We start from the raw sequence: 72,089 nt of genomic DNA, 5'->3' as shown, positions 1-72,089 counted from the left end.
CAAAACAGGAAGAGGAACTGTACAGTAGGAAAAGAGAAGATGGAAGGCTGACAGTCTGAGCCCCTTTAGAGTGGCTCAGATACATAAGATATTAGGTAGGAGGGGGCTCTACCTGCTGGCTGAAACCTCCTGTAAAATAATACACTGCTGCTGTCCTATCCTCAGTCACACTGGCTCCTTTGGCTGATATTCAACCAACTGGCAAAAAATAAAATAAAATCCTCCTCCCTCCACTCCCTGAAGCAGCAGCGGGTCCTGATCCGACAATCCCCCTTCCCCCAAAGCAGCAGTGGTTGCCGATCAGCAGAAGCAGCGACATAAACAGGCTCTTGTGGCCAGCCTTGGCAGGGCCTGTCCTCTGCCGTGTCACTTCTGATGCGGCAGAGGAAAGGTCGTGCCGGGGCTGGCCGCAATCAGCCTGTTTACAGCCCTGACCGGCTGCCGCTGCTACTTCAGGTATTAGATGCCAGCTCTACAGAAGGGAGGGGGGGGTCCACCAGAGGCTAGACTCAGGAGGGGGAGGAAGGGACATGGATGCTGGACCTGAAGGGTGAAGGGCAAGGGAGGAGAGATGCTGGAGCCATAAGTGTGTGTGGTGTGGGGGGGGGGGGGTAGATAAAGTGACCCAGACCAGAAAGGAGAGTGGGAAGGGAGGAACAGATGCTGGACATACAAGTGTGGGGGGAAGGGGGGATGATAGAGAGAGCTTTGGAGCTACGGCTCACGGCTCATGCAGGTAGGAGTGCGCATGCGCGCTTAGGGTTTTATTATTTTAATATGTTGCAATATGTGGCGCAGTGATTAGAGCTGCTGCCTCAACACCCCTGTGGGTTCAAGCCCTGTGCTGCTCCTTGTGCCCTTGGGCAGGTCACTTAATCCTCCCCTGCCCCAGGTACATTAGATAGACTCTGAGCCCCCTAGGACAGATAGGGGAAATGCTTGAAGTACCTGTAGATAAACTGATTTGGGTGTGGATGTAAAATTACAAAAAGGTGATGTATAAGTCCCAATCCCAATATTTTAGAAGTGTGATTTCTCACCCAGATGCATGGTATCGTCACAGACCCATTGTCCTATTTATCCACTTCTCAGGTTTACACTAAACTGAATTATCCTCTGTCTCTTTAGCGTGAATAAAAAAATGGCTTCACACTTCCTGTTGTGAAGTGTATAGTGCATTTCTTCTTTTTAACGTGACTCACTCTGCTGACACCTGCTGGACAATATCGTCACTGCACTAGCTCTGTCCGGGCTCAATTAACGTCATTCATCAGTGTGTACTAAAGCTTAAGACCTGTTAGATACTTTTTGTAGGATGTTTGAGTAATGGGAGAACGAGAAGGCACTCTCTAAAGTTGAAAGGGGATAGATTCCGGACAAACGTAAGGAAGTTCTTCTTCACCCAGAGAGTGGTGGAAAACTGGAAGGCTCTTCCGGAGGCTGTTATAGGGGAAAACACCCTCCAGGGATTCAAGACAAAGTAGATAAAGACAGGTTGTTCACCCTCTCCAAGGTAGAGAGAACGAGAGGGAACTCTCTAAAGTTGAAAGGGGATAGATTCCGGACAAACGTAAGGAAGTTCTTCTTCACCCAGAGAGTGGTAGAAAACTGGAACGCTCTTCCGGAGGCTGTTATAGGGGAAAACACCCTCCAGGGATTCAAGACAAAGTTGGACAAGTTCCTGCTGAAAAAGGACTTACGCAGGTAGGGCTAGACTAAGTTAGGGCGCTGGTCTTTGACCTAGGGGCCGCCGCATGAGCAGACTGCTGGGCACGATGGACCACTGGTCTGACCCAGCAGCGACAATTCCTATGTTCTTAGTCCCTAATTAAAATGTCCTCTAAAAAGGTTCAGTCTTTGTGGTCAAGATCTGGTAAACAGCTGAGTTTTGGCACCATCGGTGCCTACTTTGGAGGTGATCGATTGGCATAGAATTCTGCCAAATGTGGCACAGCGCAACTCTTCAGACCCTCAATATTTCAACAAACCGTGAACCTGTGAAGAACTCTATCCAAAACAGATCTGATCTAATTGAATAGGCATCATTGTGTTACCTATTTCAAGCTGGAAAGATCAGAGGGTCCTGGGTGAAGGTTTGGTCTTGTACCTCCTACAATTTACTTTTTGGACCTTATTTTTCCCCTCCCCCTCGCACTGTAATTTTTTTTTGATAATTAACAAACCACCCTTCTCAGAACAGTCTTGTAAAAAAAGACATAATTGGAAATATTACCTGTAAACAGTAAACGTTGGAGGCCTTTTATGAAACAGTGTTAAGCCCTGATGTATATACATAGACCGTGAGAAAGTGCATTGAAGCATTTTGTGCTAATATCCCCTTTTCTAACTGCACTTTATTTATGATGGGTTTTACTAATACTATACATTATTTTTGTATTGCTACCAGTCGTACGCAGCGCTGTGCAGTCACAGAGCCGCTTCCTGAATGGCTGCTGTCAGTTCTTGAGGGACTCACGAGAACTGACAGCAGCCATTCAGGAAGCGGCGCGGGGTCAGGCTGGATGCCGAAAAGATCGCTCCTGCCCTGTACCACTGGCCGCGGCATTGGAGGAGGCAGGAGGCAGACGTCCAGCGAGGGAGGGATTTAAAAAGGTACGAGGAGGGGATGATTTCAAAAAAGTTCAGCTACTCCAGTAATGCCGCGGCTTATCTAACATTTTTTAAAAACGTACATCGGCATTTTCTGTGGCCTATAGAATGGAGCGGCCTATCATGTGGGGTGGCCTATAGGGGAAATATGGCATTGGCTTATTTGCATCCAAATGAGTTTTGTGTTTTTATGCGAATCTTGCTGCTAAAGATTTAATTCAACCACTGCACTTGTGCAGTTCAATTACAGTGAAAATGTTCCATGTGAAAGTCTGCTTTGGAGAAGATCCCAGGAAACCAGCTTGCAAGCTTCTCTCTCTCTCCTCGGGTTTCAGTTTGCAGGAGGGTTTTGTCTTTCCGCTGTGGCAAAGGTCATGATATCATTTTGTCCCGGGATGTTAATAGCTGCACAGGTCCTTGACCTCAGCCAAAAGACCAAGAAAGGACCAACCTCTCTGCTTAGTGATCAGACCCTATGCCTGGATTGTAGCCAAAAAGTCATCCAGAGTGATAACTCCAATTTATTTGGGTTAAAAAGGAACCAGAACAACTTTCCGTGCACATGACTTCGATAGTAAAGACAAGGCTTGTTACTTTACTTTGAAGCAATGACTGTGGTATTAGTAGATGTCATATTGCACTAACCTATGTGATTGTGTGTTTTTTTAATCAATAAAAATATTTATTCAATTTTTTAAACCCTTTCTAATATATTCCAGGTGGCAACATCAAGTTTAAAGTTTATTAAAAACCTGTTATACCGCCAAATCAGGTTTCAAGGCGGTGGACATCTAAAAATTAAAATATTAAAAATAAGAAAAAGATATAACATAATTCATGGTATAACAAAAGGCATAAAAGCAAGCATAAATTTATACAAATTAATTTAGAGACAAACAACAAGAAAGGAAAACATTCAAAAAACAATAGGAACAGGGGGAGAAAGGAGAAGGGAAAAATGAATTAGAGCATCTCAGCCTAGTTTGGGATTGCTTTCAACTTCTTTAAAAAAATCTCAAGCAATTATTAGAAAAGTCACAGCAGTGCTCCAAACAGTGATAGCGCCTTTTAAAAGAGCAATCTGCCAGTTTTTGAGATGACCAGAAAGTAGATATTTCTTGTTTTAACTATAATAGAGCTGACATGACATAAGAATAGCTTTCCTGGGTCAGTCCAATGGTCCATCAAGCCCAGTAGCCCGTTCTCACAGTGGCCAATCCAGGTCACTAGTACCTGGAAAAAACCCAAGGTGTAGCAATATTCCATGTTACTGATACAGGGCAAGCAGTGGCTTCCCCCATGTCTTTCTCAATAACAAGACTATGGACTTTTCCTCCAGGAACATGAGTAGCAACATTCCATACAGAATCTCATAGAACAGCAATATTCTAGAATCCCAAAGAGTAGCAATATTCCATGCTACCAATCCAGGGCAAGCAGTGGCTTTCCCCATGTCTTCCTCAATAACAGAGTATGGATTTTTCTTCCAGGAACTTGTCCAAACCTTTCTTAAACCAGCTACGCTATCTGCTCTTACCACAACCTCTGCAAACGTGTTCCAGAGCTTAACTATTCTCTGAGTGAAAAAAAAGTTTCCTCCTATTGGTTTGAAAAGTGTTTCCCTGTAACTTCATCGAGTGTCCCCTAGTCTTTGTAATTTTTGATGGAGTGAAAAATGGATCCACTTAGGATTTTGTAGACTTCAATCCTATCTCCCTTCGGCCGTTTCTTTTCCAAGCTGAAGAGCCCTAACCGTTTTAGTCTTTCCTCATACGAGAGGAGTCTGATTTATTTCTTGGAAGCTCAGGTCAGAAATCCATATCCATCAGCTCTTTAAGTTGGTTTTAAAGTGATTGAACTATCACAGTATTAAGTTATCTTTATTTTTATACTAGTATTTACCAGTCAGCTTGGCCCTGTGTTTATTGATTTCTCCGTGACTTTGAACTGGATTTTGTTGGATTTCAAATACGTTGTTGTTAGGTATCAATTGGCTCGTGTTTGAGTCCTAGCGATTTGACGAATTGCAGATCTAAAAGGAAATCGGTTTTGTGCTAGTCCGGAAAGGTCCTCCAGCGTCATCCCCACGGTTGTTTTCAACGTGTCTAGCCATCCGATTGCAAGTCGCCCTCTTAGCCTGGCTCCCTCGATCTTCCCAAACATGATGTCCTTCTCCAGTGATCGCTCTCTTCTGGTGTAAATTCAAAGCACTCTTGAGGCCGTCAAAGGGGGTCAATAGAAAAAAATATCAACAACGTCTTCTCTCGTTTCAAGCTGCAAATTGGGATAAAGATTTGAATTCTCTAATAGCGACCTCTTGCTCATATCAGCATTGTAGGAGACAACTGAAAACGTATTTGTTTACAAGATTTTTAGGAAGTTAATGTTTTACATTCAACTGTATATGTGCAGGATTTTATTCTAGTTTGTAAATCGCACAGAACTTGGGGCTCCTTTTATCAAGCTGCGGTAGGGGGGTTTAACGTGCGGAATACCGCACATTAAACCGCCTGCCGTCCTAGTCGCTTACGCCTCCATTGACGAGGCGTTAATTTTTGGCTTGCTGCGGGGTTAGCGTGCGATGAAATGTCCAATGCGCTAACCCCGCTAGCGCACCTTGATAAAAGGAGCCCTTAATTGCGGTATAGAAATAATTTTTTATGTTATGATGGTGTGACCACAATAAGACAGTCGTAATTTCATACATTTAGGGCTCTTTTTACTAAGCTGCGGCAGCATTTTTAGCGCACGCTGCAGATTAGCACGCGCTGACCCCCCCGCGCTATGTTGTAAAACTAACACCAGCTCAATGGCGGCGTTAGCGTCTAGCACGCGTGCTAAAACCACTAGCGCAGCTTATTATTTTTGTAAGTTTTTTTTTATTATTCCATTTTTATTTTAATATAAATTGTTTATGTGTTAATGTAAAAAAAAAACCAAACCACAGTGGAGATAAGAAACGATGTTGATGTGCAATTTATTCTTCAATCATTAAAATCTATGCGGTGGCTCAACACAGCTGTTGTACTACCATTATTAATTATTTCTAAAGCGCTACCAGACGTACGCAGCGCTGTACAGTCAAAGAGAGTAAGAAAACAGTTCCTGCTCGAAAGAGCTTACAACTTAAACAATCCGTGTTCGTGTGCATAGAGACCGCCACGGTATCTTCAATTGAATTTACAATACTTGAATGATACGTTCCACTCAAGTAACAGATTATTCTGAGAAAGGCTCCTGAGTCACATGCGCATGTCGAGCCACCGCACAGATTTTTATGATTGAAGAATAAATTGCATATCAACATCCTTTGGTATCTCCACTGTGGTTTTTAATTTCTGCTTGGATTGTGGAGATCTCTCTCCTGGTTTGTTTGATTATATTTTAATGTTTCAGCATAGACATTTGTAATCTTTTTTTGTGTGTGTGTGTGTGTATTATTTGATTTTGATTCCATTTTTAATTTGAGCTGTTTGTATTATAAGTGATATTTGACAGTCTGCCGGCGACGCATGCAGCGAAACTGGACCACACCATCTCCAACCTGCTGATAACAACAAACTACTACAAATATTTCCGCAAAGAAATCAAAACCACCTATTCAAAAAATTTATACAGAGGGCTTAACCCCAAACAGACCCCTCTCCACGCAATTCCCCCCTCCTCCCCCCTTCACCAGTTCCCTTCTCTTTAGCCTCAAGCATGTCAACTGCTTCCCTAAAGGTATATATTTACTGGATCTGCACTATTTCCTATTTGTACAGCATCTTGTAGCTCTTGAAATATACAGCTCCATTATTCTTGTAACTTCTCCTGGAAATGACCAGAATTCTCTCTGTAATTATCCTGGAAATGTCCAGTTGTCTCTTTTGTAATCCGCCCAGAACTGCAAGGTTGAGGCGGAATAGAAATCAGTAATGTAATGTAGAAACATAGAAACATAGAAATTGACGGCAGATAAGGGCCACGGCCCATCCAGTCTGCCCACCCTAATGACCCTCCCCTACCATTACCTTGTGAATAGATCCCACGTGTCGATCCCATTTGGCCTTAAAATCAGGCACGCAGCTGGCCTCAATCACCTGAAGTGGAAGACTATTCCAGCGATCAACCACCCTTTCAGTAAAAAAGAACTTCCTGGTGTCACCTCGCAGTTTCCCGCCTCTGATTTTCCACGGATGACCTCTTGTTGCCGTGGGACCCCTGAAAAAGAAGATATCTTCCTCTGTCTTGACTCGGCCCGTGAGATATTTGAACGTCTCGATCATGTCTCCCCTCTCTCTGCGCTCCTCGAGTGTGCCTCTCTGCGCACCATGTGTGTGCCTCTCACACCTTGGACATGACCATGTTGGACATTTATGGATATAACCTGGGAGCTAAAGTAGTGAATAAACTCTTTATTACCCACATTGGATCCTGCAGACTTGGTCTAGCAGATTTCTTTGGAGAACACAAACTTCTCTCCAAATAACCCAAGAAACGAAACCCCTCAGACTGGAATATGTAGCATGTCATCTTCTGCATCCAGCCTAGCAAGCAAACTCCATTCCCTGCACACACTGAAATCTGCTCAACTGGTTTTCTCTTTTGTCGAGGCAAGGCCATTGAAGCCAGAGTGCACTTAGCCCATAATCACAGTCATGAATAAAAATGGGAAAGTGGCAGGCAGCAGAGTCTTCACGGGCAAGGACATTGACTCACCGTCATCGACGACCCTGAATCACAGCATAAAAATAAAGAGATGTTCGAGAAACATCGTGAACAATCATTCGGCTTTTTAGCTTAGACACGGTTAATGAAAGTCTGTAATTGTTTGGGGGATTTTTGAGCTTCTGTTTTGACACGTTGGTGCAATGTTGACAGAAAATGGCCTTTGAAGTGGTATTCATCAAAGATGTGGCTGTGTTTTGTGGTTTTTACTCATTCACACTCTTGTACAGAATCTGCATAATCAAAAACCTGCCTAAGTCTGAGGCTGGATGTTTTGTGCAAGACATCCACAAACCCAGCAGGAAAAATGTCCATTTTCAAAGCTGCCAAACCTCTATCTTTTATTTTTGAAAATGAGCTAGGTATGTTTGGTCCTTAGGATGTCTACCTTTTGTAGCCCATTTTTAAAAATAAAAATGTCCAAGCGAAAAACGTACAAAAGCAAATTTTGTAGACATACCCACCAACTACCTTGTCTGATTGTGGCAGTAGGAATCCCCATTAGCTGAGCCAGTTTGGGGGATTCCTGGAGGCTCAGCAGCTGTGGATTCCCCCTGTCAGGATCAGCTGAGCCCTATATCTCTCCCCTGACATCCTGGACCTCCCCAGCCATGGCCTGACATCGCCGCCTCCCCTGTACATTCAGAAGATGAAACACAGGAGGGAAGCTCACTCCCTCCTGCCTACAGGGCCCACGTGCTGCAAATGATGGGGCTTCCCCCTCCCAATGCATCTTGGTCGACCTTCGTGAACAAGGTAGGGAGCAGGGGCTCGTCGAGGGCAAGGTGGTGGGAGGGAGTGGTCATCCCTCCTGCTGCTGAGGGTGTGTGTGTTGGGTGGGTTACTTGACAGTGGTGGTGGGAGGGAGTGGGCATCCCTCCTGCTGCTGAGGGTGTGTGTATTGGGTGGGTTGCTTGACAGTGGTGGCGGGAGGGAGTAGGCATCCCTCCTTCTGATTTTCGATTTGAGGTCTTTTAAAAAAATATTTGTGGCTGTATTCTACGCTATTACCAGTGATCGGCACATGAAAATTTAGCAACTCTCTGTGAACCCTCATTTGCATGTGTGGTTTTTAATGAATGACTCATATTTTACCGCGAACAGAGAGAATCTTCCCCTGAATATTGTTGCCAACTGGTTAAGATCTGGCTCTGTTCAGGCTCCGCCCCCGGATTGCATCATTACCACCACCTTCCGAGACTCACACTGGCTCCCAGTACAAGCACGCATACAACACAAATTCCACTGCACCCTATTCAAAAGCCCTAAATGGAAACGGACCAAGCGATCTGAGCAACCGCCTAATCTGGAAAAACGCATCCAGGCCAAGGAGAACTCAAGCGCATTTTACCCACCCCTCAATCAAAGGTATACAAAGCAAAAAAATATACGACGGACTATTAGCCACCAAAGCAGCAAAACTAGACCGCCACCTCTCCAATCTGCTGATTATGTCGCCCAACTACAAAACATTCAGGGAAGAATTTAAAACCTTTCAATTCTAGAAATTTATCAAATGATCTAACTAAACCTGATCGACCCTCCACAGATCCCCACGTATAAGAACATAAGAAGTTGCCTCCGCTGGGTCAGACCCGAGGTCCATCGTGTCCAGCAGTCCGCACCCGTGGCGGCCCATCAGGCCCATGACCTGTAATGTGATCCTTCTCTAATCCCTTTTATCCTTCTATCCATACTCTGTCTAAAACCTATCTCTACCTCTATCTGTATCCTTCAATCCCCCTATCGTTCAGGAATTTATCCAATCCTTCCTTGAATCCCCGTAGTGTACTCTGTCCTATCATGACCTCCGGAAGCGCATTCCAGGTGTCCACCACCCTCTGTGTAAAAAAGAACTTCCTAGCATTGGTTCTAAAGTTGTCCCCTTTCAGCTTCTCTGAGTGCCCCCTTGTGCTTATAAGAACATAAGAAGTTGCCTCCGCTGGGTCAGACCCATGTATTCTCCCTTGAAATGCCCAGGCCAACTCTTGTAAACCGCCTAGAACTGAAAGGTATTGGCAGGATAGAAGACACTAATGTAATGTAACTTGACAGCGTCTGGGTGATCACAGGAAAATTCAGTGGCACTGACCTCTTCATTGCAGTCAAATATTGCAAGATGGCCGACTCGGCAGCGTTTGACAGGGCAGGAGCCTCGCACGGGGCTGAATAATATCTATATGAATGCTGAACCTACTGCGTTTTTCTCAGGGCGCAAAAAAGGGCCGAGAGTAATTTTTTTCTTATTTCTTATATACCGCTCCATCCGTTAGGTTCTAAGCGGTTTACAGAAAATATACATTAAGATTAGAAATAAGAAAGGTACTTGAAAAATTCCCTTACTGTCCCGAAGGCTCACAATCTAACTAAAGTACCTGGAGGGTAATAGAGAAGTGAAAAGTAGAGTTAGAGGAAAAATAAAAATAAAATAAAAAATTCTGGAGAAATTTAAATGATAGAAATAGAACAAAACAAAGACAAAAGGCAAAACAATAGATAAGATTAAAGATAAATCATAAGCTGGAAAGAAAAATAAAATAAAACTTTGTCTTAGAATCTTAGTAATCTAGAGAAATTCAAAGGAAGTCTGAAATGTGCTTCCTCTTCAAAGACGCTTATGAAAGCTGAGCTAGCTCTCTGATCTCGAAAGCTTATCCAGTCTTCTGATCAAATTTTTGTTTTCTATTCAGAACATCGTCCTCCCCCCCCGGGTCTGTTTTTTACCTTATTTGTCCTCCTTTTCTTCAAATATTGTGGTTCTCCCTGCTTCCCTTTTGCTTTATCATACGTTCCGTCTGTAGGTATTGTGTTTCTGTACGTTATGTAAGTGTTGCTGTTTTTTAATTTGTCTTTTAATTGTTTCCCCTATTTTCATTGTACAACACTTAGAATTCATGATTGGTGTTTTATCAACATTTTAATAAACTTGGAAACTTGGGTGGTGACGGCTGTTTCTCACTGAGATTTACTCCACTTTGTCATTTTCTCAGAGCTCTATTTGACTTCTACGTTAAAGCAGCAACACAAATTATAATTTAACTCTTCACAATAGTACAATAATCATCTGTAATAAAACATATGTACAGTGGCGTTGTAAGGGGGATGCGAGTGGTCTTGGTGAGGGCGCAGGTGCTCCTCTCCACCCCACCGACGCACGTATGCACAGCTTTCCTTCCCCCGTACCTCTGTAACGTTCCTGGTGCAAGCTGCGACCCCAACTTGCTGTCGTGCCAGCATTGGCTCTTTCTCTGATGTCACTTCCTGGACCCGTGCCTATGAAGTGACATCACAGGAAGAGCCGATACTGACACGACAGCAGCTTGGGGGTTGCAGCTCCCGCCAGAAACATTACAGAGGTATGGGGAAGGGAAGCAGTGTGCGTGCAGCAGGAGGAGGCAGCAAAGGAGTATGTGGAGGTGGGGGGGGGGGCAGAGAAAAGGATGGAGGAAGGGTGCCCCGCTATACCATTGCACATGTATATGTCTAATTCTTAGAACCTAACAGAGAGAGTGTGGTGCAGAAGTTAAAGCTATAGCCTCAGCCCTCTGAGGTTGTGGGTTCTAACCCCCGCTGCTCCTTGTGACCCTGGGCAAGTCACTTAATCCCCCCATTGCCCCAGGTACATTAGATAGATTATGAGCCCACTGTGATGCACAGGGAAAATGCTTGAGTACCTGAAAAAAACTCATGTCCAACCACTCTAAGCTCCTCTAGGAGACCAGTATAGAAAATTAAATAAATAATTTCCTTTTTTTTTATAACTCTAATGTCACTATCTTGTTTGGGTGTGTTTTTGCTGGCAAATAATTTCTCTACAGCAGTCAAGTCAAGTGGTCATTGGATGATGAGAACAAAGACTGCAGTTCTGAGCCCTGGGTTCAAATATTCATGAATTCAGTTGCACGTTCATCCCCCCCCCCCCCCAAAAAAAAAAAAAAAAAAACCTGTTTCAGTAATGAGAAACTATGTGGCCATTCCAAACGCTGAAATCTTCCTGTCCCTTTGCCAGGGGATTGCAGTAGGAAAGCAGAAGAAGAGGATCTCTAGTGGGCAACTCTGTGGGTTTTGGATGGCATTCCAACGGCTCTACCACCCTGTACAGCCGTGGTGCTGTTGGCGAAAGAAAAATAAACGAGGACATGTTCTCCATGAGGTCAGTGCCTTTGGTTTCATCTGCCAGCTGGCACAGGATGCAAAGTATCTGCTGATTGGGAGAAAGAGAACTGCAGTGGATTCGGCACATGATGAGGGGAGGGGGGAGGGGGGAGCCCTGCAGAGGGTTACCATATAGCTCAAAGAAAGGACAACAGACTGAGCCAGTCCATTGCGTTCAACAGCAGTAAAATGCGGACTGGCTTCATCTGCCTCCCTTTCTGGAGCCATATGGTAACCCCTAACGCTGTGTATCCCCATATCCCGTGTGTGTCCCAGCTAAGGCTCACACACCAACCAAGCCACAAACGTCTCTTTCTACCAGCATAGATGATTTTCTTTTGTAATCACACTGTTGCACTAGTCTGAAACTGTTTCCTTATGTTCCACGTGACTTTATATGATTTGCTGGAGCACAGCGTTACTGGAAATAAAGGCTGTGCAGACGGGGGGGACCAGAAACTGCTCCGTACTGGATCTGTCACACTGACAATTTTGTGCCTTGCAGAAAATGTTCACCCTCTTCTGTTGCCAACCATGTCTCATTGTTTCCACCTCAGCGCTTGTACTGTTCTGTTAATGATCTCAGTGCCCCGTAATGGATTAATCAAACTGCAAGAATACTGAGTGAACGGTTTGCATGTTTCCAGAGACTTCACTTCTCAGGATCAATGAATCCAAAAATCAAATCCCCACCCACAGCACCTATAGAAGGCATGCATGTGGTGCCAGGGAGCACAGAGCGCACCTCAAGTGGTCCACGGTATCTCCCATAATCCGGGCATGAAAGGAATCAAGACATTCTTTGCCTTCTAGAAAATAAGGGTATGGGAAGAGGTTTGCAAGGTGGACCTTCGTGTGAAACTCAAAGGGAGCCATCTTCTGTGTGACCTTGGATGCAATGTCGTAGCTCATTCGTGCCAGGGTTCTAATCCCAGTTTTACCTGCTATTTTTTCCTCTGTGACACTGGGGTAACTCTCCTTATACAGTCACTCAGCTAAGATTGGGCTGTTCCACTGCAAAAACTGCTGTCCTTATTTTAGTCAGGGACAGTGTTATCAATAGGTGTACCGGTAATAGGCAACTGCCTATGGGGACCATCCTCTCCAACCCCAATGAAGCAGCTACTCTACTGTGCTAAACCAATTTTGCACCATCAACTGTGATGCTTCATCATCTTATGTTGGAGAGTAGGGCATGGAACAGGAAGCAGGTGACTGTACATATACCTATGGGCAGCTGGGGATCTATACCTTGGGTTCCCAGATGTCCAGATTTTCCCGGACACGTCCTCTGTTTACAGGACTGTTCAGGCGTCTGGATGGGTTTTCAAAAACCTGGCAGTATGTCTAGGTATTGAAAACCATTGAGCTCGGTGCCAAGTCTGGAGGACATCTGCGCCTGCACGAACGTGATGCATACAGCGCAGTAAAAAACCTTCCTTTTCATCTGAGCTACCTCCAGCAAGCAGCTTCCCTATGCTCTCTTCTTCCGATGAACACGGTTATACAATCACCAGGAAACACCCCCTGTGACTGCTATGAACATCTCTCTACTTCCTGTCATGTCCAACGCTACCACGGCTGTCCTATGTAATGTGCTTGAACGTTATGGGTCTACTGTAATCTACTGTGAACGTGATTTTGTAACCAGTTCGGAGCTCAAGGGAGGACGGGTTAGAAATTTAAATAAATAAATGCATGCGTGTGATGTCACTGTGTTGCAACCACACTATGCAGACGCCCTCCAGATGCAGCCCCCGAGCTCAATGGTTTTCAAAACCCATCCAGACACCTGGACAGTCCAGGCACGGCCCTGAAGAGATGAGGTTTGTGTGGATTGGGATGGGGGGGGGCAGTAACGATCTCTTCTTGCTTGCTTTGAACCATTACTGGCTAAGAAATGACTGGCCACATTTACGAGAGGGTTCTCTGAAGCCGCATTTTTGCAAAATGCATCAGGACCCCTAAGATTCAGCTGTTATTCAATTTATTCCACAGCATTTTTTTCACACAGTATTATTTCAGTACAAAAAGTAGTTTTTGCGTGACAAGTGCAATGATTGAGCAAAGAGACTTAAGTATAGCCTTACTGGGTCAGACCAATGGTTCGTCAAGCCCAGTAGCCTGTTCTCACAGTGGCCAATCCAGGTCCCTAGTACCTGGCCAAAACCCAAGGTGTAGCAATATTCCATGTTACTGATACAGGGCAAGCAGTAGCTTCCCCCATGTCTTTCTCAATAACAAGACTATGGACTTTTCCTCCAGGAACGTGAGTAGCAACATTCCATACAGAATCTCAAAGAACAGCAATATTCTAGAATCCCAAAGAGTAGCAACATTCCATGCGGAATTCCAAAGAGTAGCAATATTCCATGCTACTGATCCAGGGCAAGCAGTGGCTTCCCCCATGTCTTTCTCAATAGGAGACTATGGATTTTTCATCCACTGATAGTATACTTTAACCATAGCAGCCCTTAAGCAGTTCAGAAACTTCGCTGTTTCCGAAATGCTGCCACCCGTGGCCCAGTAGCCAATGATCGTGCCTTTTTCAATGTCTGATAAATCGCACTTTTTCCCCCTACGACAGCTATGGTTGCTCTATTGGCAACTTGCTGACATCCCACCTTATATACCCACAAAGTCTGCGCAGGACATGTGCATTCGTTCATTGGCTACGGGTCCTTGATATCAGAGGTAGGCGGTGGTCATAATAACAGGACTCGACCATAACAATAGTAAACACAAAATTACGATATTGAATTGATGTATCTACCATAGTTCCAGTCGGGCCACAATTCCTGCTGGAAACCCACACCGTGGTCTCACTTGTAAAGATGTCTGAGCCACAAGAAGTTTGCGAAGATAAGAAAATAAGAACTGTTATTCATCAGTTTACTTATATACTCCTTGCACCAGTTTCTCTATTAAGTATATTCCCTCATTTATTTGGGAATAAGCAGGAAGCTGCTATTTCAGAGAGAACTACTTTTGCCAAGCAGGTGAAGCAACCTGAATCACCATTTGGTCCTTTTATGGCCCTGGCACAGCCCTTGCACAGATAAAACAAGGCCAGGTTGGGCTTTTAACCTAATTTAATCAGGATTTCTTGGTCGCACTTTTCCAGACAGGCTCAAGGCGATTTACAGGTCAAGAGGCCCATGGAGTAACTTGGGGAAATTTACAACATAGAGAGAGAGAGAGAGAGATACAATACATTATAGCGACATAATACACTTTAGAGGAAAGTTACATTGTTGCAGGATGGTATCAGCTGAGTGTTTGGGAGTGCAGAGATTGTATGGTGAATAAATAGGAGGTGTGGCCTAGTGGTTAAAGCTTCAGCCTCCGCACCCTGAGTTTGGGGGTTCAAACCCACACTGCTCCTTGTGACCCTGGGCAAGTCACTTAATCCCCCCCTCCCCCATTGCCCCAGGTACATTAGATGGATTGTGAGACCCCTGGGACACAGGGGAAAATGTTTGATACCTGAATAAATCCATGTACACCGTTCTGAGCTCCCCTCAGAGAACAGTATAGAAAATTAAATAAATAAAAGAAGTCATCCTGCCGTTGTATCGGGCAATGGTGCGCCCGCACCTGGAGTACTGTGTTCAGTATTGGTCACCGCACCTTAAGAAGGATATGGCAATACTTGAGAGGGTCCAGAGGAGAGCGACACGAATGATTAAGGGCATGGAAAATCTTTCATACACAGAAAGACTGGAGAAGCTGGAGCTCTTCTCCCTGGAAAAGCGGAGACTCAGAGGAGACATGATAGAGACCTACAAGATCATGAGGGGCATAGAGAGAGTGGAGAGAGACAGATTCTTCAAACTTTCAAAACATAAAAGAACAAGAGGGCATTCAGAAAAATTGGAAGGGGATAGATTCAAAACAAATGCTAGGAAGTTTTTCTTTACTCAGCGGGTGGTGGAGACTTGGAATGCGCTTCCAGAGGATGTAATAGGGCAGAGTATGGTACTGGGGTTTAAGAAAGGATTGGACAATTTCCTGTTGGAAAAGGGGATAGAGGGGTATAGATAGAGGGTTATTACGCAGGTCCTGGACCTGTTGGGCCGCCGCGTGAGCGGACTGCTGGGCACGATGGACCTCAGGTCTGACCCGGCAGAGGCATTGCTTATGTAGATGAAGAAGCTGAAATGAATTGCTTTGAGGACTATCCTCTGCTCCTCATTCTGAATCTCTCTGGCCCTTAGCACTGTCAAGTTCAGCTACCTCAAACTTCCATTATTTCCCACAGAGCTCCAGTGGTGGAGTCAAGCAGAGATGTCATCTGTATTCCTACGCCCTGATTCCAGCGCAGCCCGTTTTAATCGCAAACAAGGGGGAGGTTAATCAAGAAAAATAATAATTGTTTGCCTTTCAAATTTCTCTAGAGGGAAAAATTTGCACCACGTTTTGTACAAAATCTGAGTTGTCTGCACACAGCAGGGGAGCTTGAGGAACTAATGAGCAACTGCCGTTCTAATATACTTTTTGGTCTCAGATCATGCATATTTTATGCAATGGAACACTATTATGTGTAGGAGCTGCTTTTAGAGCTTAATCCCTGTAAAAGATGCACACCTACTGTTCAGGTAAGGTCTGCCATGGAGAGAAAACCGGGCAATTACAGACCACGCAGACAGACACTGTTTAATGGGTTGGAACCAGGATGGAACCAGACTGCCGGCGCTAATATTTAAAAATGAGATAAAGCAGCTTTTGAACTAAAATGGGGGAAAGCTGACAGTCGTCCATAAGTGCATTGTTCAGATACTATTGAAACAAGACATTTAGGGACTCCCAATAGAGAGATTTCAATTTGAAAAAGGAAACCGGGAATGTTTCTAAGGGGAGAGCATCAACTTCTAAGCAGCCTGTAGATGCAGGGAAAACCAATTTGAAACATCTATATATAAAGGCCAAAAGCCTGAAAAATTAGATAGGAGAGTTACATTATATAGCAGTGAACGAAGAGGTAGATATTACAGGCATGTCAGCGATGTGAATGAAGGACAATCACTGGGACACTTTGCTATCAGGGCACAAATTACATTTTAATGATAGAGTGGATCAAATTGGAGGGCAGTTACGCTCTATGTTATAGAAGGAATTGAGTCAAACAGGAAAAATAAAATATTCAACATGAAACAGTGGTGTGGAATAATGCGTAGAAATGATTTGTGTGAAGGGAAGGACAGAATGGACAGACAGCTGAAGAAATGTTCACAGAAATTAGTACAGCTGGCAGATTGGGTAACAGTATAATGGTGATTTCAACGACCCCAGCATTGATGGGGTAAATGGTACGTCACGTAGCACTAGGGAAGTAAAATTCCTAGATGTAATGTCTGCTTCTTGGAGCAACAGGTTCACGAATCATGACAAGCAGGAGCTATTTCAGATCTAGTCAGAGTGGAATACGGAATGGGGCACCCTGAGGTTGTGGGTTCAAAACCACGCTTCTCCTTGTGACCCTGGGAAAGTCCCTTAATCCCCCCATTACCCCAGCTACATTAGATAGATTGTGAGCCCACCAGGGCAGACAGGAAGACATGCTTGAGTACTTGAATAAATCCATGTACCATTCTGAACTCCCCTGGGAGAACGGTATAGAAAATTTAATTACAATAAAAGACTCAGTTAAGCAACAACAGAGAGAGAGAGATGAAAAAGCTGAGCAAATGCTGAACAATGGGCTGAGAATGCGTCATCCCAGGGTGTGGGAGAAATGCCTAGATAAATATATATTTACCTCCTAATTACAGCAAATTCAGCAGACTTGCTGTCAATAGGGACCAGTCTACATCAGGAATTCTCAACACACTCCTTGGGACACACCTATCCTGTCAGGTTTTCATTCTGTCCACAATAAATATGCATGAGATGCATTTTCGTACAATAGAGGCAATACATACAAAGGTATCTTATGCATATTCATTGTGGATATCCTGAAAGCCTGGCTGGCTGGTTTGAGAACCCCTAGTCTACATCAATGGTTGCCAACCCTGTCCTGGAGGACCACCAGCCAGTCGGGTTTTAGAGATAGCCCTAATGAATATGCATGGAAAATTTGCATATAGTGGAGAATGAAAGTCAGCAAAGTCTGCCTCGTGCATATTCATTAGGGTTATCCTGAAAACCCGACCCACTGGTCTACATCAGTGTTTCTCAACTCGGTTCTGGAGCACCCCCTTGCCAGTCAGGTTTTCAGGATATCCACACTGAGTATGCTCGAAAGGAATTTGCATATAAAGGAGGCAGTGTATGAAAATCAAGTTAATGCAAATTCATTCTGGATATCCTGAGAGCCTGACTGGCAAGGGGGGACTCCAGGACCCAGTTGAGAAACACTGGTCTATATCACTAAACCACAGGTGTCAAAGTCGGTCATGGAGGGCCACAACCCTGCCGGGTTTTCAGGATTTCCCCAATGAATATGCATTGAAAGCAGTGCATGCAAATAGATCTCATGCATATTCATTGGGGAAATCCTGAAAACCCGACTGGATTGCAGCCCTCGAGGACTGACGTTGACACTCCTAAGCTAAACTGTGTGCTAAGCATTGATCAGGAGGGATGGATACATTTCATTGGTTTTCTCACACCTTTTTCAGCAGGGTGCAGGTAGATCTGTCTCTTGGATATTCTGAAACTCCAGGTGAGCAGGTTTGGGAAGTGCTGCAAAAACTCCCAGATACTGTTCTGTATCAGGAACAAGGTGCATTGGAGGCGGCGGCTGCTCCAGTTACTGCCTGGATGATTCATGAGGTGCTGAAGAGCTGTAATTCCATAGGCTGACCCTTCCCGCTGCCCTTCATTATCTGTACCAGGCTTTGTTTCCATCCAGGCACAGTGTTGACGTCAGCAGTTTTGTGTAAACTGAGCTTTCTCACCAGCACTCGCCCTCCAGTGGTCAAAGCTGCATAGTGCAACTGCTTGCCTAATACTCTATATATCTGCCCAACGGTTGAACACTCATGATGGAAATACTGGAAATTCCTGAAAGCTCTTTACCTCCTCTTACAAGGGTATATTATCTTCCTTTTAAATCCCAAGTCAAAGAAGAAAAAGTTGAGGAACCTCGGGAAAGACCATTGGACATTTCCGCAATATTGGAACAATCGGATAGAGAATTGGCTGTTTCAGCCACTCTCTTCTTGTCTGTGGCTTTGGCTCCAGACAAGGATTGGATATTAAAACTTTTCTTTCAAAATAGATCCAAGGACTTCCTGAGACATCACATTCAGATATTTCCTGATGTCTCTAGAGAGACTAAAAAAAGAAGAGAATTTTTAATCTTGAAACCTGGAGTGACCCAAATAGGGGGTATTTTCTTTCTGAGATATCCATGTAAATGTGTAGTTAGATACTGTTCTTTGAAGTATATCTTTACAGAACCATCTCATTTGATAAATTTCCTCTCAATGAAACGTCTTGAGAAAGGAATAGCTGCCCCTAAGGAAGTTTAACTCTTTGTACTGCAGTAGACATATGGCTTTCCTTGATAAATTTTCTGATTAATTTTGCTCTACTCTTTAAATCTTGGATTCAATTATTGAGGACTAGTGTGTGATCAAATGAGTTTATTTGACGTATTCTTACTTTTAAGTTTAGCTGGTCTTTGATTACACTTTTCTGTACAAGATGTAATAATAATAATAATAATTTTATTTCTTGTATACCGCTATACCGTGAGGTTCAAAGGGGTTTACAGTATAGATACCATAAATATGCAATAAAAATTGAAATAAATGAAAAAAGGTACTTAGAAATTCCCTATGTCTTTGCTTGGTAATATTATAAAATTGTATAAATAAATACATTTTAAAAAAACAATAAAACTATAAACTATAATGATGCAAGTTAAGACCCCAAACATGGCATGTGGCAAGCACTGGTGTAGGTGAAAACTTAGCTAAACGGTTTCTTTGATTTTTTTCCCCTCCTCAGAACTTAAGGAAAGAGCAGATTTCCATGTGTAAGTCAAATGGGATTTTGTTCCATAGAGTCAGTGAAAGCAGCACTAATCCCCTGTTTTCCTAAGGTGTGCTATGCGTTTTAGCACATGTTAAATAAACACGCGTGCTAACGCGTCCATAGACTAACATGCATGCATTAGCATTTAGCGTGTGGTTAGCCCGTGCTAATATTTAACGCATGCTAAACTGCTTAGTGCACCTTTGTAAAAGGCGCCCTATGTCTCATGCAAGATAACTGCTGGAGCTCTGGGAGGCCCAGATTTTCTTATAGGGGGTGCACGAGAGCAGAAGTAGATCACATTTATTTTTCTTTATGTAAGTTCATTTGTTATGCTTCTCTTCAAATTCATATCGAAGCGGTTTACAATCAAATTATAATAATCAGACACAATGCCCAATGTCATGTGGCTCAGACATCTGAAGGCAGTGCACAAGCTGAAACCTTCACCTTTTCTCTGCGGCCAGCTAATGCGGCTTTTGCAGGATTGACTTCAAATGCTCACAGGATTTGATCCTGAGCAAAAACCTTGCAAGCGCTGCCTTGTAACAGCTGGAGCTGCTCAGGACTGCATTGTGGGATGCTGTGGCACACTGTAGGCAATTTCAGGAACCTTAGAAGTTTAGGATTAGGTAGTGAATGGTGATAATCAGATTATGCTTTCTGAAGAAGTGGTGCAGCTCTTGAAGGTGGCTTTATTGCATAAATAAGAACCTTGCCATGGCTGAAATGTGGCTTTCCTTGGACAAGCTGAACTGCCAGACCAGGTATTGGGTCTTTAGGTTACAGGAAAATCCCTTTAAAAAAAGGGGGGGGGGGTATGATTGACACTCTGCCTTTATTGCCTTACCCACAGAAGCCTGGACTCGGTTGGGCTTACTGTATGTTTCAAATTTCAGATTTATTCAGTACTTGATATTCCAGCCAACCAGTAGACTTTGTAGGTGGTTTATAACATAGAAGCCAACTCTGTGGGTAGGGATACCATATGGCCCCAGAAAAAGGAGGACGGATTGAGACATCCGGGTTTTACTTCCACTGGTTTCAATAGAAGTAACACCCGGATGTCTCAATCTGTCCTCCATTTTCTAGAGCCATATGGTAACCCTATCTGTGGGTGCACCCCCAATATTGAACAAATTCCTTGACTGTGGGAGGTTATTTCTATTGGGTTGGTATCCCCAATAATTTTGAAAAGTTGGGTCCTATTATAATATTATAAACAAAGAAATCGGAAACACAGTAGGAGGAGTAACAATAAACATAGAAGCAGCCAAACCAACAATGTCCTCTGCTTCTCGAGGAGATCTGAGAGGCAGGAAAGGAGAAGAGAGAAAATCGTTCTACAGTAGTAATTGCATGCCAGACATCCTGGAATAAAAAAGTCTTTAGTCCCTGCTTAAATATTTGAAGTGACTGTTCCATCTGAAGGGATATGGGAAGGGTTGTTCCAAATAGATGAAGATCTTCATTCTAACAGTATCAAGGCAGATGATACTAAATGAAAGTCTGTGAAGGATGAGACACTGAGCTAAATCTAAAAGGCAGGCATTACTAGTTCAGACAGGAAATGACTGCAGATGAGTCATCCTTTTTTTTTTTTTTACACACAGCTAAATGTCATCTGCTGATAGATGTCATTCTATGTGAACAAATTTAATGGTGTTGCAGATCAGACAGATGTAGACACTGAAAAGTACTACTGAGGCTTCCAAACTCTAAGGTACTCTACAACTATGATTCCTTGGGGGGTGGGGGGAGAGGGCTTTTCATGGTCCATGAATAGATGATGATTTGCTAGTGAAAATGGCGGAAACCACATGAGAGTCATCCCTTCTATACCTTCCATTAAAGTGATGTAAGTGGAGCAGGTGGTTAACAGTCTTGAATGCCTCAGTGAGACCTAATCAGACGAAGGAAGTCACTAGCCTGAACTGAATGAAGACAAAGTGTCAAAAAGGCTAGTTAGATGGACTCTGCCCTGATCCCAGATGCACAGAGAATATGAGCTTTCTCCAAGGAATCTAAAAGTTGGCAGTAGTCAACTCAAGAAATGCAAGGTCGTGCATTTGGGCTGCAAAAACCCGAGGGAATGGTACAGTTTAGGGGGTGAAGAACTTATGTTCACGACTTGGATGTGATTGTAAGTGATGATCTTAAGGTGGCCAAATAGGTTGAAAAGGTGACGGCGAAAGCTAGAAGGATGCTAGGTTGCATAGGGAGAGGTATGACCAGTAGGAAAAAGGAGCTATTGATGCCCCTGTATAAGACTCTGGTGAGACCTCATTTAGAATATTGTGTGCAATTCTGGAGGCCACACCTTCAAAAAGATATAAAAAGGATGAAGTCGGTCCAGAGGAAGGCTACTAAAATGGTGCATAGTCTTCGTGATAAGGCGTATAGAGACAGACTTAAAGATCTCAATCTGTATACTTTGGAGGAAAGGTGGGAGAGGGGAGATATGATAGAGACGTTTAAATACCTACGTAATGTAAATGCGCATGAGTTGAGTCTCTTTCATTTGAAAGGAAACTCTGTAATGAGAGGGCATAGGATAAAGTTAAGAGATGATAGGCTCCGGAGTAATCTAAGAAAATATTTTTTTTATGGAAAGGGTGGTAGATGCATGGAACTGTCTTCTGGAAGAGGTGGTGGAAACAGAGACTGTGTCTGAATTCAAGAGGGCCTGGAATGTTGCTACTCTTTGGGTTTCTGCCTGGTACTTGGAACCTGGGTTGGCCACTGTTGGAAACAGGAAGCTGGGTTAGATGGACCGTCGGTCTGTCCCAGTATGGCAATTTGTATGTCCCTAACATTTTTTTATTCTAAAATACATAATTGCAGCAGAAGACTCGTCTCCACCACTGCAGCACAGAAGAGGCTGAAAAGGCTTATGGAAAGCTACGAAGGCTGCACTCTGCAGGGGGAGCCCAGGACAAGTTGTGCATCTGAGTTGATCGGGGCTGGGCTGATTTACCACACCTAAGGCTGAAGGGCAGATCTTCGCAGCTCATATCTCTTCTGCTTCAGGTCCCTTTGTGACATATTAACATAACATTCCGTGCTAAAAGACCTTGAAAGGGCTGCGTTCAGCCGAATGGCACTCTACAGCCGGATCCTGCTCTCTTTGACAGAACGATGATCAAAACCAGCCATCAAAGCAGGCGAGATTTACAAACCCTATTTTAGCAGCCATGACTCTTAAGTAACAGCCGCTGAGTGTGGATAATCCTGTCCACAGGACAGCCTGAATAATGGGCTCCGAAGTCATTTTTCTATTGCCTGGTAACACCCGGACCATGATTAGCCTGGGAAGATTGATTGATTTATAGAATTTGTTTCTCCGTCCTTGCAACTTGGGTTAATCAAGGCAGTTTACAATTAGAAACATAGAAATAGACGGCAGATAAGGGCCACGGCCCATCTAGTCTGCCCACCCTAATGTCCCTCCCCTACCTTTGCCCTGTGAATAGATCCCATGTGCCGATCCCATTTGGCCTTAAAATCAGGCACGCTACTGGCCTCAATCACCTGCAGTGGAAGACTATTCCAGCGATCAACCACTCTTTCAGTGAAAAAGAATTTCCTGGTGTCACCTTGTAGTTTCCCTCCCCTGATTTTCAACGGATGCCCTCTTGTTGTCGTGGGACCCTTGAAAAAGAAGATATCTTCCTCCGCCTCGATTCGGCCCGTAAGATACTTGAACGTTTCGATCATGTCTCCCCTCTCTCTGCGCTCCTCGAGCGAGTATAGCTGTAATTTGTCAAGCCATTCTTCGTATATTATGAGGGAATGAAAAGGAAGAAATATTTTATGCCGCCTCATTAAAATATATGTAAATTTAAGAGGAGATAAAATGCTACAGTATAACGGGAGAAAAGAGTAATCGGATAGCAGATAAACACATTGAGGGGCATAATGAAAAGAAACGTCCATGTCCGATGTGGACCTAGGGAGCTTGGCAACCAAAGTCGGCAGCCTCAAAAGGTCCGTTCTCGAAAAGTATGTCCAAAAGATTTTTTTTTTCTTCAAAAATCGTCTCTCTGTACGTCCAGGCCTTTGATCATCCAGACCGCCACTATATTTATCTTTATACCACATTCTCGACCAAAAATTCATCTAACTCCCAAATGCCCCCAGATCAAGACCTTCGGGATGTGGGAGGGGCCAAAAGTGGGGCACCTCACAGGGCACTGCTGTGAATTTCACAAAAAGGGTGCCAGATAAACATCTCACCACAATTCCCTTATAGGTCATGGTGAGCCTTCCAAAACCCACTATACCCACCTGTCTACAACCCCAATAGCCCTTATGGCTGCAGGTGGCACCTATATGGCAGTAGAGTGGGATTTGGGGGTTTTTTTTTTGGTGGGCTCACATTTTCCACCATGAATGTAGTGGTTAGAGTGGCTTATGGGACTGGGTCCTCCTCTCTTTGGTTCACTAGGCCACCTCCCAGACTACATAAGACACCTCTGTGCTGCTCTACTAGGTTTTCCTATGCCAGGTGGTGATGTTCTGGAGGCAGGTAGGTACGTTTTTATTCCGAACTTTGTGGGGGTGCGACAGGGTCAGTGAACATGGGGGGGGCTGTGTGTGTGGATCTTTACTTTGTCCCTGCAGTGGTTATTTGGTCACTTTGGATACCTTTTGGGCACTTATACTTGTTTTCAGATCACCTAAGTATAAGTTCCGTCTAAGCAGTGTTGTCAAACCTTCGATTATTCCTACAAGATGACTAAGTCTAGGTTGGCCTTCATTCTGCCTACATGCCGCCCTGAGCATTCCTCCGAAAATGCCCCTTTCTGTTCTGGGCACACAGCAGGATTCAGAGGCCTAAAAAGCCTCTGGATATGTCTAAAAACCTGTTTCGATTATTGGCACTTAGACACCCTGTCTTTTAGGTCGCCTAAGTGCCGATTTGGGTAGGTTTTTAGATGTATTTTTGTTTCGATTATGAGCCCCATATGCTGTAACATGGGCGCAGCTTACGGAAAATAAATCGTGGCGGGAATATTTAATCAGATTTCTTAGTACTGCTATTATTGTTCAGATCCATTGGAGACGGTCCCCAGAAGGCTCAGGGTTTCACTTCACTTCAATCAGTGGGTTTAATTTTTATGACTGGAAATCTAGGCACCTCCCTCCCTCCCTACGACACTGGCCGGGAAGATCTCCATTAAGCTAATGCTCTGCAAAGAGCACTAGGCATGTAACCCTCTTTACAGAACAATAGTTTAGCATGGCTCTCACACCTAATTGTGGACGCTACGCTCAGTGGTGTGGGGGCCCCTCCCCTGCCCTCTTCCCCACCCCTCCCGGACATCTTTGCTAACATAGCCTGTTGGGCCGCCGCGTGAGTGGACTGCTGGGCACGATGGTCCTCAGGTCTGACCCAGCAGAGGCATTGCTTATGTTCTTATAGCCAAACTTACTGCGCCAGCATCATGGCCGCTGTCAATGCAGGCAAATTAGCTTGTAATAACTTTAATGCAAACTGTATGCTAATAAGAACATAAGCAGTGCCTCTGCTGGGTCAGACCAGAGGTCCATCACGCCCAGCAGTCCGCTCACGTGGTGGCCCATCAGGTCCAGGACCTGTATAGTAATCCTCTATCTATACCCTTCTATCCCTTTTCCTTCAGGAAATCATCTAATCCCTTTTTGAAACCCAATAGCGTGCTCTGTCCTATCACACTCTCTGGAAGCGTATTCCAGGTGTCCACCACTCTTTGGGTGAAGAAGGACTTCCTAGCATTGGTTCTGAATCTGTCCCCTCTCAATTTTTCCGAATGCCCTCTCGTTCTTGTAGTTTTTGAAAGTTTGAAGAATCTGTCCCTCTCCACTTTCTCTATGCCCTTCATGATCTTGTAAGTCTCTATCATGTCCCTCTAAGTCTCCGCTTTTCTAGGGAAAAGAGCCCCAGTTTATCTAATCTTTCAGCATATGAATGAGTTAATAAGATGCAAAGCTGTGTAAAATAGCTCAGTACGTATCAGGTAGGTACACCAATCCCCAGATTCTATACAGGTCACTAAAATTTGGGTGCAGATCCCTGATTTGCTTGAAAACTAATTAGCTAATGGGCCAGTGCTAATTGGCATGTCTTTGGGTTTACACATGGCTCTGCCCTATTCTATAAAAAGTGCACCTAAATTTTATACTCAAAAGGAGGTGTGGCTGTGGGAGGGGCATGGGTGGATTGGGGACATTCAAGTTTCAAGTTTCAAGTTTATTAAGTCTTGATGAATCGCCTATAAAATTGCTAGGCGATGTACAATAAAAATAACATGTATTAATAAATGAAACAAGTACAATATTAAAAATAACATAAAAACAAATTTGTTGTATAGACAAGAAACATACTTTGCAAACTACTCAAAAAACCTAAATTCACAATAATGTGAGGGTAAAACATACAAGACATGTGAGGATAAATAGGGAAATAGTTACAATTTTGATAGAGGAGAGGAATAAACATAAAAGGAAAAAACAAAAGGTGGGTAAAAGATGGCTTTTTTTTTTTTTTTATTTTTTAAAAAAGAAAAAAACCGAAAATGTAAATAAGAAATTACCGTATTTCCCCCCAAATAAGACAGTCTTATATTAATTTTGGGCCCAAAAATCACACTAGGTCTTATTTTCAGGGTATGTACATGATAATCTCTCCCTTCCTCTCCTTCACCCCAATTCTTCCTCTGTCACACATATGCAGCATCTTTCCTCCCCCTCCCTCCCCTCCCCGTGCAGCAAAACCCTTGCCCAGCTTCTATCCTTTTCTCCCTTCCATCCCTTGTGCAGAAAAACCCTTGCCCAGCTTCTAGCCTTCCTTCCCTCTCATCCCTTGTGTGGCAGAACCCTTGAGCACCCCCCCCCCCCTCCGCCGTGCAGCCAAACCCCCGCTGACCTTCCACCCTTCCCTCCCTCCCATCCAAACTCCACCGACCATGAGCGAGCCCTACATACCGGTACCTCCCTCCAAATCAGTGTCAGGGCCGGCAGCACTCTAAACAGGCTGCTTCGGCCTTGTCCGCCAGTGAATTCCCTCGGCCGCGTCACTGGTGATGTCAGTGGCATAGTAAGGGTGAGCGGCGCCAGGGGTAGTGGGAGTGTTGGAGCTGTTACTGCCGGGGCCAGTGCTAAAAATTGCACTACGCTTTTGTAAAAAAAAAAAAAAAAAGGGGGGGGGAGGTTTATATAGTGAATATTGAACATCACAAGTCCTTGCAAGTAGCAGGGAAAAACCCTGTCTCTGAGATCAATACAGGAACCAGCTGTTTCCTGAGTTAGCAGCCTTATTTTGATTATCAAGGTATTAGGTCTTTAGGGAGAAGACCTTTCATAACCTCTTAATGGATTAGCAATTCCTGCAAGTCTTCAGGCATCACCCAAATGCTTCACTGTTGATCCTGCATCCAAAACTACAGAGCAAGAGGAGCAGTGACTGAGGGCTCCTGCAGAAATCTCACCTCTGGTTCTGAGGGAGCTGAACTCAAAGAAGCAAGATCAAACCATCAGGTCCAAAGGAAGAAAAGGCAGAATTTCATGCTTTGGGTCTGAAGGAGGAGAAATTTAGCTCAAGAAACAAAAAGAAAACCCAAGCTGAAGAAGGTTACATCAAACAGCTACAAACATCTGCTAAAAGTTACTGGCAATTCTCAGCACTAATTGGCCATGTTTGGTAGCCAAATTGTATCATATAAATAGCAGTCATATCTTTGGTCGCTATAAACTTAACCGGCCAATGCGGAATACTGACTTAAATTTATGCTGGCCAAAAAAATAACCTGGCTATTCAATGGCAGTCATCGGAAGTGGCCCAGCATTGACTATCCACCATTGGCGCCAACTGCGGGAGTTAGCTGGCCTGTCTCCCACAATCTGAACGCCGGCCAAAGTATTTCTTTCTTTTTTTCCCCCCTTTCAAGACCAGCTTCATTAAGAAATCGGGGCACCTCTGTCCGCAGCCGTTCGGGGGAAGAGGTTGCTCTGGTTCTCCCTGACGGAGGTCAGTGTCACCTTGCTCTTGAGAGGGCTTCTTAACTAATATATGATGATTTTGTTGGCCAGATGCCCAGCAGTGGGCAGGGGGTCGGAGGGGGCATTAGCAAATGCCAGGATTCGGTATTGCAGCAGTGACCCACGTTGTCAGGCACCAGGATGTGCGAATGAATAAACATCTCACCAAATAATTCAACGGGCAAATGTCAGCTCTTTAATTAAACCTTCCTTTTGGAGCTGCTTCAAAGGTTCTCTCTCCCGCCACTTTCCCTCTTTCTCTAGGAGCTTTATTTATCTTTGAAGAAGCAAAAGCCAGCTTGTTAGTCTCAAACTCCCCCTTCCCAAATACCCATGTTACTCAATGCTCCCTCTATGGATTGGCCGGGCGCATCCACGTTTGTTTCTCAAATGAGCGATAAGTTATTTATTTATTTTTTTTAATAATTTTCATTACAATTCAACAAAGAACAGTAAGGAATTGATTTATATAAAATATAATCAAACAAATCATTTCTTTCAATATCTTCCATCTAGCCCACATTATGAGAGGACATAACTCATTTAAACAAGGTAAACACAAGAAATACAGGAGGAAAAATTCCTGGATGCAATGAACATAGGTAATAAATAATTTTTAAAAAAGAAGAAATTATTAACTAATTCATTCACCAGTTCAAAATCTTTCTAAAACTAGGTGATATCTTTAATTGCTCCTCATGAGTGTCAAGTTCTAATCTTTTTTGTGTGCGCGTGAGCAACAAGTTCTAAAAACCACAAATTTTTACTGATTTCCAAGTATTTTTGTGAGTGACCATATAAACTCTGTGAGCAACGCTCCTAGAATGTATGGGCCATTGCTCATATGATCAGCTTAGAAAAATGGTCTCAAATTTGCGGCCGGGGGGGACACATGTGGCCCACCAGGTACTATTTTGAGGCCCTCGCTATGTTTATCATAATCACAAAAGTAAACTATGTCTCTTTAGCTATAAATGACAATATTATTATTAAGATTTACCTCATTTCTTTAATAAGACATTAACTATTTTTTCTGAGGCCCTCCAAGTACCTACAAATACACCATGTGGCCCTGCAAAGGGTTTGAGTTTGAGACTACTGGTTTAGAGGGAACTTAAACGAATTAAATATATGATACAATCATTAGTCTACAGATCTGTCCAAACCAAACCTGGCAGTGCTTTTGCGGGACCGTCAACAGATGCTGGTTTCAAGAGGAAGTACAATTTCTGCTAGAACACGTCCTCTACCTCCATCGCTAATAAAAAAAACTCATGTCTACGTATTTATCGGTGATGTTCAGCCCAAAAAAATTTTAGTTTTGCTTACCTTCCCGTGTTATTTACAGGAGTTTGCAGGGAGTGTTTTCAAACTTTTTGTTTGTTTGTTTCAGGAGCAATATTGTGAGTAGTGTACCCTCTTCAGAAATAATGCACACTTGTTCACAAGTGTATGTATGTATGCACTATTTGTGGATATGTTAATAGTGCAAGCAGGCTGATTATCAGGAACGAATGTGTATTATTTCCCACAGTGTGCACTTTATTGGAAGAATGCACGCTATTTCTGACACAGGAAAAGCCCCAAACTTTTCCTGTTGATCTTTCCTATAAAATGACCCAGTTGCCAATAGAGTGCTTCTGAATTGGTTATTTTGTGTGCTCTGAAGATTACTGAGGGTTAAATAATTGCAGTGCTGACTTCGGCAACTTTAGGAGGTTTTGATGACCGATGATAGCTCCAGAAAGAAACATAAAGCAAGAAGTAATTCGGTACATTTTGTTTGGAGCACTTGTTAGTCAGCAGTAATTAACCTTTTCCGTTAGTGGGCTAAATCTTCCCCATGTCATTGAAAATGAATGCACATCTCTAGTATTTCTACTGTATATATTGTAGAATTCACAATGTTAGTATGATGAGAATTTATCTGTCGCCATATTATAAAAATAGCTTTGAATATTCACAGAAATAAAAATCGAATGCAATAAAATCTGGAAACTATAACAAGAAATTAATTGCAGCAAATCTAGCCCATCACATGTCTTACAATGAATGATTCCTTGATTGGTAAATTGCAGTTTTATAATGCTCTCAATATACACAGGTCTATAAAAATATAATCCCCCCCCTGCTTGCCAAGCACTTTGTTATCTTATATTTATGCATGGAGAAGGTTAGATGACCTTCTCAAGGTCACACAGCAAAGAATGCATGTTAGAATTAAGCTGATGTCTCAGGTTTCAGAGCTCTGCAGTGGACATTAAGCTTTACGTTTACACTGCGGTGCTTTTGTTCAAATAACTTAAAGGTTTCTCCACCTGTGGTTCTACTAGAATCCTTTTTGGCCTACTTAGCATTAGTGGCGTAGCCAGCCAATTTTGGGCATGCATGAGCCCAAAGTGGGTGCACATCTCTTTCTCTTTCCCTCTATTCCCCCCTCCATAATGCGTGCAGCAGATTCTCTCTCTCCCTCCATTTCCCCCCCCTCCCCCCCCACCTCTGATGCAAAACCCAAATGCATCAGCAGGAAAGCTTCCAGGTCAGCCAACGTCAGCATGTAGAAACCGCTGCCAGCGGTCTGTAGCTACTAGGTGGCTGGGCCTGAAACCAAGCCCGCCTGTGACTACTCCCATGCTCAGCATGTATCCGACTGGAATACCAGAGAGAGTAATGACGTCACGGAACTTCTAGCTAAGGGCCAATGTACTAAACATGTACCCATTGCCAAGAAATGGAGGAAAATGTCCCTCAGGTATACTGTATGTAAGCCTTAACTAGTGAAAGCTCTAGTCCAGAAATGAACAGCAAAGGCCTTGTGGCTCTTCTTCAGCAACCGGGGCTGTTGAATGGGCTCATGTCTCGTTCCACAAATATATATTCTTGCTGGCAAGAAATGACTGAGGATGGAGCAGGAGGGAAAAAAAATCCGGGTTGACTCTGTAATTGGAAGACTCAAGGAAGTCAGGCAAACAGAGAATGGTGAATGATATAGGTCAGGGGTAGGCAATTCCGGTCCTCCAGAGCCACATGGCCAATCCAGTAAGTCAGATATTCAGTGGGATAGAGCTGGATATGTCCATTCCCACTCAATATAAATGCTTTGGTTATATGAAATCCATAACCCCTCTCTCTTCTGCATATGGCAGTCGCTAGCAGTGAGGCAGCTACAGTCTAACATTGACCATAAGAATAGCCTTACTGGGTCAGACCCCCAATACCCCATCGTCACGGTGGCCAATCCAGGTCACAAGTACCTGGCAGAAACCCCCAAAGTGCCAACGTTCTATATAGAATCCCAAGGAATAGCAAGATTCCGGAATCCCAAAGAGTAACAAGATTCTAGAATCTCTAAGAATAGCAACATTCCATGCTACAGATCCAGGGCAAGCAGTGGCTTCCCCCATGTCTTTCTCAATAAAAGACTATGGACTTTTCCTCCAGGAACTTGTCCAAGCCTGTCTTAACTGCTCTTACCACAAGATAGTTTGGAGGAACAATTTCTCCATGTTGTGTTTAATGCTGGCTTTGCAGAATCCTGTACAATTTTTTTTTTTATTTTATTTAAATAGAAAGAACATTTTCTGCGGCAGCATTTTAATTTAAATATATCCATGAGGATGCATAAAATTAAGGAGCATATAGCTGATGGCGGCTAATTGAAGCAGCCCCTCTGGCTTCTAGAGCTAACATGTATCGAGATGTTTGCATCACATAATAGTCGGGAAAATCCAGGTTTAAGAGAAAATGGCCATAATTCAAACCTTCTGAAAGCCTCTCGCTCTCAGCAGTGGGCGACACGTTACCTAGCAACATACCAAATTCTCAGCAGTGCAGCTGTGCTTTGAAGGCTGAGAGTCTGACGTGCCCATATCCACTATCTCTGGAGCCTGTGTTTTGATTAGAAAAAAGGAAGCACACTAGAACTACGGCTATTTTGGGAAATGGATTCTCCCAAACCCTAGAACAGCGTGTCCTGGCTGGGTCCACTCAAGGGGAACAGGGATGTACATCTTCACCTAAAACGGCTTCTTTTCCTTTGGGTAGAACCCTCTGGCACTCAGAAGCCATCATGACTTGAAGCATAGGGGTCCCAGAAAAGTATTGGGTAGAGAACAAATCCAAGACAACAGGCAGAGGCTGAGTCCAAGAACAGGCAAACAGATTTATTACAAGAGCAACCGAAGTGTTGACACCAGGAGTCAACAGTGACCATAGCACTCGAAGCCCAGTGAAAGAACTAACTGGGCGTTCCAACTGGGGTAAGCGTCTTTCAAGGACCCGTCAGCCCAAGAAACCTAGGAGGGGACCAATTAGGCAGTAACCATTATCTCTCTCCCTATTGGCTAAGGCTCTTAACATTTGCATCTCCTCTTCCTATAGGCTAAGGCTCTTTACACCTGCATTATGAGGTCATAGAGCTTTATGGTTAGAGAAACATGGTAACATGACGGCAGATAAAGGCCAAATGCTGTCCATCCGCAGTAACCATTATCTCTTTCTCCCTCTGAGAGATCCCACGTGCCTATCCCAGGCCCTCTTGAATTCAGACACAGTCTGTTTCCACCACCTCTTCCGGGAGAGTGTAAATTTCAAAAAATATCTGGCAGTTGGAATTTTTCAGATATTTTTCAAAATTTACACTTCGACCCAGCAGCGATGAGATTGAACATGACGAAATGAAGAAACATTTAATGCTGCTTATCCTAGAAATAAGCAGTGGATTTGCCCAAGTTTATCTTAATAATGGCTTATAGACTTCTCTTTTAGGACATTATCTTAAAGAGTGTGGCATAGTGGTTAAAGCTACAGCCTCAGCATGCTGAGGTTGTGGGTTCAAACCACACACTGCTCCTTGTGACCCTGGGCAAGTCACTTAATCTTCCACTGCCTCAGCTACATTAAATAGATTGTGAGCTCACCAGGACAGATAGATAAAATTCTTGAAGTATCTGTAAGTAACCTACTTTGAATGTGGTTATAAAACTACAACAAAGGCAATATACAAATCCTGTATTTCCCTTTTTTAAACCCTGTTAAGCTAACTTCTTTCCCTACATTCTGTAGCAACAAATTCCAGAATCTACTTACATATACTTTCTTAGATAAGTGAAGCATTGATATGCTCCAAAGCTAGAAAAATGCATATAGAACCTATTATACTGATTTCCTTCAGTCCTGATTCTCTGAACATTGTACATTTGAAAGGAGACGTTATACTCCAGGCAGGATATACATTTCTAATATTTCTTGACAGTCTCACTAATTTGCCACCTGGATCATCAAGCTGTTCTTTTAGTAAATTCTACACTATCAAATCCCAGTGCTTTCTTTGGCTGCCAAAGAATTTCAGCTCAAACAATGAATCTAATTAATCGAAGAAAATGCACACACTAGGAAGGAGACTGGCAGAACGGATTGGCACAGGGATACGGAGCACTTCATTTCTGGGCTGACAGTTCGATTCTGCTACAGGTTGACAGGGACGGAACATGCTCAGCATTTCATAACTATTTGATTGTCTATGTGAAATGAGCTGGTGGTCAAGATGTATTTCCCAATGCCTAGGCGTCAGTGGCACTAAAATCACAGCAATTGGTACCGCAGCTGCCAGACTCGGCAAAGTTCCCATGAGTGGTAGAGCAGAGCATTCAGCATTCAACGCGCCGGCAGGCATGGTTGGAGGGCAGAGGAGAAGGGTTAAGGATTGAAAGCTTTATTGGGGCAGACTGAAGCCCTGTATCCTGTTTCCAGCAGTGGCCAACCCAGGTCCCAAGTCCCTGGCAGAAACCCAAAGAGTAGCAACATTCCAGAGCTCAGATTGTGATGTCATAATGCCTCATTCCACCAATGCCTAAGAGCCAACTCAGCAGTGATGTCACAATGGCTTGATTGTCCTAGACTTGGCTCACATAAGAACATAAGAGTTGCCATACTGGGACAGACCATGGGTCCAACACAGGTCCCAAGTACCTAGCTAGATCCTGAGTAGTAAAACAGATTTTATGTCGCTTATCCTAGAAATAAGTTAGCCTCTCAGTAAGTTACAATCTCCCCCTTTTACTAAGCCACGGTAGAAGTTTCTACTGCAGCCCAGAGTGCTAATTGCTCCGATACTCATAGGAATTCTTTGAGAATAGGAGCAGGGTTGGAGCATTTAGCGCTCCAGGATGCGGTAGAAACCTCTTCCATGGCTTAGTACAAAAGGGCCAAAGTTTGTTCATTTGCCACTTTTTTGAAGAAATTCACCCAGGGAGGTGTACAACAGAAACAATCTGGACATAGGCAATAGCCAATTACTAAACTAAGCCTTAAGTTTATATACCGCATCATCTCCACGGAAATGGAGCTCGACATGGTTTACAAAGCTTAAAAAATATAAGAAGAGAGGGGAGAAGGGTTTACAAAAGCATATAAAAAGAGGGGATGTAGACAGGAGGAGAGGTGTTATATGCTAGGGAAAAGCCAGGTTTTCAGTTGTAAAAATATTCAAATTAACAATGCCCAGAATGGCATAGTATGCTGCTTATAACTTCAACACAATATGCATTAAAAGATCTTACTAGACAGCACAGGGTGTAAGCAGAGGTGCAACATATGGATAGGTATAGGGTTGCCATATGGCTCCAGAAAAAGGAGGATGGATTGAGACATCTGGGTTTTACTTCCATTAGTTTCAATAGAAGTAAAGCCCGGATGTCTCTGTCTGTTCTCCTTACTTCCATTGCTTTCAGTAGAAGTAAAACCCAGATGTCTGAATCTGTCCTCCTTTTTCTGGAGCCATTTGGTAACCCTAGATAGATAACAACAGAGTTACAGAAGCTAGGTAGAGAATAAGGGAACTAACGTAAAGAAAGTTGCATGCGGAATCAGAAAGGTTCATGAATATGATCTCAGCTAGAGTGGAAGCAAAGAAGCAAGTCCTGCTATTCACTAACTTCTGGGTTTTACTTCTATTGAAAGCCCTGGAAGTAAAACCTGTATACTTTGAAGGAAAGGGGGGAATGGGGAGATGTGAGAGTCATTTAAATACCTACATGCATGAGTCGAGTCTCTTTCATTTGAAAGGAAACTCTGCAATGAGAGGAGGCATAGGATGAAGTTAAGAGGTGATAGGCTCTAAAGTAATCTGAGGAAATACTTTTTACGGAAAGGATGGTAGATGCATGGAACAGTCTCTCAGAAGAGGTGGTGGAGACAGAGATTGTGTCTGAATTCAAGAAGGCCTCGGATCGGCAAGTTGGATCTCTTAGAGAGAGAAAGAGATAATGGTTACTGCGGATGGGCAAACTAGATGGGCCATTTGGCCTTTATCTGCCCTCATGTTTCTATGTTTCTATCTATATGGTAACCCTATCCATTAAAGGCTTGGGAGAAAAGCCAACCTTTCATCTGCTTCCTGAAGTAGAGATAAGTCATGCCAAATGAAGAGAAGTGCGTACATGAACAAATCCAATATGTGACTGAAATTTCTTAAACAAATTATTGAATAGATAAGGCTTCAAAGATTTTCTAAATACTTGATAAGAAAATGAGATCAGGAGCAAATCACTTATGGTTTTGCAGCAAACACCAGCCTGATAAGATGAAGTTTTATCCAGAAATCTTTTGGAAGTACAGTAGGGACTACTCCAGAGAAGGCTCTTTGCAGGGTGTCACACTGCATAATTTTCTTTGGATAGGGTGTGGCTAGGGATACTCCCTGGGCGGACATTAGCAAGCTTGGAAGTCTTTAGAGTGAGATCCTGTTCTTCAAGTTCTCTGGCCCATATTCTTTAAAAGCCTTGAAAATTAGATACAGAGTTTTTAATTTAGCCTCATACTGGAAGTTTTTGCAGAAATGGTGTAATGTGATCACACTGCTTGCATCCTTCGGTTACCAGACGTCTGGATTTCCCCGGACAGCTTTTCAAAACTCGGCACTTTGTCCGGGTTTTGAAAAGCCTCCTCTAAATCGTATCGAGCAGTAGGAAATCCACGCATGCGCAGATTTCCTCCTACCCAACGAGAGCAGGCATCGGGGGCGGCGCTGGGGTGGGATTGGGGCGGGGATGGGTCGAACTGGGCAGGTCTAGTCTTTCTGAATCAACTGGAGCTGGTGCCTACACTTTGTAGTCAGGCTAGTGATGAGTGCATTACAGTAATCCAGTCCTGATGTTATCGTGGCATAAACTCTTTGACAAGATTTGCCTTTTCACTAGGCCTTCTCACTAGACTTTTTTTTAATTATCTAGGTTCTCTGCAGGCTTCTTCTGGTTTCGCCTGATTCATGAAAAGGGAAAAGATTGCACGACTAATCACCTAATATCATTGATTAGGTTTGGCCTTAAAGCTTTGCACCAATATCTGGAAGACCTTGTACCTCATTTAATCCACAGAGATCAAAGACTTGGTATTTACTCAGAGGAATGTGCTCAAGCAAGGGACTGATTGTGCCACTGCTTGTCCTAGATCATTAGCATGTAATGTTGCTACTATTTGGGTTTTTGCCAGGAACTTGTGACCTGGATTGGCCACTGTTGGAAACAGGATTCTAGGCTAGGTGGACCATTGGTCTGACCCAGTATGGCTGTTCTTATGAATGTTGACAACGCTTTTGAGAGAATTTGCTAGCGCTTCTTGTTTCAAGACTTGGCTAGTTTTGAGATTTCAGATCATTGTATAGCCTAGGCCAGGGCTACTCAGTTTTGGTCTTCGAGATCTACACGCAGGCCAGGTTTACAGGTTATTCATGGGATGTACGATCATCCTAATGTCACATTTGTTTACCAAGGCCCTGACCTCTTTTTTGGTGTCATAACATAACAATATGCTGGTATACTGCAGCTACCTCTCAGTTCTGTGCGGTTTACAGAGTGAAAATACTGGACATTCACAGTGAATTACAATCCATTAGTTAAAAAATTTACCAAACAAGTATGTTTTTAACAATTTTCTAAATGCCAGATAGGTGTTGGAACTTCATATAAAATTAGCAAGATGTTTATCCCATATACCGGCCTGATAAGATACAATTCTGCCGAAGAATTGTTTGTAAACACATCCCTTAATAGATGAAAAGTCAAATATCCATGAACCCCGTGTAGGGAGTTTTCTATTAACAAATTCAAACTAGTCAAGAAGATAACTAGGTAAAAGACCATTTACAGACTTAAAATATATAAAATATTCTTGCCTCAATTGGCAGCCAGTGCAATTTTTGGTAATATTTTGTCACATGGTCGAATTTTTTCAAACTGAATATCAAACAAACAGCGATATTTTGAATAAATTGCAACCTCTTGATGTTTTTCTTACAGATTGAGAAGTAAAGGATGTTACAGTAATCTAAAGTGCTTAGAATAAGTGACTATACCGATAGCCTAAAGGAGGAAAAGTCAAAATATGGCCTAATTGTTCGAAGCTTCCATAACAGAAAATAATATTTTCTAACAAGAGTGTTAATGTGAATATGAAATGATAAATTTCGATCAAAGTGGATCCCCAAAATTTTAATAACAGGTAGAATGGAATACGTTATCCAATCCATCTCATTTGAAGGAGAAGCTAGGAAACATTTTGTTTTGTCCGGATTAAGTTTCAGTCTGAAATCTTTCATCCATGTTTCTACAGCTTCTAAACAGATTGCTGGACTTGATGGATCCCCTAGTCTGATCCAACAGCAGGAGAGTTCTAATATTCCTGTACCCTTTATCTGATAATAAAAGCTATACCTCCCTTCAGTGGTTGCAGAGGGGATAGCATTCTCATATGCCTTCTCTCACCCAGCTGCCAAGTAAGTTAAACTCTTGAGTGTCACTGACAGCTGTTTTCCAAATCTCCATTCTCAAAACACTGAAGAAAAATCTCAAAATGTTTTATGTAAGTACTAACCCTGCAACCAGGGCCAATGTTAAGGAAGAATGGTGGGCGATCCGGAGCACAGGCTCCCACTGTCCTGTCTAGCTATGCCACTTGGCCAGCTTTACTGACTGTTTTGCCTTCACCCCCCCCCCCCCAATTCTAGCACCATTGGCATGATAAGGGGGGCATGGGGGGGTCCACCCCAGACATGGTCTTTGTAAAGGGTATAGGCACCTGTCCTTCTCTCCGACCTCCCCTCTCTCTGATGTCTCTTCCGAGCCCTGCACCGAGGAAGTGAGATCAGAGGGATAGCCTACGCGACGCGGGCAGCAAGATGCCAGGAATATCCCTAACAGCTAACCTAGCAGCTTTATAGTTACCACACTGCTTTTGGGGTGTAACTTAGACATCAGGACTGCCCTAAAGTTTCCATCCTACTACTAGGTAACTTGGCAGCTCTGTAAAAAATCTTTTTCTCTCCCCTTTTACAAAACCATGATAGCGTTTTTTAGTGCAGGCCAGTGCACTGTATCCTCTGCGCTGCTCCCGTCGCTCATAGGAATCTTTGAGTGTTGGGAGCAGCGCTGAGCATTCGGTACACTGGCCTGCGCTAAAAACCGCTATCACAGTTTTGCAAAAGGGGAGGGGGGTTTGTCTTAATATGTCAAAGAAACTACTTGAAGTTTGGAATATTGACCTCATATTTCAACCCTTTCCCTATACAGGATTATATTTTCTAAAATCTTTCTAATTTTGTGAAAATATACTTCAGTTTAGGAAATTACTTCTTTGTTCAGGGTTTTACGTAATAATATTTATAAGTGTAGTGGTGGAATTGGAAGACACAGGATCAGTGCAATGTTTTCCGGATAGGGAGCTAAAATTTCAAAGTGCTGTTTTATAAATGAATATTGTAGCGTCTAATGATATTGTGGATGTAAGTTTGTAAGTCGCTTAGTTCATTAAGCAGATTATAAAAATTTTAAATAAATAAATAAATTATAATGATGGAAATCAAAAAGTCAGGATAGAGTCAGGCTATTATAACGCTCAATAGTTTTTATCATAAAGTGTTTGGGGTAAGGTTATCAGATTTGTTCCACAAAAATAAGAGGACACATTGCCGCACCCAAGTCGGTGTCGTCTCTGGAGGGCCTCTAATTATGCGCAGATGTGATGCAATAACGTCATATGCATGCGTGCATACGTGTAGATCCTCGCATTGCTAATGCTGGCTGCCTGAAGATTCAATTACAGCGGCCAGACCCAGGGAGGAGGTAGGTGGGGAAATTCGGAGAGCTGGCTAAACCCGGAGAGATTCCCCCATTTTAAATAACCCTCCTCGAAAAAGAGGACATATCCGGGTTTTCCCAGACGTCTGCTAACCCTATGCTTGGAGGCCCTCTGGATATGGCCCTGACCTCAGGACCTTCAAAAACCCAAAGTGCCAGATTATGAAAAATCATCCAGGCACACAGACAGTCCTCTAAAAAGGAGATATGTCTGTTAACCAGTGGCGTGCAGTCAGGGCCTTCAGGCCTGGATTTGCCCTACCCCCTAAAGGCCTTGAGGGCATTGCTCTGAATTGTATTAGTTGAGTAGGCAGCTGCTGCTCAGCCAATCAAATTCAGATGAATACTGTCAGGGCCTTCAGGGGGTTTGGAGAATCCCAAGCCCAAGAGCCATGTGTTGTTTTTTTGGTTTACATTTTGCCTACTCAACAAATCAAACTGCATCAAACAACAATAAAAAGCAGGATTGAATCCCTTAAAAGCCATCACTGCTTGTAACCCTACTTTTTTTTTTTTTTTTGGGGGGGGGGTAGAAGAATGATGGTGTCTAATTCCAAATTGAAACCAACCAACTTCGACAGGCCAGAAATTAGGCTTATTTCATCAGATGCAAAGTCCTACGGGGGAAAACTACAACTCCCGAGGTGCTACACGCCCAGCATGCAACGCGCAGACCTCCTAATTCCGGGTCGTGGAGTTGCGCTCTTCGCGACGCCGTGTCCCGGCGTGCAGTGCGCAGGCTCGCACTTCCGGCCTCGCGCCCTCCCGGCATGCCCTAGGGCGGAAGCTGCCAGTCCGTTGAGCGTTACTCGGGCAGCCGACGATGGCGGACGGCGGCGGCGGCCCCTCGGGGGGCGGCGGGACGAACCCCGCTTCCCTCCCGCCCGGGGACTCGCAGCTCATCGCGCTGATCGTGGAGCAGCTCAAGAGCCGCGGCCTGTTCGACGGCTTCCGCCGGCACTGCCTGGCGGACGTGGACACCAAGGTATTGCCGGCAGGGGGCGCCTCTGTAGGCAGTTGGCCCAGGAATGGAGGGGTCTAAGAGCAACCCATAGCCTCAGCGCCCTGAGGTTGTGGGTTCAAATCCTCACCCTGGGCAAGTCACTTAATGCCCCCATTGCCCCAGGTCCATTAGGCAGATTGGGAAAATGCTTGAGTACCTGAATAAATCCATCTAAACCGTCCTGAGCTCCCCTGGGAGAACGGGATAGAAAAGTGGATAAATAGTGTGCAAAGTTTCAGCCTCTTAGAACCAGAGCTGCTATTGTGACATCACAATGCCTCATTCCACCAATCAGAGTCAACCTCACCAGTGATGTCACAATGGCTCCATTGTCCTATACTTGGCTCACTTTTACTACACTGATTTCTAGAGTGGTGCAGTGGTTAAAGCTACAGCCTCAGCACCCTGAGGTTGGGGGTTCAAACCCTCACTGCTCCCTGTGACCCTGGGCAAGTCACTTAATCTCCCAATTGCCCCAGGTACATTACATAGATTGAAGGGTATTAACGTAGAACAAAATCTTTTCCAGAGAAAGGAAAATGGTAAAACCAGAGGACATAATTTGAGGTTGAGGGGTGGTAGATTCAGGGGCAATGTTAGGAAATTCTACTTTACGGAGAGGGTGGTGGATGCCTGGAATGCGCTCCCGAGAGAGGTGGTGGAGAGGAAAACGGTGACTGAGTTCAGAGAAGTGTGGGATGAACACAGAAGATTTAGAATCAGAAAATAATATTAAAGATTGAACTAGACCAGTACTGGGCAGACTTGCACGGTCTGTGTGTGTGTACAGCCATTTGGTGGAGGATGGGCAGGGGAGGGCTTCAATGGCTGGGGAGGGTGTAGATGGGCTGGAGTAAGTCTTAACAGAGATTTCGGCAGTTGGAACCCAAGCATAGTACCGGGTAAAGCTTTGGATTCTTGCCCAGAAATAGCTAAGAAGAAAAAAAAAAAAAATTTAAATTGAATCAGGTTGGGCAGACTGGATGGACCATTCGGGTCTTTATCTGCCGTCATCCACTGTTACTATATTGTGAGCCCACCGGGACAGACAGGGAAAATGCTTGAGTACCTGAATAAATCCATCTAAACTGTCCTGAGCTCCCCTGGGAGAACGGGATAGAAAAGTGAATAAATAGTGTGCAAAGTTTCAGCCTCTTATAACCAGAGCTGGTATTGTGACATCATAATGGCTTATTCCACCAATAAGAGCCAACCTCATCAGTGATGTCACAATGGCTTCATTGTCTTAGACTTGGCTCACTTTTACTACGTTTTGATTTCTAGAGTGGCAAAGTGGTTAAAGCTGCAGCCTCAGCACCCTGGTTGGAAAGGGGGGCAGGAACATATAGAAAGAATTTGTTTTGTTGCCTACTTTTGACCTTAAATAATAGTTGAAGCTTCTACTATCGTGATCTAGGGAGTGGGTGGATTTTTGGAATATTGAACTTAAATTCAGATTCACTGTTTTAATATCCACTTTCCTTTTTTTCCATTTTTAAATACTTTAATAATAATTTAAATGCATTTTAAAAACATCTGTCTTGTATAATCAAACAGAACAATACATTAATTCATTGAATATCTTATTTCATAGTACATATTGACAATGTCACGATACCTATATGCCTTCTATAACCCCACCCTCCCCTCCTTTCCTTCCACCCCATTGAGAGGATGTGTGCAGGAGATTCATAAGATATAAAAAAACTATCAGAGATCAATGGGCGTGCCCCCTTGGGAGCTGATCCAAATATCATATGCACCCCAAATGGTATTATAACTATGTATCTGATTTCTCTGAAAAGCAGTCAATGTTGACATTTGTTGTATAAATTGAACTTTGGCCAACAGTACTCGGAACATTGGAAGATCTGGTTATTTCCAAGCAGATGCCAGAACAAGTTGACTTGTTGTTATCATCAGATGTATCCATCTCTGCTGCTTGAAAGCCAGGGCAACTGGTCCCACATTCAACAAGCAGCACTCCATAGTCTTGGGAATCGAAATACCTAGAACTGCCTCAATAAAGTAAATCACTTTATCTCAATAGATCTGTGCTTTTATACAATACCACCATATGTGTTCAAAAGTACCCATTTCCACACATCCTCTCCAACATTTATCCTTGCCTATACATCCACTTGCCTTTATTAATGTTTCTGCAGTGTGCTTATGTATTTCCTCTGTTTGTTCTAGCCGGCTTACCAAAATTTGCGACAGAAAGTGGACAACTTTGTGTCAACTCACTTGGACAAGCAAGAGTGGAACGCGAACATGAATAAAAACCAGCTGAGGAACAGCCTTAGGCAGAGTGTAATCCAGTAAGCCAGCAGCATTCGGACTTGGCAATTAATGACCAGTGGTGTCCAGGCGTGACACTTGCTGTCAGTGGGTCCTCTATATCACTTGCAGGAAGTAACTTGAATTTTGAAGCTTCATGAGGATCAGAACACTGCAAAAGCAAACCAATTTTAGGTTTCTGGCGTCAGTGAAGAAAGGAGGATTTATAGCTGTAGCAACCCTCTAATGAAAGGGGAAAACACTGTCAACCGCAAAGAATAAATTAAAAGCATAGCCTTCAGGTATCTTGTTGATTTTATAATGCATTGTTTACAGCGATAAAACAGTGGCAGGAGGATGGCCATTTTGGGTTCTCAGGGCCTTGAGATTCTATACTGCCCTACAGAGCATGATGTCACTGCTTGGGGCTGGAGGAGGTAGAAGTGAAGGTCAGTACAGGAACTGAGTGCTGATAATGCAAAGTGATAGTGAAAAGGTTGAAATAGTGGCAGTGACTTGTTGAGAAACGCTGTGAGGATCGGTAGGATTCTCTGTCTGCATTGTCAATCAGACTTTGGTACTACAGTATATACATTTAGTCTGAGAGTCATGTTACCTAAGATGCACTGGAAGACAGCAGTAGTCCATTGTACGTTTCAGACCCTGAAAACCAATGTGAAGGGGAGAGCATCCCAGAAAAATTATTATTTCTTTTGTATGCTTCTTATAGCGTATAAAGTACAGTAAAAGAAAAGTGTGCTGCTTCGTCTTGAAAGGAAAAAGAGATGGGATTTGGTATTACTGCCTTTCTGCAGTTACAATAGTGGTTTACTTAGTACTGTATAGACGGATTCATATTTTGTACTTGGAGCAATAGAAGATTGTGACTTTCCCAGAGTTGCAAGGTGGGACTTGAATCCTGTTCCCTGGTTATCAGGCCACTGCACTCCTCAGTGATACATCTATTGGAGTAGATTCATTCTTCGTACATAGTGTTTTAGAAAGTAGATTTTTGCTACTTATTAGTTGTATAGCTTCAATATCCTTCCTTATCTGAAGAGGTGATCGTTCATGAAGGGAGAACTTTTCCCAAGAATTAGTGGGAATTTCGGTTTGATTTAAAGAGAATTATGGTATGATAAGAGCCACTGATAATACTCGAAAACTGAAATGTTGAAAGATACCAGGCAGCTACCTTTCGCAATTAAATGTATAAGTGAAAATACTGAAACTGGCTTTGGAAGGTATCTGAAAATGAGAATCTCTAAAATAAAATGAAACCAACTTAATCCTGCTGTAGGATTTTCCTATGATTTCCCCAGTTTCCAGGGGGAAATAATACGTCATTGAGACAAGCTTCTGTAGAAAGTAAATAACAGGCTTCTTTTACCATATACAGTCTTGAGTATTCAATCTATGTATACATATATTCCCAGTCAATAAACAAGTTAATTTTCCTCCTTTGTAAACACTGTGTGATTTACTTTTCCAAAAAGAAAACATACTAGTAGGTTAAAGGTCTGAAACCGTTCTTATCAAAATGCCTTTTTTGTCAATATTGATTTAAAAAGTCTATGGTAAACAACAACTTCTGTTTCCATATACTGGCTACCCTTTTTCACCATTTAAAGTGGAATCTGCTAAGTTGGCTTTTGTCACTAACTCGCCCAAGACAATTTCTTACATTTTTGCAGACAAAATGTTAACCCTAAATTCTCCAGCTCCACACTACCTCTTAAATTTCTGTATTTGACACACTGCTGGTTCCCACTGTGTCAAAATATTTGAATGTCTTTCAGATAAGCATATACCTGTATCTTGGGGGGGGGAGGAGACTCTTAAGGGTAGGTAATAAAGGATATGACTTTCCCACTGATTGTTGGCTTTGCTTTTTGGAAAGGTCTGGCATGCTGGAAGCTGGAGTGGACAGAATTATTTCCCAAGTGGTGGATCCTAAACTGAATCACATCTTCAGGCCCCAGATTGAGAAGTCTATCCATGAGTTCCTGGCCTCCCAGAATAAAGAGGAGCCTGGGCCAACTCCCCCACCTCCTCCTGTTCCTCCTCCTGAGCCAAGCGAACAGGATCCTTCTGCTCCAGCTCAAGGTACCTTATAAGGTCTTGTATCAACCTATCCTTTATTAAAAAAACAAAACTTATTTGCTGCTGTTTTGCTTGTCCTCTTGACACATTTCTAAACCATGTGATAGAGATGCATGTGTGGAGGAAACCTTAGGATGTGCAAGATTGAGAGATTCAGGATCTCTGTAGCTAAATGCACTCAAACACAGAAGAGACTTCGTTAACCACTGTTCTGGTGTAATGTAAGCATAAGAATTGCATGTAGCAAAAGGAACTAACTTAACTTATGGTGGACCTCAGTTGCAATGAGCTCATTTTACAATAAGTATATTTTTCAAAAGGGGCATTTAAAAATATTTTAACTGTTCTTATTCACTTCATGAGCAGTGCTGAAGTTTGCCTTTGGGTGTTGGCAATATTCCTTTAAGTAGACATCTTACCTAGAACTATACTGAAGCATGCAATGTCTCGGTTTTATGTCACCCTGATCACATCGCTTCTTCCTGTTTCTCCTACAACTTTGAGTAGAACAGTTAGTTAGGAGCATCATATCTTGTCAAATGTTTGTGTAAATTTTATTTAAATTTGCATCAGATGTTTGGATGGGATTTTAGTTTTGTTCGTTCCTTTGATTTAGGCTTGGTAGGTCCATTTGTATTTCCGGGTGATTGAATATTTATAGCAGATCCCACCCTTGTAGGTATTTCTGCCTCTTCTACCTTTTAAGCGTGTCCCTAACTTTGCGAGAGACATTTTGATAATTTTCGAGGCATCCTCTAGACCAGTGTCTCTCAAACTGTGTGCAAAAACCCAGTGGTCTGCTCTGAAGAGACTCTGGATGTGCCACAATAAATTCCAGAATTTTACATTATTTTTAGAAATATATGACATGTACTCCGTTTACACAAGAGTCTGCCAATGTTAAGAGCATCTGTGTGCGTAAGGATAAAACCGCCCAGACAAGCATCATTTTTTGACGTGTTTGGTTCTTAAAAACTAACAGCAAGTAATTTTAGTTTTATTTTGTATGCAGTAGTTATCCTAACTTGAACAACATAGCAATCAAGGCTTTGTTACTGTTTGCAATGTCTTATCTTCAGCTCAGACAGAAAGAGAATGACTGCAGATGATGGGTGTTTGCTTGTTGACTATTGAGCCACATTGAGTTAATTTGCACTCAAAACCAAGCATATCCATTGCATTGATTAGCAATTCACACTTGTTAAAATTAACTTGTACATAGCTTAAAGAACTAATAACTCTCTAATTTAATTTTTTGTTGGCTTTGCAATTTTATAATTTCAATCTATTTGAGAGAGACTTCTATAGACCAGTGGCTCTCAACCCAATCTTCAGAACCCAGCTAGCCAGTCAAGTCGTCAGGATACCCACCATGAAATTTGCATTTGCATATTAGGTTTGTGTGCAGTTTATGTCATTATTTTAAGTTTTAGATTGCACAGTCTTGATCTACCATAGTTAAAGGCGGTTTACAGTAAGTTTGAAATAAATAATGAATGTGATACTTAAACGAAGAAAGTAGTATATGTGAATTTCACATACATTGACTGGCTGCTAATAGTAAATAATAATAAATTAATTTTGATATACCACCATACCCGAGAGTTCTAGGCGACTCACAACAATTAAGCATGATACAGCCAATGCAAGTCATTTAAGATTCAGCAAGTTAAACATACAGTAGGAAGAAATACAATGTAAAAGAATGCAAACAGTTTTAAAAAGAATAAATTAAAACTAAAAAATGTGTAAGACCCTAGCCTATTAAATAATTGAGTTTTTTCCTTCCCTTTCCTATTGTTTTTAACCTTAATTGTTTTTTCTCTTATTAATCAGATTGTATTTCTTTCCTTGTGTTTTATTATGTTTAGTAGATTTAGTCCCTTTGTTAGTTGTATCTGTTTCCCCTAACTCTGTAATTTTTATCGATTTGTACATCGCTTAGAATTTGGAGTAGGCGATTAATCAAATTTTATAATAAACTTGAAACTTTTCTAAACTCGAGATAACACAAATTTGGTGAGCCATGTGTTCAGTTTAGCCGTCTGAAAAGAAAAGGCATAATTTTATTGAGGAATACGCAAACAAATGTATTCTTCGAGAACTCTTATTAGTAAAGTGAAGGTTAAGGTAACTCGGTAACATACCAAGTGTGTCTGAAGGACTGAGTTGAAGGTGTCATTTCCAGAACTACTCCAAAGGAAGTCTCACTGAAGACTTAGAGGCCCTATAACCTTATTGTTTCATATTGGCTTTTTTCCACTCCTTGGGCATACATACATCCTTCTGGCTTTTTGGGATCACTTTATCTATTTGGCCACCTTAAGATCATGAGTTTCTCACTCCAAGTGCATTAAAGAATTTCACCCCATCTACTGTAATAATCCATCAGTTATTTTGCTGCCCAAAGTGCAGGGCTTTAATACTAAATTTTAAATGCTTAACTCTTAATGCATTCCTCAAATTTAGCTAGATTGTTTCTCACATCTTGCATATTTATTGCAGGTTTTGTTATTGTCCACAAGAAGGCAGAAGTTTACATGAAACTCCTTCTGCAATGTTGCTTGCAAAAATAATGAAAAGACAGCACTGGCTTCTAATGTGAGCCAGGATTATATTAATTTTTTTTGAGCTCCTACTTATCTCTTAAATGCTTACTATCTTGATTCTTAGAGCGGGCCAGCTTTCTTTTCAGAGGCGGAATGTACCCTTTTCCCTTGTCCTCAGTTGTTTTGCTTAGGCCTCAGAACAGCTGCTTTGAATTTCAGGTACCAGTGGAATCTTGTAAATGAGTGTCTTGTTCCCTTTTTTTTTTTTTTTTTTTCTCCAGGCAGTGCTCTTGGCCGAACAGTGGTGGCATAAAAAGCTTGTGGTACATTTTGGACCAGCGATGGACCATGATTGTCTTCCGTATGGCTGAAGTTGCTGCCTGAACATAACATCACGTGAACCAAGCAAAGGGGAGCTGCTCTCTGGTGTTGGCATAGCCCAGCGGTGACCGCGAGGGTTGCCTGAATTTAGTGTGGGCCTTTGTTGGGTTGAGGCAGTGAGCCTGGCCCCATGTGCTGGGGGGGGAGGGTTGTCTAAGAATAGATGAACTGAGGGGTAGAACTGTTTAAAGGAAAGTTCAGTAGTGTAAATTTTAGAGGAACTGTTGTAGTTTGCAGGGATCTTGTTTGATATGGTTTTTTTAAGGTAATAGGTAGGAAAAGAAATTAGCTAACAAATTAGCATGGTGGAAGTTTTTGTAGAGAGAATTATTGTGAACGTATGTTGAAGCCACTCAGCCTCTAACGCCCAGTCTGACTTGAAGTAAAGATGGGCTTGACTTTATACATTTCATGGAAATGAGTGATCTTAGATGGTATTTTTTGTCTGGTTATATTCTGACTGACTGCTTCGCTATTCACTAAACTCTGCACTGCATTTTTTCCATTCTGTTAATGGTTGCTCTGTGTACAAGTTTCACTGTGCTGAGTATTCTGCGATTGTGCTGGCATTAAACATTTTATACCACAGTTTCACTGTATAGTGTTTAATCTATGTTTTGTGTTCATGGACAAGTCTAAAACTCCTTTTTATTGACCAATTCTTGTGGATCCTAAATGGCTTGCACAGCAGTCTTGTGATGAGAGCAAGGTGAGCAAAGAAGGTTTATTTAATGTCCTCTACCCTATGTGCAAGCCCAACCGCTATCAAAGTGGTGCGCATTCAGGTTGGTGTCTGCAGTGTGGAAAACCTTACCTGCTGCTATTGTGGATTCATGAGTAATTTCATTTACATTACATTTCTTGACTTCTATTCCGCCTTTCTAGGTAGATTACAATAAGAAATATCTGGCCATTTCCAGAGAATAGAACTAGGCAAGCAGAATATCAAAAAATATATATAACCACCTAAAGACATCCCCTCAATAAATTCCATTATCAGAGACTATTTAGAGCAGGTTCCTAATACGGAGAAAAGACCTCAGTGTTCCCCGAGGGTAAACTCGGGAAACTACTATGACAGTTACTAAGTTGTCATAGAAAACACATCCTCGGTCAGAGAAAAACTCCGTTAAAGTGCAATCAGTGCTCTTGCATCTAAATAAATATATTTTCAAAGTCTCTTTAAATAGAAATTCTTTAGAAAATGTAAGGAACCCGCACTTATCTTAATAGTGTCCTCCGATACGGGAAAGATCACTGCAGCTCGGTTGACTACACTCTCCCGGTATAGTTATTCAATTTAACATAGTATGGAAGATCATTTTATAATTCCCGACAGGCCCTGTTTCACAATCCTGCTGCATCAGGGAAATTTATTTGAAAACGAGCTACTGCTTCAAAAATCTTCCATTTCCAGAGAATTACTTACCGATCATTGAATTAACATAGTTTGACATATGTCCTAAAAAGCTGTTAAAAAACAGGGGAGTAGAAAGAAATTTAAGCTATTGCACTGGGAAATGAGGTTTGCTCTGCTACCTTATTAGCAAGAAATGTGTGAGGGCTAAATAAAAGGCAGAAGGAAATCTCTGCCCCTCTTCTCTATCCCCACCTCCATTTTTTTCCTTCTAGTAAAGGCCACCATTTGATGTTTTCATGACGACCCAAATCAGTTACAGGTATGGAAGTGAATTACTTCAGAGCCCATTGCGACACAAACCTCTTTGTACAATTCTTTGTGTTCCTGGTTGAGCACTGGATGGGAGATATGGGTAAGTTTGCATTCTTGTTAGGATGAGAACGAAAACGTGAATGGATGGTGTGACTGACATGAGCAGGAATCTAGCTCCAAAACTCTAAAGGCCTGGTATGTTATAACGTTCATCTGCCTATTTATTTATCCTCTGGGGACCTCCTTTTTTTAAGTGATCTGGCATTTGAGAAACCTTTTCTGCATCCAAAGATGCACTTTAGGTGGTCAATTTTAGTAGAATTACTGTCTGAACAAAATAAAAAAATTATAAACAGTTTCCACTTTGGTTACTTTTAATAAAATTAAGGCTTAAATTAATTGATTCTGGTCTTGTGTACTGCTCTGTATTTGACATTCTGTGGGCATCTCTTTTGAACTTCTTTCTGCTGTAAAGCTTATGGGGACAGACGTAAAGAGCTCAATATTATACCAGGGCAGGAGGAGATGGAACATTTCAGATTTCTGTGGCATAAGAGAAGAATCAACTGAAAGGAAGTTCAGGAATGATGGGACAAAGGATGAAGATGAAAAGTGACATACTCAGCAGTAATCAAAAGAATAGCCACATTTTGTGGGGTGGGACTAGTTAACTAAAGCACATCAGTATGCTTTCTAACACGGAAACACACTTAAGCAAATAAAGCCCTTGATTTCTTGTTGAAGTTCTTCAAAACCTGTCTATAACCTTATCTTCTGATGGCCTAACTAACATATATTATCAGCATGTAGTTTAATCCAACTCCTCTAGTCGTGTTTCCTAAGAGCCTTAAATAACCATCGCACTGTCATGGAAGGACCCAACTTCCCAGCTCCACTTGCTGGTTTACAGATCCATTTAAAGCATCAGTAAGATGATGCATGAATAAACTAGTTTACTGGAAAACACTGAATCTCTTTGTTGTGTGGGTCCATTCTAGTCACTGGATTTTTTTTCCAATGTGGCCTGTTGCCAGATCATGGGGGAAGATGAGTTTGTGCAGGAGTGACATTCACTGTCTTATCTTGGTCTCTTGTCATGAAACAGATGAAGTTAATTTGTGCTGGGGTAGTGGAAAATGTAACCTATTGCCTTACAATGTCACTTCTAATGTGAGCCAGTAGGAAGCTTATTTTTACTGCTGATAATGTGTTGATGGTTGGGTGATGGATGTGGGGAACAAGTGTACGAGGCAGCAGGATGACAGTGCCGGTCTGGCTTGAACGGTAGAGTTTGGTAAGTGATAAAAGGCAAGTTCACTATCAAATAAGGGACCCAAAACAAAATCTCGAGCCCATAATATACTGTTCTGTACTGCAAACCATAAACAGCTGCTTGTGAGGCCTAGACAAATGAGCAACACTGATCACTGCAGGCTGCCTTCAACCATTCATACCTTAATTGGTAAGGACGGGCAAATAAGAAATAACTACCTACAAACTTGTAGCAAGTTTCAAGTTTATTTAAAATTTATCCCGCTCAGATTTCTAAGCGGTGTACAATAATAAAAATATATTTACGGTGTAGGGTGGGTTGGGGTGGGCATCAATGGGAACTCCACTAATATGTTACTGGCCAGACTTTACGGTAGATGTCCTGCAAACAACAGGATGGTTGGATAGGCTGGAATGAGCTTGGACGGCAACTTCAGCATTTGGAACCCAGGATAAAAGCAAACTTTACAGTCTACGACCCAGAAATATCAAAGAAGAGACAAGTTAATCTAATCATGTATTTTTAGTGGGCCGACTGGATGGACCGTTCAGGTCTTTATCTGCCATCATTTACTATGTTACCTGGCAGAGTAGCAACATTCCAGAGCTGAGATTGTGATGTCATAATGCCTCATTCCACCAATGCCTAAAAGCCAACTTCATCAGTGTTGTCACAATGGCTTGATTGTCCTATACTTGATTCACATAAGAAACATAAGAATTGCCGTACTGGGACAGTCCAAAGGTCCATGAAGCCCAGTATCCTGTTTCCAACAGTAGCCAACCCAGGTCCCGAATACCTGGCAGAAACCCAAAGAGTAGCAACATTCCAGAGCTGAGACTGTGATGTCATAATACCTCAATGCCTAAGAGCCAAATTCACCAGTGATGTCACAATGACCCATAATGGGGCTCATTTTCATAAGAACTGCTATACTAGGAGAGAATGAAGGTCCATCAAGCCTAGTATCTTGTTTCCAACAGTAGCCAATCCAGGTCCCGAATACCTGGCAGAAGCCCAAAGAGTAGCAGCATTCCAGAGCTGAGATTGTGATGTCATAATGCCTAAGAGCCAACCTCAGCAGTGATGTCACAATGGCTTGATTAGATGGCAATTTCAGCATTTGGAACCTAGGACAACACCAGGTGGACTTTACTGTCTATGACCCAGAAATGTCAAAGAAGAGACAATCTAATCATGTATTTTTTTAATGAGTATAACTCATGGGCAGACTGGATGGACCGTTCAGGTCTTTATCTGCCGTCATTTACTATGTAACATTCTATGAGATTTGGGCTTTTTCACCATTCCTGACGTTCAATTCTCCTCCATGTGAGTAATACCCGTGAGGAAGCCACATGGACTTGTGTCCTTCTGCTCACCCTCCATTTTGACAAACTTGATTTTGATCAGGGAACTTGCAACGTCGGCAAGTCGGGGATGTTGGCTTTAGGACCCAAAGATAACATTAAAGCAATTACAGTAGACTCTTAACTGGAACTCAAGCAACCGGAAAAAAATCAAAGAAATACTGTAATACTTTAAATGGAAATAAAATCCATTTCTGGCAGAAATTTAAGTGTAAACTTTGAGGACGCCCACGCTTTGTCTACCACATGTCTGGAACAGTTTATGGTGTGGCATTAGTTAGGCCTATTTGTAATAGTAACTCTCAAGCAACCGGAAACGACATTTATCCGGCATCTACCAATCCCCACTGGTGCCGGTTAACTGAGAGTCTACTGTAGATACTGTTCTGGGGGAAAACAGTATATTTAAAAGAATGAAGCTGAAGGCCTTTTCTTCCCATCTAAATTGTAATATCTAATTGATAATGGTCCTGTTTGTCAAGGAGTCATTTAATACTCAGGCCCTGCTTCCTCAGATGAAGCTGATAGGTTGGTTACACCATGGTTTAATATGTTTCAGGAAATGTCTTCTGAATTTTGTAATCTGATATTTTAATTACGCAGGGAGGCATAAGTGATTTTTCTGCTTTCTCAGCTGCCCACTGCATGTCGGATCTGTAGATAAGGCTGGCAGAAAGGTCAATTGCTACCATTCATTATGGGTGAAAGTGCGTTACGGGTATACAATTTCACCATTCTCATAGAAATAGTTTGCCTATCTAATTGGAGAGGAGGGCTGCCAATTCACCTCCGCTACACTTGTTAGTCTGCATCGCAGTTTCCTGCAGAGGGAAAATATAGGTTATAGCGGTATAGGTTTACGATCCTTTATCTGAAATGCTCGGGACCAGAGACACTTCAGATTTTAGAATTTTTCAGTTTTTGGAATGAAGTGTCACCAGTGGCCTCAGCAATTCATATTTGTCACCTGCTGCAGCCCTGCAGGCTTCTCTCTGCCGCCTCCTGCCTTGCTGACATCACTTCCTCTTTCCTTCCTGGCTTAATATGACAGAAGCATGCGGGATCGTAGCAGGCAACGAATATGAATTGGTGCAGCAACCGGCAGTACCTCAGAGAACATCAGTGTAAGGTAAGATGAAAAAAGTGGCCTACTATTGACATAGAGCGAAGTCTTTAAAGCAGGGATCTCAAAGTCCCTCCTTGAGGGCCGCAATCCAGTCGGGTTTTCAGGATTTCCCCATTGAAAGCAGTGCATGCACATAGATTTCATGCATGTTCATTGGGGAAATCCTGAAAACCTGACTGGATTGCGGCCCTCAAAGAGGGACTTTGAGACCCCTGCTATAAAGTGATTTGGGGGCTAGGCTTTACTTTTGATACTAAAAGTAAGCGTTTTTTAATACAAATTAGTAATGTGACAAAAAAAAATTGTGTGTTTGGAACTGAAATGTATTTTCTATACATTTTATGTAACATTTATCTCTCTTTATTTACTGTTTGAATTATACATACTTCTCATAACATGACAACGCTGGCAGTGTTTCAGCTCTTGGCCTGCATGAGGGGTCTCTTAAGATGTCTGTCATACGAATTCTTCACAAAAGTAGTCCTGGTGTTAATTTAGACTGTTTGCCATGATCTGCACTCGACAAACACTTTCTTCGGGGACAGTCACCTTGGCACTTTGTTGCGGCTTTACCATGGTCATGAATGCTTAGGGACCCCTGAAGAAGGTGTGTTGGTTGAGACACGGACCGGGTCGGGTCCCTTGATTTGCAAAAAGGTGGTCATATTATGCGCAACCAAAGACTCTAAATAAACATAGCCTGCATCTTGTACAGCTGTCTGCAGTTCCTTTTTTGTTTGGCGTTGATTGTGATTCAGTGTCGACCCGTTGGATTTTGCTAAAACGTGGAACTCCCCACAGAAATCTGAACCACAATTCATAGATCGGCTTCTAATACCTTCCACTTCAAATCGCTCCCTCCGATCTGATTCACAAGGGTTGCTTATGGTCCCTTCATTGAAAGTAATAGGAACTAGACGTCATGACATCTTTTCAGTCATGGCACCTCTTACCTGGAATACTCTTCCTTTATATATTAGAGAAATTAAGGATCTCAACCTATTTAAAACTAATTTAAAAACTTTTCTTTTCAAAACTACATTTAATCTCTAAAATTAACCATTTCTCTACGATCTAAAATCGGGTACTTCTCTATTAGCAATATCCCAATCCAAATGTTTTACCCTCCCTACTACAACCTCTCTTTCTCCCCTACGGGAAACAACAATTTGTAACTTTACCTCCTTTTGTTTTTTCCTAATGTATCTTAGTTTGTCTGTATTGTCAGTCTATCGCCGCCCCTTTTTTTATGTAGTATTATATATTTTAATGTTATATGTTAAATCTTTTTTTTTTATTGTAATTCGCTTAGATTATAATAAGCGAAACATCAAATTCAAATAAACTTGAAACTACCAACAGTCTCACCAGATTCAGAAAAAATCTGAAAACATGGCTTCTCCAGAACTATTATGAGATAGCCCTTTCGCCATAAATCTACACTGAAGGACCAGTCACTCTGCAACCTAAGAACAGAAACTTGTAATAATTGTCAAGTTGATATAGGTCTGTATAAATGCACGTCATAATAGCCAATGAAGTACAGGTCTAGAGCTTCTTTGCTGATTATATGAGAATTTGGTGAGATATACTGTAAGTTGGGTCCTGGGTGCTCACACAAGAGAACCATTTGTTTGGAATGCAACATTGCGTTTTCTAAAATAAAGATTAGACTTTTAGACGTCTTGCACATCGTTTCTGCGGATTTTCTCCTTGTTTTGGAGATATGAAATATGGATATCTTTAATTTCTTGTAGAAGGAGAACAGGCTACATCCATAATAATACTTAACAACACAATTACTTTATTTGTATTAATTGTTACATATTTTATTCTGTAATCATTTTTGGACTCTGCTTAGGACTAAGCTAGTGTGTCAGCAATAGTAAAGCATTGTTTCCAAAGAGCCCAAGACCTAAGCAAAGAACAGCTGCATGCAGCCCCATTGCAGATGTCGGAATCCAATTTCTTTACACCATGAACCCATTCCTGGCTGGCTTCACTGGTATCTTTGGAAAATAACAGCTCTGTTTGTGTTGGGGATGGGGAATTTAACACCAGGACTTGCCTAGCATGTCCTCATTGACCTGCTGCCAGCTGGTCTTCCTACAAGTGTTGTGTCTGTCAACGTGAGTGTCGTCACAGTGGACATTCCACATGATAATGTGGCATGCAGAGGTTTGGATGCAGGTCAGGAAGTCAGAATAGCAGATGCATCTCAACCTGCTTTTCCTCCTGACCAAGTGACTTCCCCAAGGGCCTCCTGCGTCCTCAGTGAGACTTGGGTTTCTTCACACAGCTTCATCCGAGCTCTCAGGATTCATCGCTGCTTCTCCTCGGTTCTGCAGCTGCTCGGTCTATTGAGTTCTCCGTGTGAATCTTGGAACTTGCACAAGACCTGGGCTTTCTTTTTATTAATAACTTGGTTGAGGAGGTAATTTTCAAACTGTCCTGGGAGAAAGACAGCACATACTTTATAGATGTGGGCTTTGCAATCCCGCTGAAAGTGAAAGGGCTCACAAACCTTTGCTTCAAATCTTATCACAGATATAGATTGTCAGTTCAATTTTTTTTTAATCCAGATTTGATTTAAAATGACGAAAATGGCATAAGTATACGTTTCCTCTCTAGACTGAATGAGCAAATGAGAATGTTTCTTCCAACCACATATAGGTCAACTGTTTTGTTTATTGAAAGTTGATATACTGCCAAATCTTAACAGTTCTCAGCGGTTTACATAAGTAAAACTTCAAAAAAAAATATAAAAGGAATGCCATAAAAAATAGAATATGAACACTAAGCACTCTTTAAAAATCTTTTAAAATATTAAAAAAGCAGATTAGATGATGATATACATTACATTACATTAGTTATTTGTATTCCGCCATTATCTTACCTGCCTAAAAATTGTTCATGCAGCCATTTCAATTGATAATTGGCTGGTGGAGATGTATCTGATAAATCTGAAAAAAAAAAAAAAATGATTTAATTGACTTTGAATTGTGTACTGTTATATTGTTGTAAGATGTGAAATTTCTGTGGCAGGACCATATCGTTTGAGGCTATAGCGGTTGATAAAAAGTAGGATAGCATACAGAGAACTCAACATCTTATACAAATAGCAATTACACTGTGCATTTAAGGGGTGCCCGAGGAATTCTCAATAAATATGATCCACTGGCAGAGAATCTGCTCCAAATGCCAACTGAAAATAATTGGTTTTTAACAGTGTCTTAAAAGCCTTGATCTTTATTTCAGACCTGCTATGTCTTTGAAGATCATTCCAAAAGTTGGACGCTAAATAAAAGAATGCTTTATTACCGCTGGATTCCCACCTTGTTCTACTTACAGCCAGAAGTACCTTAGCGTACGTGCTGGAGCATAAGGAATTGCCAATGAATTCAAATAATCAGGAACCACTGAACAAGGGCAATGTTGAGACAACTTATTACTCCATTTTTATTGAGTCTTATATTGATTGATGATTTAGCAAACATTTTTATTCCACTGATCAAAGAAACAGCAGAATTTCATCTTAAAGTAATACAAATGTACAGTGTATGAAACAGATATAAAATCAAACCTTAAAAACTAGCATAAAATCAAAAGCAATCTACAAATTTTGCTAATTTTCTCACCTCTACATCCTGCAATTGTCATCAATAGACTCTCCCCAAGTTCAGTTGTACAAAGTCAACCAGTGACTACTTTTCAGACTGCAGGACTTATTGTCTCATGAGAATTTTTGTACAACTTTGCAGAATTTTGTTTTTCTACACTTTGACTATTGTAATTCATTGCTTACTGATCTTCCATTGTATGTATGAAAATCTTTACAGATTGCTCAAATTCTGTTGCATGTTTAATTTCTTGTGTGTAATCATGTGATCATATATCATCCTCCAGTATTCATTGGCTTCTGATCAAGATATTGACTCTTGTATTTAAAGTTATCAAGAGCAAACCCCTGTTATTTTTTATCAGCCAATGTGAAATTTAGGTCAATGAAGTTCACAGTTTTCAGACACAGAGTCGTCTTTGCATTTGTTCATCCATCTTTCAAGTTGTTGGACCAAAACGATGGAATCTGTCACCTTTAGATTACACAAAATTGACTTGAGATTGCAATGTACAAAACACCTGTTGGCTTCAGAAAGCATAAAAACAGTTCTTAAACCCCAAAAGTTGTTTCCAAGTTTCCAAGTTTATTGGTTTTTAATATCCCGACCATCAAACAATTGTCTGGCCGGTTAACAATCAGCTTAAAAAAAAGAATTAATAGTAATAGGATGTGAGTGGAAATATCTTAAATTAAACATAGATGACAAAGACTTGACATACTTGAATGTGAGGAAATTGTGGGGGAAGGGAAAAAAAGTTACATTGTATAGAAGAAATGGAGAGAGTGGGGAGGGGATGAACATGAGGAGGGGGGAACGTTAATGTAATGAATAATGGATACTTGTCTAATGAATGAAAAAGAGCATTTTTTTTTTTTTAGGTTTGGTTAAATGCATCCTGAAATAAGAATGTCTTTAGATTTATTTTAAATTTAGCAAGTTGTTGTTCATCTCGGAGATGTTGTGGCAGTGAGTTCCACAATGTTGGGGCGGTAACAGCGAAATTGGTTTTACGAGTATAATAAGAGTCTTTTAGGGACGGTATAAAAAGGAGCTTTTGGTCTGAAGATCTCAAAGTGCGCGGGGAACTTTGAGGTATAAGAAGCTTATCAAGAAAAGTTGAATTGCTTTCCTTTCAGCGTGGATTTCAGTTTAGGAAACGAGAAGTCAGGAGAGTAAGGAGGCTGGAGTCCTGTAAGCGGTGCATGGCCATGACTGATAAGCGGCAGGAGCCACTGTTTGCGGCGCCTGCGGCATCAAGCACCACTTACAGAATCAGCCCCTAACTGGTTAACACTGAGTTAACACAGGAGCAGTTAGCGCTTCTTAAATAAGAGCTCAACCTGAAAATGGAAGAAAAAAAAGAAGTTGAGGATATCCTAAAAAGTGTTGTGTTAAATCTGTCTTACTTAGCATGCTCACAGCCCAGATTTCAGTGCACTTTGGCAGAAGGGCTCCGAATACTTTTTTGGGCCAGCTTGTAAGAGCCTCTATGCTTTGCCTGCAGCAGCCATTCCAACGTTGTCCCTAAGAGGGAGCCAGTGCATCACCTACAGTACTGGAAGGCACTTAGAAAATCCACACAGCCAATGAAACCAGTAAATCTATAGCAATATATTAAGACTGGTCAATTTACCAGCATATTGTGAATTGTGTTGTCTGAACAGTATGAGAGAAGCTGGGATGCTGTTGCTCTTCTATTCTGTAGGGTATCCTGTGCGCCATTGTCCAACTGCATTCTTGTCTCTTTGTCTTCCATTGTTGGACGCTATATGAAAATGGCCAGCAGTCCAGATAAGGGGGTCTTTTATTGAAGTGAACTTGCAGTTATAACACAAATTAGTGTGTGTTAGCCATTTCCTCACAAGCATGCTGTTATCATGGTGGCTGATGGTTTGCGCATGGTAATTTGTACATTAACTGACAAAATTTGTCCCCATCCCTGCGGATAACCACGGGAAACCATCCTGTGTCATTTTTTAGTATCTCTCTCAACCTCAGTCCTTCTACACAAGCATTCTTCAATGCAAGGCTTGAGGGTCAGTAGCTGGAAACCATCCCGTGTCATTCTTTAGTGTCTCTCTCAACCTCAGTCCTTCTACACCATCGTTCTTCAATGCAAGACTTGAGGGTCAGTGGCTGGGCCCATTCAAATTCTGATTCTTCCCTCTCTCCTTAAAGAATGACATGGGGATGGTTTCCCATGGCAATCCGCAGGGATGGTGACAAATTCTATCACTGTGTCATTCTCTAGTTAGAGAGCAAGAACTAGCCGGGTCATGGCCAGAGAATGGGTGTGAACAGCAAAAGGAGGGGCTAAGTTGGATCTGTACTAAATGCATTAAGGTTTACATGTACTAGTGCAGTTTTCAGTGCAATAATTGCACGCTCCTAACAACTACCACACAGCCTTTGCAAAAACATAGCACACCCAAGCAAAAGTCCCTCTTGATAACTGAGGAAAAAGTAATATAGTTGTTGAGTTGAATATATGCTATGGGACACTAACAATTGTTTTGGGGGATCTGTAATGTCTCTTCCTGGATAGTTTTGCATTGACCCTTTAATTTGATTTTCTTGACTGCTCACTTGCACTGCAATAAGGATCCGAGGGTGAACATCAGTTCCCCCCAACCAACTGCTCAGCTACAGACTCATGTCAGCAGAGGCGCATGTTCCCTACATTTGTAGGGGGAGCAACCTGATCCATCATCATATTGAGTTTCATCACGAGGGCAAAGCTTCGTGACCCAGAATATTTGACCTGACGTCAGGACCAGCCTGTGACTATTGAGATATTTCACCAATGTATACTAGCCCACCTCAGCCAATGGAATCTGATCCTTAGACATTAAGGTGTGAGAATTTTCAGCTGTCCAATGCACCGTGCGGGCAGAAGCACTGGCTCTGTACTGAAAGGCATGTTTCACATTTAAGAATATTGCAGTTATATTACAAGAAAAATGGAATTTGCTGAAGAAATATTTTCACCTCATTGTGGAACTACTCTCTTGCAGCAGAGGGATTGAGAGCGGTGATTAGATCAGACAAAATAAGCTTTAATTCAAGTAGCAGAGAGAAAGACTGGTGAGCACTGGAACAAGTTACCTTCAGAGAGGAGAGAATATCAGACCTTGAAAATTGTTAAGGTCAGGTTAAATAAACGTTTGTCTGGGAACCGGATGATCTAGGTAAGGGGTGTCTTACATGAGTCAGGTTAGGTTGTCGGATCTCTTGAGGTCCTTTTCTGCAGTTAGTGGGCCAATGAAACAAAAATGTTGCTTTTAATTATTGACATAAAGGACATCAATTTTGGAAGCAAATGTACCAAAGCATATGAAAAGCTAGATCTATAGCCAAATGGTGCACTTCAGCCTTCCGTCATACTACCAACCTTTTTGCAAGCTTTATCCAGACTACACAGAAGGACATAAGAATAGCCTTACTGGGTCAGACCAATGGTCCATCAAGCCCAGTAGCCTGTTCTCACGGTGGCCAATCCAGGTCACTAGGACCTGGCCAAAACCCAAGGAGTGGCAACATTCCAGCATCTCAAAGAATAGCAAGATTCCGGAACCCCAATGAGAACAACTTTCCAGAGCTGAGACTGTGATGTCATAATACCTCTCCACCAATGCCTAAGAGCCAGACTCATCAGTGATGATACAATGGCTTAATTGTCCTATACTTGGCTCATCTAAGAATAGCCTTACTGGGTCAGACCAATGGTCCATCAAGCCCAGTAGCCTGTTCTCACGGTGGCCAATCCAGGTCCCTAGCACCTGGCCAAAACCCAAGGAGTAGCAACATTCCAGCATCTCAAAGAATAGCAAGATTCCGGAACCCCAATGAGAACAACTTTCCAGAGCTGAGACTGTGATGTCATAATACCTCTCCACCAATGCCTAAGAGCCAGACTCATCAGTGATGATACAATGGCTTAATTGTCCTATACTTGGCTCATCTAAGAATAGCCTTACTGGGTCAGACCAATGGTCCATCAAGCCCAGTAGCCTGTTCTCACGGTGGCCAATCCAGGTCCCTAGCACCTGGCCAAAACCCAAGAAGTAGCAACATTCCAGCATCTCAAAGAATAGCAAGATTCCGGAACCCCAATGAGAACAACTTTCCAGAGCTGAGACTGTGATGTCATAATACCTCTCCACCAATGCCTAAGAGCCAGACTCATCAGTGATGATACAATGGCTTAATTGTCCTATACTTGGCTCATCTAAGAATAGCCTTACTGGGTCAGACCAATGGTCCATCAAGCCCAGTAGCCTGTTCTCACGGTGGCCAATCCAGGTCCCTAGCACCTGGCCAAAACCCAAAGAGTAACAACATTCCATGCTACCGATCCAAGGCAAGCAGTGGCTTCCCCCAAGTGTTAGCTGATTCTATAAGTGGTGTCTGACGCTGCCAGCACCTAGAAGAGTGGCACCTGCCGTGTGTCAGTCATGGACATGCACCGCTTACAGATTTGCAACTAGCAAGGACCCTAGGTGCTAGAAATATAGGGCAGCAAATGACCTAATGACACTGCTTCTCACTGTAAAAGTTAATGTAACATGAGAAAATGGCTCCATGTCAGAAAGGACAAGCTAAGCCAGTCCTGGTGTTAGCTCAGGGTATCTCGTAGACCAAGTCCCTTCTGACAAACAGCCATCTGGTGTCATAAATGAATGGGAAAATAGGACTTATGAACTTTTCTTCTCAGCAGAGATAATGCTCACATGAAGAATGCCAAGAAAGGGAAGTTTGGACTTCTCCTCCCCAACCAGTGCTATATTAGCCTGGTGTTTCATTATTGGAACATGGCTATTCTGTATTACGTAAGCATGCATAGAACATACGAGTTGCAATTGTAGGACAGACCAAAGGTCCATCAAGCCCTATATTCTGTTTCCAATAGTGTCCAACCCAGGTCACATGTTCCTGGCAAGATCCCAAAGAATAAAACAGATTTTATGCTGGTTATCCTAGGAACAAGCAGTGTATTTCCCCTAAGTTTATCTTTTAGGAAATTAGCCAAACCTTTTTTTAAACCCTGCTAAGCTAACTGCTTTCACCTCATTCTCTGGCAATGAATTCTAGTGTTGTACTACTTTGATGTTGCATTATTGGAGGATGGTGATGCTGTAATAGTTGAGTGTAGCAGTACTGTATTAGCCTGGTGTTAATTGGGGGATAGTGATGCTGTCTGAGTGTTGCAGTGCTGTATTTCAAGTGCTGGAGGATGGAGGTGCTGCAGTTTCTCAGTATGATGTAACTGAAGAAAAGCAGTGCAATATTAACTGGGTATTGTCATAGATAAGGGCTGCAGCACTGCAAGACTCGGTCATTTCTCCAGAGTCCGTTGCTCAAACCTCTCTCTCTATGCACTAAGGTCTTCATGTTTCTTGCCCAATTAGTCTGAGAACATTTTGAAAGCAATTCAAAATTAGCGTGTGGCCATTATTGAACAAATGTAGAAATCGGCCATTTACTGGCAGCACTAGAAGCGGCCTTAGCGCGCAGGAAAGTCCTGCATTGGGACTAACGCAGAGCACAGTTTGCTGCTGCTTAGTGAAAAGACCCCTTATTCACAAAATCCTTGGTGGATAGGCTGGGGTGGGGTGGGGTGGGGGGGGGGGAAACCTTGGCATCTAAAAAGAATGCCATCTTAAATGCTTTCTTACATTTTTTAGGATACTCAGACCAAAGTACAGTAAAACTGAGTCCTAAGCTGGGCCAAAAGAAATATTTGTTCTACGCTTGCAAGGGAGAGACTTTCCAGCCACAGTAAACAGTCAAACATTCAGAGGGGACGAAAAGGACTTTGTCTATTTTCAGTGTCAAATAAGCAGACAACTGCACGGCAAAATTATCGAAGAAAACACTTGAAGCTGAAATACAGCACATTTTTGCCCATGTTCCATGCACACACGGAGGTTTGGAGAAAGTCTAGGAAAATATTTGATCTTCAGCATGGCTGGGAGACAATTTGAACTTGTTAGTCCTGTCCTATCATTTTCTCTTCCCTCATTGTTATGTTATTTTGCAGATTGAAAGCTCTTTAAAGCAGGGACTCCCACGACTTCTGGTATCATTGTCAGCGTATACATTAGATTTCCAGTGTCGGTGCATTGCCTAAGTGATGTCACAGTGGCTTGATTGTCCCATCCTTGGATCACATAAGAGCTGCCATACTGGGACAGACTGAAGGTCCAGTATCTTGTTTCCAGCAGTAGCCAACCCAGGTCCCAAGTAGTAAAACAGATTTTTATGCTGCTTATCTTAGGAATAAGCAGTGGATTTCCCCAAGCCATTGCAATAATCGCCTATGGACTTCTCTTTTAGGAAATTATCCAAACTTTTTTAAACTCCGCTAAGCTAACTGATTTCATCACACTCTCCGGCAACAAATTCCAGAATTTAATGACACATGTGAAGAAATATTTTCTCCAGTCTGTTTTAAATCTACTACTTAGTAGCTTCATCGCATGCCCCCTAGTCCCAGTATGTTTGGAAAGATTAAACAAGCGATTCACATTTACCCTTTCCATTCCACTCAGTATTTTATAGACTTCTATCATATCACCTTTGAGCTGTCTCTTCTCCAAGCTGAAGAGCCCTGGCCGCTTTAGCCTTTCCTCATAGGGAAGTTGGCTCTTCTCTTTTATCATTTTTGTTGCCCTTCTCTGTCCAAAAAAGGAGGAACTAAGGAAAAGGATTAAAACAATAACACTAATTGAACAACAGAGGTCTTATTAAAAAAAAAAAAAAAAAAAGTGTATCTCCATAACTACAAAAAGCCAAAAATAATAGTGTACAATAAGATTTCACTGCTTCTCTTTGAACATAAAGGCCAAATGGCCCATCCAGTCTGCCCATCCGCAGTAACCATCATCTCTTTCTCTCTCTAAGAGATCCCACGTGCCTATCACAGGCCCTTTTGAATTCAGACACTTGGGTACACTTAGGAAACTGGAGCTAAACAGCCTTACGAAAATCTCAAAGGCTATTATTGGCATAGCTGGGATTAGGACCCAGGAGTCAGTAAGTCCCCAACTTTATTTTGTCTTGTCCCAGAGGCCTGGATTCAGGTAGGACTGGATACTGCTAGTGGATTCCAGTGATCTTAGCCAGACTCGCACTGCATGCTTCACTGCCAACATCCCAAAACCAGCATCACGACAGAACCAGTTGTTAAGCCAAGGCCTGGAGCAGCGGAAGTGTGGACGTGAGAATCCTCAGCTAAGTCTTGAGAGAGTTTGCACAGCTTGTACCTGGGGCTGGCTCTTCTGAACACTGTCAGTGTCTGCCTTACATAAGTGTTATTAGTTCATCAAATACATGGTAAATTGAGCTCCATAAGGCTTGATGATAAATGATCTTTGGATACCATTGTTGATTGAACTGAATGAAATAAGATTTAATTAACTGCGGATGGGAATGTTTTCCTGAAACTGTAGATGGCCATCTTGCAAAACTTTGACTAATGCTGTTTTCCATGCAATCACAAGCAAATAAATACCATTATGCAAATGCCCAACCACACCATAAATTTAACTGTTTCTTCCTTGGAAGAGCTTCAAAGATGATGGATGGTGTGTCAGGAATAATTAGATGAACACTGTAGAAAAAGATCCCAGCTGGAAATAGAAAAAAAAAAGCAAAAAAGAGTATTATTGCTCCAGTCTCAACAAGTTACTGATGCCACTTCGTTCGGACTTAACTGAGGAAAAAGCCAGAATTTAACAGTTCCCAATAGAGAATGACACAGGGACAAATTTTTTCCCGTCCCCACGGGAAATTTTTTCCCGTCCCAGCCCTGTCCTCGTGAATTTTGCTGCTATCCCTGCCCCATTCCTGTAAACTCTGCCTTAACCACTTATGATTTTAAAGTGTTTGAGGCTTGTGTAGATGAGGACAGAGCTTGCAGGAATGGGACCGGGACAGGACAAATGGGACGGTAAAATGAGTTCCCACGGTGACAGGGAAAAAAGTGTCCCCGTGTCATTCTCTAGTTCACAGCAACCAGTTATGAACCCTGGCTGATGTAATCACATCTGATACAGAGCGAGTATAAGACCCACATCTAACCAGTCATGAAAACTCTCTAACAAGGCCGCTGTTTCAGGCTGCATTCCTGACACTTGCCCACTTGCCCATCCCATGGTATACTGCGAGATCTGCTGGAATGCATGCCTGTGTAAGCATTCGGTGGATTCGTGAGGGTTCAGAGCTGTTCCTAAAATGCTCAGTGAATGCCAATAATGAACTTTATAACTTGGTGTGAATGTCTGGGGTTGGTTCGAAGGACCAGCAGTGTCTGCTCATGATGGCCTCATTCCCATTCCACGTTAAGGAGCAGTTTCCCTTCCCTCTCAAAGCAAAAAGTTTGGATTGGATAAGTTTTTTTTTGCTTTCAAGCCTATTGTTTATAGTTTCTTTACTGGAAAGGAGTGAAATGTGGCTTAGAGTAGCAAACGAAAAATTTTCTTATTTAGGGGCGCATACCCTGACATGAGAAAAGACCATATACTCAGCCAAGACGCTCAAGCACAGAAATGAATAAGAACCGCTTTTAAGAAGTGTCATCCCACCCCCTCTGTACTCTCCATGCACTCATACTTCCCTTTCTGACTCGAAGTACTTTGCACCTTCCTTTTCTCGGATCCCTTTGTGTCAATATATACATGTCTCGTCTGCCATACATATTTTAATGATGAAACGTTCCCCTTTTTCATTATTTTTTATCCATATTTTCTTTTAAATTTTAGTATTGTAAACCGTCTAGGTACACTTTGATAGACGGATGTCAAGTACAGCATAAACTTGAAACTTGGTCTCTGGTGACAAGGTTGAGCAGGTTAAGTGGTCTGCAGAATTATTTGAGGTGTCCTAGCCACTGTAATTGCATTATTTATTTATTTTTAGCATTTAACTCACGCCTTCCCAGTGGTGGTTCAAGATGAGTTTACCTTTACGTACACTGTCTAAGCTCGTACCTGAAACAATGCCAGGTTAAGTGATTTGCCTGAGGCCACAAGGAGTGTTGCTGGAGTTCCAACTGTAGTTTCTCTGGTTTCATTTCCTGCTGCTCAGGCCACTAGGCCAGTGCATCTTCTGCGATTTCAGGTGTGCCGCAGTACCTTGGGGAGAAGGAGAGGCACCAGCACCAGCTGACTGCCTACAGGACATCTCAAGACTACAACAGGATCTCACGGCAGCCATTTTGATGATGGCTCTGCAAGGGGCAGGAACATGGGAAGATCACTCCTGCCCTGAATCACCGCTAGATCACCAGGTAAGGTCTGGGGAGGTTCGGGCAGCCTGCAAAAAGAAGAAGAAAAAATTCACAAATAATCGAATTCGGAAATAGGGAAACCGCAAATCCAGAGAGAGAGAGCTGTATTAGATTTCCAGTGCTGGTGTGGGTGGGAGGGCAGACATATACTCTGCATTAGTGACATTCAAAGAGGGGTTTTTTTTGGCACCTTACCTAGGGGCATTCTGACTGGTGCTAGGGCTACAGAAAGACTTTGGATCATGGAGACATCCTGAAGAAGAGTAAATCTGTCATTCCAGATCAGTGTTTCTCAAACTTTTTTTTAGCTCCGGCACACTAAATGGAGCAAATGTTTTTCATGGCACATTATAACTGAAATGATATAACCAACAAAAAATTACATTTGAGAGTTATTTATTTAAGGTTCTTTAAGCTAAGTATTGGTAATTGTAACAACAGTGAAACTAAAGTAATAGAATTGCTAATCAATGCAATGGATGTGCTTGTTTTTGAGTGCAAATGAACTCAAAATGTGGCTCGATAGTCGACAAGCAAACACGCACTTCATCATCCACCATCTGCAGTTGTTCTCTTTTTTATGATTTAATTTCGTCAGAGCTGAAAATCCAAGAAGATCAAAACGGCAACAAAGCTTTGTTGCTCAAGTTAAGATAACTATTGCATTAAAAAAAAAAAAAAAACATTACTTGCCATTAGTTTTCAAGGACCAATCACGTCAAAGAATGATGCTTGTCTGGGCGGTTGCATCCTTACGCACACAGACGCTCATAACATTGACAGAGTCTTGTATTTGCGATGTACATGTTATCTATTCTAGTGTCTACTTAGGAAGGGAATTTAAAAAAATATCAACTAAAATTCTGGAATCTCTCTGGAATCTCTTCGGAGCACACCACTGTGCCTTGGCACACAGTTTGAGACACACTGTTCTGGATGATATTTCTGGTCATCAAAAAAGAAAGAAAACACTATTATAAGCAGTCTAGAAGAACTTGGGTAGAGTATTTTAAGCTACTGGTCTTTAATTCTGAACATTAGTGGCTGCAAATATAGGCAGAGAGCTGTCATTAAGGGTTTCACTGGGCAAGCAGAAAGAACGTCTGGCATGAAGGAATCTTATTTGCAGCTTTGTGTTCACCTGGATTCAGTCCCTCAGGACAGCACGCGGGAAAGGAGAATTCTCATATCTTAAGTATACAGTTCTCTCTGTGACGCCTACAACCCATAGGATGAAAGGCCCGTGCCTTTGTGTGTTAAAAGGCACAGCCATTTTAATAAGAGCCGATGGATACCGTACATCTCCTACTTGCCAGCTGCATGTTGCCAACTCAGCAGCACATGAGGTGAGGCTGACATGCCAGCCTGGCGTTTGGTAAGAGCAAGATGAGAGATATTTTAAGAGCCTGGCATTAAGAAAGCTTTAGTTGTATTTTTCCACACTCCGCAGTACACAAGTTTACTACTTAGCTAGGCTCTAAAAAGTGATGATGTGACTATCATCCCTTCCCATCCATCTGCCGACCCACAATTTACACATATGCACATGCATTCTCACATGTACACACAGTCACAAACATGCCCTATACTCATGCATACACACGCACATACACACAGTCACATTAACACATCCCACTATTATATATGTTCAGAAAGGCAACGATAAATGCACCTCAGAGGAGGAGTGACCCTTATCCACATAGTGGACTCAAACTTGTGCGTTTCTCTGAGCACAAAGAAATCATGTTACCTGGTATCTGGTGGAACAAAGAACAGAAGAACCAAATGCACAAAACTCAAAGACACAAGGTATGGAGTGGAAATGTCTTTATAGGACCTTGCGACCTTGCATCTGGTGCACATTTATTTATTGTGCACATAAGAGAATGTGGGCGCCCAGATGCCGATATAGAAAGCTATGTTACTGCACAGATTTGGGGAACCTTTTCTAGAATTTTCCCCTATGCGTTCGCTACCTTGTGGGTAATCTGCTAAAGCTCTAAACCGTGACAGGTAAATGCCGTCACTGCCTGGCCTGATTCAGGCCAGCCTGGATTCAGCCGCTCTGCTTTGATTTGGGTCAAGAGGCAGCTCTAATCGGGGTTCGGGGTCAGTCAAACTACTCTCAAAGGCAAAAAAAAAATACGATTACGTAACTCCATTATTCAAAGCACATTGGCTGCCAGTCAAACACAGAACAATCTTCAAAATTCTGCTTCTTGCTTTTCAAGTTAAACTAAATAAATCTCTGGGCTATATAGACCGACTACTTATTCCTTATGGCCCAGTCAGATCTTTACGCTCTAGTCAACAAAATCTTCTAACCATTCCTTCTGCAAGACACATAGAGCTTCTTTTACTAAGCTGTGCTGGCGGTTTTAGCGTGCGCTGAATTGCCGCATGCACTAGACGCTAATGCCACCATTGAGCTGGCGTTAGTTTTTGGCGCCTAGCGTGGGGGCAGCGCATGCTAATCTGCAGCGTGCCCTAAAAACGCTAGCGCACCTCCATAACAGCTCCCACTCTCTGGACGCTCTTCCGTTCTATTTGCGAAATAAAACATTGCTGACAAAGTTTAAATCCAGTCTTAAGACTTTCGTATTTAGTGACGCCTAGACTAGCCACATTAACCCTTTCTATGACTCTGGAGCCCGATTGTAGATTATTGATTTACCCAAGAACTCTTCCTTCTCCCAAACCTTTTTCCTCATGTCATTTCCTTCCCTCTCTTTCCTATCAAGACAATGTAGTTCTTCCCCGGCTCCCTATATTTTTTTTCCCCTCTGTGTATCGTGTATAATGTCCAATTGTGTGTACTGTGTAAGTTTAGCCTTTCTATGTAAGCTACTTATTTTTTGAATTGTAATGTAATGAGCAGTATTTCAAAACTAAAATAAACTTGGAAACTTTTGTGTGTAACGGTCCAGTCCTTGGTACTCACCCAGCCACTCAGGTTTTCAGGATAACCACAATGAATATGCATGAGATGGCATGCACACAGTTAATATAGCCCCTGCAAATACTACAGTATATATTCCATGGGTGTTCATTCTGGATTAGAGAATGACACGGAGACAAAGTTTGCCCTGTCCCCTTCCCTGCCCCGTCCCCACAAACTCAATCTGATTCCACCTGCACAAGCCTGAAACAGGAAGTTGCATCCCCGGCAGAGGGAAGGCCATGAGCAGGCCTGTGTGGGATTGGCTGACTCTGAAAGGTATGTGCCTGCAGGGAGGAGAGAGGAAAGAAGCTTAGGAAGTGTTAAGCATGAGTTTTTTCACCCCCACGAAAAGCTTTGCTCCCATTCACGTGGTACACAGCTTAAAATATTTCCTGTTCCCGTGGTTTTACCGCGGTTTACAGCGGGAACAGGTCACCGTGTCATTCTCTATTCTGGATATCATGAAAAACCGTTTTTCAGTCAGTCTCAGTCAAAAGGCTGCCTGCCATCCTCAGCTCATAATTCTACACTTGATCTTAGCCAAAAGGCTGAGAAGTGATGACAAGAACTATTTCTATAGTCTGGAATCAGTTAAAAATGTGTAGTGGAGGTTTCTAGTAGCCATATCGGAACTAGAGGCTTTCAAGGTTGTTATACTGTTTAAAGATTATTCTGGCTAACATTCAGTAGTCCAAAAGACATATAACTGACCATGTAAATAAGACCAGGTCGTGATCAAAAAAGATTTTTATAGAATAACAATGACTGGAAGGTAAACTCTTTACCCAAGGGAGGTTTTGTAGCCTTCCTTTCAGAGTTTCACATCTCTGAGTAATTTTATACAAAATTTCTTGATCACCCTTCAAAGGCTTGTCTTATTTACATGGTCAGTTTTATGTCTTTTGGATTTTGACTCTTTCTGACCTAGTGTTTGTCAAATAATATCCCTGAACGTAATTCAGTAATAACATTCAGTAGTGGCAGGGAGCATTTTTTTAAAGAGACGCCAGCTGCAATATTTAAAAATATGCATATATTCAGTGCTGCTGAATATTGATCCCATGCAAGATGTCCCTGCTCTGCTCCTGAACTGTTCAGACAATGCCCTGGAGCATTCAGATAAAAATTTCAGCGCCCTGTGTCCAAGGACCAAGCTGAAAACCCTTGCAGAAGAGGTCTCAGTGCAGTCAGGTTTAAAGAATATTCACAGTGTATGTGCACGCAAATTCTTTGTGGATCTCTTGAAAATTTGACTGGCTGGAGGCGACAATCCCTGTAATCGGTGTGGGAGTTTTCTGCTGGCATACCTGCCAGCAGGGAAAGTGCCTCAAAGCCATGTTTTCAATCACAAGGGGCAAGCAATTTCTGCCGGATTCCAAGGCAACCACCCCCTCCCCTAGCAATTGAAAAAGTCATTTTGAGACACTTTAGTGGGTAGAGGATTCCCACAAGGATTAGAGGAAACACTGGCTGGGAGTGCCAGTGGTTTATAGCAATGTGTTCTGTAGCAACCACTGCCCTGTAGGTCTTTATACAGAGAGCTTCTGGGCTGGCAGTAGGTCATTCAAGAAACAAAGGCATGTTTCTTTTTCATTCTGCCGGTAACAAGGATCAAAGTAGCAGAAATATCAACCACTTTGTAAGATTCCTTGACTTACAGAATTAGGAAACCCTGCTACTCTGGGGTTCTGGGCCACTAGTGAGTGGAGCTGGCAGTCCCGATGAGCTGCTGGCATGGTGCACTGGGGAGCGACCACTCACACACTGATTGATGCAAGAATAGCCTTAGTGGGTCAGACCAATGGTCCATCAAGCCTAGTAGCCCATTCTCACAGTGGCCAATCCAGGTCCCTGGTACCTGGCCAAAACCCAAGGAGCAGCAACATTCCATACAGAATCCCAAGGAATAGCAAGATTCCGGAATCCCAAAGAGTAATAAGATTCTAGAATCGTAAGGAGTAGCAACATTCCATGCTACCGATCCAGGGCAAGCAGAGGCTTCCCCCATGTCTGTCTCAATGACAGCCTATGGACTTTTCCTCCAGGAAATTGTCCACACCTTTCTTAAAACCAGCTATGTTAACCGCTCTTACCACATCTGCCAGCAATGCATAACGTTCTTTAAAATAGACGGTATGAAGGGGCAGACGCAGTCAAAGCAAAACAATAGATTCCAATCTGGCACCAATCCAGAACCATGAACATTAGTAGGAAAGGAGGCCAGTTTTTAAGTTGGAGTGATCTAGAACGGGTGGCATTGGGATGGTCATGATCGTTTAGCTAAGTTATGAAATTCTCAGGCTGGGAGTGGAATATCCAGTGGCCTTAAAGTTATTTAAAGAGGGCACGAAGCTCAAGATTCATGTAGTCTGCCTAGTACCTAGTCCCCTTGTACTAACCTTAAACTCAGAATTATAACCCAATTGAATTGGGTAAATGTTTTAATTTGTATGTTAATATGTAACTCGTCCTGGATAAGGGTGGGTGAGAAATAAACAAACCAACCCAGAAATCCAATGTCGAAGCCTGTACATGGCCTGGCATTGAGTTTCCAGGCTTAACACCATGGCAGTTAGCAAAATGCTGAGTGTTGCCGGCTGAATATCACGCCCAGTATGTTTCAAAATTCATCAATGAAACTGGATGCACACACATACTTATAAGTGTGTGGGGGGATATATACAGATGTGTGTATTCACACACGCAAGTGTATTCTCACATGTGGGTCAACTCAAAGCCCCTGCAAATAACTTCCCAAGAACACTGAATTTTTCACCCCATACTTCCTATGAAGTGCATTATAGATCGTTCATCTTCAGTAAACATGGCCAGTGGAAAAACCAATCTGCAGGTAAACATGACTAAATGTGGTGTAGCCCTCGGTGAGGTAGGGCAGCAGAAACCAATCTAGCATCTCATGAAATCATCGAGTGATTATTTCCATCCTGTCTGAGCATGAGGTGTCTCTTGTGTTCTATGCACTTCTTGTTAGGCAGTCTCTTTGGAAAGAACTCTAGCATGGAAAAAGAGCATTGTGGCTTGGTCCAAGTACGAGCCTTCTGACTTCATTGCATCTCCGAGAGGGTCTACAAAGACAAAGTCTATTTATTCTCCTTTAAACAGTCAGTGATGTATGAGAGACATTACACTCTTCTGTGCATTAAATCATGGTGCTTTTAAAGAAAGCACTTACTAACTCTGTTGGGTTTGCCAATCTTCTGGGGCTGAGACAATGGACTGTGGTCGGTCTCTCTGGAAGGCTTTCAATGACATTCAGGAGCTGAAACGTGGGCTTCTTCTAAGCTCCATGATTTTTTTTTTTTATTATTATTTTGTAAAAATTAGCCATCCTAACATATGTCAGATCTATAACTTAATAACAAGTTGACATTGCCATACAAGATAGATATTATCGAAAATTGACCAGTGAAGTGTAAATTTTGAGAGTCATTAATATTGTAACAATTGCAGTCTTTTCTAAATTAGTTTTCTTAATGTGTCCTGACAGCTGAGAGATCAGGCTTTAGCTGGCAAGCAGCAGAAATGTCACATAAATCCTGCATTTAATAATTTTTGTGTGTGTATGAACAAAATCCCAAATGTCATTGTAGACCGTGTTGTGCCAAAAACCACAGAAAGTGCTAAAAAAAAAAAAAAAAAATCTTTCATGGACTTGTCTTCCCAGAAACCAGAAAACTTATGGAGTAGCAGTGAAGTGTTGAATCTTCCTAGTCCTACCTGCCCTTCCTTTATCACCCCCCAACCTAAGCCACCTTCGCAGACCCATTAAAATGTGAGGGATGCCAAAGGTGACAAGGATGGTGTGCTGAAATAAAAAAGAACCACCATGAAATCACGCATTTGTAGCAG

General features: G+C 42.3%; 1 protein-coding gene across 2 annotated transcripts; it reads left to right on the top strand.

Moving 5' to 3' along the window:
* The first annotated feature begins 39,323 nt into the window (after positions 1-39,323).
* On the top strand, positions 39,324-47,513 carry BOD1 (biorientation of chromosomes in cell division 1). Of its 2 annotated transcripts, none has more exons than XM_033927548.1 (4): positions 39,324-39,594; positions 41,809-41,933; positions 43,793-44,010; positions 46,826-47,513. In XM_033927548.1, the coding sequence occupies exons 1-3, from the start codon at positions 39,433-39,435 to the stop codon at positions 44,007-44,009; spliced, it is 504 nt and encodes a 167-aa protein (XP_033783439.1). In that variant the 5' UTR covers positions 39,324-39,432; the 3' UTR covers position 44,010; positions 46,826-47,513. The 2 variants fall into 2 exon arrangements, with proteins under 2 accessions (XP_033783439.1, XP_033783438.1); XM_033927547.1 differs by having other exon boundaries at positions 39,329-39,594; positions 43,793-43,998.
* Positions 47,514-72,089: the final 24,576 nt, after the last annotated feature.

This window comes from Geotrypetes seraphini, chromosome 18 (genome assembly GCF_902459505.1).
Source record: "Geotrypetes seraphini chromosome 18, aGeoSer1.1, whole genome shotgun sequence".
Classification (NCBI taxonomy): domain Eukaryota; kingdom Metazoa; phylum Chordata; class Amphibia; order Gymnophiona; family Dermophiidae; genus Geotrypetes; species Geotrypetes seraphini.
The sequence above is the reverse complement of the archived record's forward strand: the minus strand, read 5'-3'. Positions and strand labels throughout refer to the sequence as shown.

Coding starts and splice junctions, on each gene's coding strand:
- BOD1 (XM_033927547.1), top strand. CDS start 39,433: ATGGCGGACGGCGGCGGCGGCCCCTCGGGGGGCGGCGGGACGAACCCC. Junction 39,595..41,808: donor TGGCGGACGTGGACACCAAG/GTATTGCCGGCA, acceptor TGTTTGTTCTAG/CCGGCTTACCAAAATTTGCG. Junction 43,999..46,825: donor TCCTTCTGCTCCAGCTCAAG/GTACCTTATAAG, acceptor TTTTTTCTCCAG/GCAGTGCTCTTGGCCGAACA.